The sequence below is a fragment of the Chenopodium quinoa genome, unplaced genomic scaffold, assembly GCF_001683475.1.
Source record: "Chenopodium quinoa cultivar QQ74 unplaced genomic scaffold, ASM168347v1, whole genome shotgun sequence".
NCBI lineage: Eukaryota > Viridiplantae > Streptophyta > Magnoliopsida > Caryophyllales > Amaranthaceae > Chenopodium > Chenopodium quinoa.
Window position 1 is genome coordinate 514,559 of NW_018744996.1, and position 72,089 is coordinate 586,647.

General features: G+C 33.6%; 4 protein-coding genes, 1 long non-coding RNA gene and 1 other non-coding gene across 8 annotated transcripts; 3 read left to right on the forward strand and 3 right to left on the reverse strand.

Moving 5' to 3' along the window:
• The first annotated feature begins 2,561 nt into the window (after positions 1-2,561).
• LOC110707216 (protein cornichon homolog 1-like) lies at positions 2,562-11,353 on the forward strand. 2 transcript variants are annotated; one of them, XM_021885222.1, is made up of 5 exons: positions 2,564-2,848; positions 2,953-3,134; positions 9,926-10,048; positions 10,890-10,997; positions 11,105-11,353. In XM_021885222.1, the coding sequence occupies exons 1-4, from the start codon at positions 2,774-2,776 to the stop codon at positions 10,957-10,959; spliced, it is 450 nt and encodes a 149-aa protein (XP_021740914.1). In that variant the 5' UTR covers positions 2,564-2,773; the 3' UTR covers positions 10,960-10,997; positions 11,105-11,353. The 2 variants fall into 2 exon arrangements, with proteins under 2 accessions (XP_021740913.1, XP_021740914.1); XM_021885221.1 differs by lacking the exons at positions 10,890-10,997; positions 11,105-11,353 and adding an exon at positions 10,173-10,600 and having other exon boundaries at positions 2,562-2,848.
• Positions 11,354-38,315: 26,962 nt separating this feature from the next.
• Positions 38,316-38,387, forward strand: TRNAK-UUU. The gene has a single exon. It is a non-coding gene; the product is annotated as a tRNA-Lys (tRNA).
• Positions 38,388-41,883: 3,496 nt separating this feature from the next.
• On the forward strand, positions 41,884-42,468 carry LOC110707145. Its single transcript, XM_021885157.1, has one exon. The coding sequence runs from the start codon at positions 41,884-41,886 to the stop codon at positions 42,466-42,468; it is 585 nt and encodes a 194-aa protein (XP_021740849.1).
• Positions 42,469-49,154: 6,686 nt separating this feature from the next.
• On the reverse strand, positions 49,155-54,910 carry LOC110707217. Its single transcript, XR_002508445.1, has 3 exons — positions 54,312-54,910; positions 50,703-53,883; positions 49,155-50,635 (listed from the first exon to the last, which is right to left on the reverse strand). It is a non-coding gene; the product is annotated as an uncharacterized LOC110707217 (long non-coding RNA).
• A 4,409-nt stretch (positions 54,911-59,319) lies between these two features.
• Positions 59,320-64,777, reverse strand: LOC110707218 (serine/threonine-protein kinase Nek6-like). 2 transcript variants are annotated; one of them, XM_021885224.1, is made up of 15 exons: positions 64,582-64,598; positions 64,412-64,418; positions 64,132-64,328; positions 63,760-63,826; positions 62,864-62,929; positions 62,539-62,585; positions 62,151-62,196; positions 61,985-62,065; positions 61,843-61,885; positions 61,657-61,706; positions 61,474-61,555; positions 61,347-61,396; positions 61,163-61,236; positions 60,948-60,999; positions 59,320-60,844 (listed from the first exon to the last, which is right to left on the reverse strand). In XM_021885224.1, exons 3-15 carry the CDS (start codon positions 64,248-64,250, stop codon positions 59,558-59,560), a joined length of 2,064 nt encoding a protein of 687 aa, XP_021740916.1. In that variant the 5' UTR covers positions 64,251-64,328; positions 64,412-64,418; positions 64,582-64,598; the 3' UTR covers positions 59,320-59,557. The 2 variants fall into 2 exon arrangements, with proteins under 2 accessions (XP_021740916.1, XP_021740915.1); XM_021885223.1 differs by lacking the exon at positions 64,412-64,418 and having other exon boundaries at positions 64,582-64,777.
• A 1,998-nt stretch (positions 64,778-66,775) lies between these two features.
• On the reverse strand, positions 66,776-67,606 carry LOC110707146. Its single transcript, XM_021885158.1, has one exon. It carries the CDS (start codon positions 67,604-67,606, stop codon positions 66,776-66,778), a length of 831 nt encoding a protein of 276 aa, XP_021740850.1.
• Between the last annotated feature and the right edge of the window lie 4,483 nt (positions 67,607-72,089).

Here is a 72,089-nt window from a genome sequence, read left to right on the forward strand (position 1 = left end):
TAGCGCGCGAAATACTCTCTTCTTGAAGTCGACGCTTTGCCGAAGACCTAGACTCAGAGCTGCTCCGAGGGCGAAAGGTTTTAAGGATGCAAAGAGGTAGCACCAACAAAGAGACCCAACTAGAAATATCATTAGGCCTAAAGATCACCTTATCAAGAGCACCTTTCAGAACCCGAGAGAAACCCAACCGACACTTGGGAGGTATAGACTTCACAGTGCGAAGCCCCTTGGAGAACAGACGATCAAGAAGAGCCACATCAAAACAACATTGATCTTGCACCAAACCACCCATGCGCCCAAGCGAAGTCGGAGAAGAGGGAGCTTGGGGCTTGGAGAAACCATGGAGCACAAAACGAACAACACCATCTCCTTCATCCGGGGGTGACACATACTCACTCGTACTATGACGACACTTAGTACGGTGTGTATGCGTTTTGAAGCAAACCCCACATAACCAATGCCCCATACGCGACAAAGTAGCCTCAGCTTCAGTATAGACCGCCAAATTAGAAGTAAGAGAATGTCGTGTGATATCACGAGCACCCATACAAAAATGACGATCACTAAGGTGCTTGAGAAGATAATTACTAGTAAGGCCATTACCACGTCCATCCTGACAGCCACTAAGACCCACAAAGGGGCAATGAAACTTCACCGACATGGCTACACGCCACCACCATAAACTACAGTAAAAAAAACACCCCAAAAACACCAACAAATAACACCCAAAATGAACCCAAAACTGCTACAAAGAACCCTCAAATAAACACCCAAAACTGCCTCAAGGCTGCACCAAAAACACCACCAAAGCTGCACACAAAAGGTCCACAAACCTGCAAAACAACACCCAAAGACGGCACCAAAAACCACAGCAAAACGCACCATAAACTGCAGATAAAACCGCACCAAAGCTCACAGCAAAACCGCACAGAAACCACAGCAAAAACGAAGCAAAAACCGCACCAAAAACGCACTTAAACTCACAGCCAATAACGCACCAAATATGGACCAAAACTCACAGCCAAAAGCGCACCAAAACCACAGCAAAAACGCACCAAAACAACCACCAAAAACGTACCTTTAAAAGTCGCCGGAAAGCAGCCAGAAAACCACCGCGTAAGACACCTGAATGAACCCACATACGCCCCTGAAAACCGATCAAAAAACGACCCCGAAACTGCCTGCACGACGCGCGGAAAGAAGACTGCAAAACGAACACAAAACGCCTGGAAAACCACCGGAAAAGGACCTGAGAATCACTTGTCCTGAGAAGCCGACCACCTGACCTCGCCTGATCGTCCTTTCGCCGTAGTTGCTGCTTGAAACCTCGCCGGAAACTGACGCCCTAATCGCCCCCCCCCCACGAGAGAAAAAACGTTTATTTATTATTATTATTTATATTATAATTATTATTATTATTATTATTATTATTATTATTATTATTATCTCAAAAACAAAAAGTCATACAATCTACAATAAATTAGTGGGAAGCCGAGATACAATCTGGGCTCCCACTCCTTTAGCTATAGAAAAATCTACCCTAGTGAAGATAAAAGTTGCCGCAAGAGCCCCAATGTCTTGCGCCGTCGAGAACCTCTAAACCCGCTCCAGTAACGTAACAACATCCTTTTCTAATTCCCCAAGAGAAGAAAAGGAGAAGGGAATGAAACCGTATCCATTTGCCTGACAACGAGCTTCGTACTTAGCCCACTTCCAATGAGCCGCTTCAGCCACAATCCGTCCATGGACAAAGTCAGCTAGCCCTGACTGCGTCAAAGGGGAAGAACTTGTGAAGTCAACACATACATCACGACCACGATCCCATGAGTAAAGTAACACATCGGCAGGTCTGAGGACCCCGCCATTTCCTCCAGCCAATCCTACGTCAACCTCCTTTCTCGCTGAAATACCAGATCTGTAGCAAATATCCATATGTTATTATTATTATTATTATTTGATTTTTTTAAAGATTTTTTTTACTCTTATTATAACATTAAAAATGTGTTAAATAATATAAAATACTCCCTCCGTTCCTGAAAGTTTGACTCACTTTGCATTTGCGCGGTCTCTAATGAACATCTTTGACCATGAATATTTTCAGCTATGTATAAGTAAAAATTATAAAAAGTTGATATTTGAAAAATTTATAATAATGGGAATATTATAAGATCTCATATGCTAATTTATTTTTTTTGTATAAGTCATTAAATATGGTCAAAGTTATTTTATTTTGACCCATGAATAGTAAGTGAGTCGAATTTTCAGAAACAGAGGTAGTATTAATTATTATCATTAAATATTAGTTATTATTATCAATTAATATTATATACTAATTATTATTATAATAATAAAATATTAATTATTATTATTATCTATAAATATTAGTTATTATTATTAAATATTAATAATAATTATTATTATTTTTATTAAATATTAATTATTATTTTTAAGCAGAGTAGGACATTTCAGCAGAGCAGAGTAGAGTAAAACAACTCAAAAGAATAGGGCCGTAGTGTCATACTAGTTGAACCAAATACCCCGCAGGCCCGCACAAATACACGGTAGCTTTTGTACCGGGTAGCCGAGCTTTTCGACATGAATTTATGATGCCATTTCCAAACAATTGCAGCGGGCAAACACTCTATCTCCCACTACATCTCTTTCTTCCCTTTTTCTTCTTTCTTTTCTGCTACTTTTCTCTCTCTTCACTATCTCTTCAATTCTGCAACTCTAGATTTAACTCAATTTAGGTTATCAAATCTTCCCTAAAACAATGCATTGGGACTTAATCTTATGGCTAATTGCCCTAGCCTCCAACATCGCCCTCCTCATTCTCCTCATTTACCAGGTTAGTTTCAATCTTTCCAAAACCTATTTCTCTAATTTTTTATGTTCTTCCCCACTTTTACTAGATTATGTGTTTAACATTTTTTATTGTTATGATTGTTGCAGTTGATTTGTTTGTCGGATTTGGAGGCTGATTATTTGAATCCATATGAGACGGCATCGAATATCAATTCTTTGGTTTTACCAGAGTTTGGATTGCAGGCAGCCTTTTCTGCTCTTTTTCTTGTTACTGGGCATTTCTTGATGTTTCTTGTCACTCTTCCTGTTGCCATTTATCATGCTAGATTGTAAGTAGTTTTTAAATTGGGTACCTTATTATTAATTTCGGATTTTAATTTATTATTTCGTAAATGATATGCTATGTATGTGTAGTATTGGTAGTCTTGTGTGATAGTGATAATGGTGGGAGATTAAAATCCTACAGGAGGTCAGGGGCGAGGGTTGAATCGTCGAAAGGGGTTTGTGAGAGCAGAATTGATAGTGGGTAGTGCAGAATTGCTGAATAATTGCTACAGAATTGATGAGATGGGTTTTGCCATCTGTGTAGAAAGTGAGGCTTAAGTTAAGTCTGAGTTGAGTTGCATGAGGTTTTGATTAAAGACTGTACAAGTAATAGTATATATTCTCGCAACTATGTCAAATTATGGTTCCATGATTGAACTTTGCTTCTGATGGAGGTTTTTTGGTGGGTGGGTAGGGTTGTTTCAGATGTATGCCGCGTAAACATGTGGTGCTGCCTAGAACAATTAAAAAAAATAGAATGCATCTATGATGGACTATCTTTTAAAATCAAATATGGCCTTTTAGAGCTGATGTAAGAGTTAGTGGTAGATATGATTGAACATTGAGCTCCTTGTTTATTCTCTTAAAGATGAAATTCAGTGTTTTAGACAGATTAGGGAAAGGATGAATGAGGATGGCTTGATTGATTAAGCAAGCTTGCACAATAAAATTCAGTGTTTTAGACAAGATTGAGCTTGGTGCTAACTTAAGTCCAAATTTTTGTCAAGTTGCTTGCTTCTTGCCGTGATGTATCGATTAGCTTCAGTAGCTATATTTGAACTTTCAAAATCAGACATGGTTGTAGGAAAAAGAGTTGTTAGTCCCTTAGATCTTTCTATATTCTTGGGTAATTTTGAGGAAAGGCTTTAGTTCCCCCCCCCCCCCTCCACCCTCTAAATTTCTACTGACATTTAAGGTCCCAATAAAGTGAGAAAAGCTAAAGCTTTTGTTTGAATGAAAATGTTGGATAAATTTAACAGCAGTGGTAAATTTTACCTCCCCCCCCCCCCACCCTAAATTTCTACTGACATCTAAGGTCCCAAAAAAGTGAGAAAAGCTAAAGCTTTTGTTTGAATGAAAATGTTGGATAAATTTAACATCAGTGGTAAATTTAACCTTTTAGAGACCAATTAGGCCTATCTAGTTTATGTTGTAAAAAGTGGCTATAATGTTTAAGATTCATCTGTGGATCGAGAGCTGGGCAATTCTATGTGGCATAGACTTATTGGCAATTATATGTGCCCATTCATGCAATGGGAAGGAAATTTTGGACCTGCATCTTTTTCAACTATGCATGTAATTCTCTGTCAATGGTCGACTTATTTGTCAATTATACCATCTCTAGGACTATGAATCGGCAAAGCACTTGCCACTACTTCCCCTAGTGACAAGATTTTGAGATTAGTTACATGTACTTCATAGATTATTTTTGTCTTAGAAATACAACAACAACAACAATAACAACAACAACAACAAAGCCTTAATCCAAAATGATTTGAGGTCGGCTAACATGAATCGTCATAAGGAATCTATTTGTCTTAGAAATGTCACACGGAAAAAAAGTTGTGGTCTCTTAAAACTAAGAAGAAGCCGATTCCAAAGCCTTAGTCCAAAATCATTTGAGGTTGGCTAACATGAATCGTCATAAGGAATCTATTTGTCTTAGAAATGTCACCCGGAAAAAAAGTTGTGGTCTCTTAAAACTAAGAAGAAGCCGATTCCAAAAGCTCAATATGAATTCTATTTAGCAAGAAGTTAGTGTAGTAAATATTTATTGCATCATGAATGCGGAACAAGTGCTTGAGCACTGGGAAAATAATAGTTGCACACATGAACTTTAAGGATAAACACTTCTAGGGTTTGTGCTGCCTTGTTGTTTTTATAACAGGACCAGGATCAGATGTCTGTGTAGAGTTCAAGTTCAGATATGCCTATTTCTGTTGATGTTTATTGATGTCTTGTAGGACTTCATCCACCTGGAAAAAGTTTCTGTGTCACATGCATATTTTTGGGAAGCACTAGTGTGTCATTTACTTTAGGAAAAGTGTCTTTCAATTTAATAGGAACTTATATAAGGATTCAATAATTAAATTTAGCCTTGTTTTACTCTAGCTATAGCTATAGCCATCAGATAAACACAGTTGTGCCACTTTTTCTGAGGCACATTAATTTATTTTATTATTTTTTTTTCTAGGAACAACTGTTTTCAGGTTTGTCTGAAATGGTAGTGAAGCCAAGTTGCAATTTTTGATGAAGGTTAATAATTAGATTGAGTCTCCTATTTACTTGTACAATTCTTACAGTGCCTTAAGTTTCACTAGAATTCAGTGACCATCTAAATCTTACTCGTAGGCTCCTAATATAAGATCATGTGATTCAGATACAAGAGTTGCAAATCTTGAGATGAGAGAGCTGTCGTAATAAAGAGTCAGAGAAATTAGTAGGAAGTTGTGTATGACGAGCTTGATTCAGTGATGGACTGAATGACTGGTAATGGTCCAGGATCGAGCGATGCAGCTATAATTGGGAGAATCAAGTGTTGATACTTGATAGTGCAGAAATTTATTGTTTCATATCTTGAAGGGCATTTTCTTTTTGGAAAAATATGGGCTAATTTTTATTTTGGTTGTGGTCCTTGTGGAGCAATGGCTAGGGTGGGTTGGCTGTAAGCTGATAGATTTTCTATTGGTTTTACAATTAATGTCTTCCTTATGTGAAAGATTGTTATGAATTGTTAGATGTTTATTATTACTACTCCTTTTCCAGATTTCTTTAATCTTCCTTTTCCCTGTTTGGCTGAGCTGGGGATTGGTATTAGGTTTTTGTTTTATTGTTGTTGCAGTTTCAAATAGCTACTGATGGCCTGAAGCCTGTGATTGATTACTTTAGTATTCAAATAGCAAGTAGGAATTATCTTCTTATGCATTTTGTGAATTTCTGCTATTATTGGCTTGCTTGATTTGGTTCATGGATAGTTTGTTACAGTTACATTATTGCATCTGTTTATGAATGTTGATGGTGATGAGGAATATAATTGAATTGTTTGTTAATTAGTTTTTGTTGTGTATGGCTTTATGTTAGCCATCAAAATCAAGTATAAAGTCAGTGTTCGGATTTCTGAATAGGTCCTGTTTTTGCACTTAACCATCTTATATTTGAAGTTTTTTTTTTACTTTTCTTCAAACTTGTAACTATGGCCCACATTTTTCTGTCTGATTATTTTATTTCTTTAGTCTTCTCTGATTTTTATATTGGCCAATCCGGCATTGTCTTGGTTTCATTCTTGAGTTGCAAAAGATTTTTTTTTTCAATCGATTTATTCAGAGATCTAAGGGAGTACTTAGTATGGAGTTTCCACTTATGAGTTATGACCCTTTCCCTTTTTAGTTTTGATATTTCTGGATGATGATCATCTACTCATCTAGTGTATGCGCTTATGATTTATTTCTGCCAGAAGTTTCCACTGCATCGACTTGAGCATTTTGTAAACATTTGTAATCATTTGTACACCATATAGAACTGAGTACTTAGTTGAGGAATAATGTTACAATTAAGTCGCAAAAGATTTTTATTAGTCCCTTTCCTCTATGCAACATTAAAAAAATACAATTAGGTTTATCCAAGATGAGATACTATGGTATTTGTAGTTGGTAAATGATAAATTGGAGCGACAGTGACAAAAGTAAGAATCTTGGGAGTCTAGGCTATGTCAGAATAACTAAGCACAAAGAGGGTCATTCTAGTATAGGGAGGGGGTTAAGAGAGGATGTCTTGGCTTAAAATGGTAAGGAGTTACCTAATGGGAATATTTTAAGTGTATCAATCTGGTATTACTAAGATATGGGAATATCAATCATGATGTTACATAATTTTTGTTTTGTGTGGCTCAAATAGGGAGCAGCGCCGAGTGGGTTGTTGTGCAACCGTATCGTGCTTTTAAGGTTGAACCGTTGAAAAGATGAATTTCTAGAATGATGTTACTGTTCAGGTCAAAATAATATTCTTTTAGAATAGATCATATTAAAAAGTTGATTAAAAGCTTTTGGATTTCCTCAAAAACGGATTGATTGGATTATTGAGTGTGTAACCAAAGTCTCATACTCTTTAAAGATTAATGGCACTTCCACTGAATGGTTTAAACCATTAAGAGGCCTATGACAAGGAGACCCACTATCTCCCTACCTCTTTATTCTTTGCATGGAAGTTTTAATAAGGAAACTTTCTATTGGAAGTCTTAAAACCAAAGTCGGAATAGGCTTTAAAATTTGCCCAAGATCCTTTAATATCCCTTGTCTCTTATTTGCAGATGATAGCCTAGTTTTTTGTAAGGCCACGACGAGCTCTTGCAATAGATTAATAGCTATTCTCGAGGATTTTTGCAAAATTTCAAGTTAATTGATTAATTTTCACAAATTGTCAATTATTTTCTCGAAGAAAATTCCAAATTCAAGGCGAATCGAGTTAGCAAGCCAATTTAACATGACCCTAAAGTCATGTTTGGGTCGTTACCTTGGAGTGCATTTCAATTCCTATTTTCCTAAGAAAGAAGACTACAAGCTTATTCTCCAAAAAACTGAAAAAAGAATTCAGCATTGGGAATCTGGTTTTCTATCAAAAGTTGGACAACATACCCTAATTCAAAGCAATTTAGAGGCTTTACCCTCTTACTTGTGCTCATCCTCTCTTTTGCCAAATGACATTACAACGAAGTTAGATTCCCTACATCGAAACTTCTTTTGGAGACAACAAAAGGATAAAAATAGTATCCCCCTTGTAGCATGGGATAAAATCTGTAAACCAAAGAGCGCGGGAGGCCTTGGCCTTCGTCAAACCTTACCACTTAACAAAGCTTCTATCACTAAATTAGGCTGGAAAATTATTACAGACCCAAATAATTTTTGGGTGAAAGTCATTAAGGAAAAATATCTGGACAATTCATCCTTTTTTGAGTGCAAACACGGTGTGAAAGTTTTCCATATATGGATAAAAATTCTCGCTCAACGTGAACTCTTGAGAAAAAGTATCCGTTGGAAAATAGGTGATGGCAAGGATATTTTTTTATGGATCGATAATTGGGTGGCTAACCAAAGCCTTTTAGAGCTCATCCATATAGATGTCAATCAGGTTAATCTCGACACTAAAGTATCAGACTTTGTTCTACCAAATAAACAATGGAAAAGACAAAAATTAAGGGCTCTTCTTTCTGAAAACGTTACAGCCCAAACTATGGGCATTCCACTACCCCTCAATGATATGATGGACAAACCTATTTGGGGACTAACTACGCATGGAAACTTCAGTTGGCTTTCTTATAATCTCAAAGATAACAATTGGCTCCATAGATGGATTTGGAAAATAGACATCCCTCCTAAACTCCAAATTTTCCTTTGGCAAATATTTTATAACAGTGTAGGTGTTCGAGACACTCTTCACAAAAGAAACATAATCCCATTCAACATATGCCCTTTATGCAATTAGCAAAATGAAACAGTTGATCATCTTTTTCTCAACTGCACTAAGACCAAAGAAGTTTGGAACCTCCTCTTATCAAAAAAGTGGTTAGATTGTTCAACCTCGTTTCTAAAACTACCAGAAACTCTAATGTACTTAAGAAAACACCCAAACACTTTAAGGAAATTTATCTTCCTCATTTGGAGTATTTGGAAAGAACGGAATGCTATTATCTTCTGTAATGAAACCTTTGACATCTTTAGGATTTACCACCAAGCATAATTTGTATGCAATGAGTGGCACCAAAGAAGTTTCATTAATACCTTCACCTCCATGGGATCTCCCATTTCGAGATCCCATAATCATTCTTCTCATACTCAATCCCCATCATCCATTTTTATATCATGGAAGACGCCTCCTAACAACTTCTTCAAGCTCAACTTCAATGGTTCGGTTCATAACAACTCAGTAGCAGCAAGAATCATCATCAGAGATAGTAGCGGAGCATTCATCAAGGCATCTACATTCAACCTCGGCAACACGAAAGTATTTATAGCGGAAGCTACGTCTCTTAATAAAGGAGTCCAACTAGCTCTTCAATGTGGCATTCAAAACATTGAAATTGAAGGTGATAACTTATTAGTCGTCAACTCAATGAAAGGTATTTGGGCAGTACCTTGGCAGATCGAGCATATTATCGAAGCTCTCAGTTTTGCAATTAGACTATCCAGCACGTCTATCCGAAGGCAAATTGCGCAGCGGAGTGGATAACTAATGTGGGCCATTTAGTTTGTGGTAGTATGGATATTGATGTTTGTAATAACTCTAGTTTGTTTTCTATACTTTCTTCTGATACATTAGGAATTCCCCTCGTGAGGAAGGCTTTCTAATGTTTTAATTTATCTTACCTTTTAAAAAAAAAAAAGAATTAAAATATATATATATATAAATAAATAAATAAATAAATAAATAAAGTAAGTTGATTGTAGCATAGAATTATATATGTTGAGATGGATGTGTGGGAACATCTGTGAGGAATGGAATTGTATGTTGACCTGAGGTGGGAGGTTGGGGTAATGTATATTTCAAAAGAAGTCTAGAGATGCCACATATGTCTTGGATAGAGGGAAGTATAGAAATGACATTATACATGTGGGTTTGAAAAAGCTGTCTTCTAAGCTCATCTAAATCTGTGATTCTGTAAGCCTGATATGAAGATTGTAGGGCTTGCTCCCTTTCAATTAAATGAAAAATGAACTGTGGAAAGGTTTAAACAGAAAATTTGAAAGCTTGTGGTATGCAAGTGTCGCAATATGTTAACTCATTTGTCCTTACTCATATGCAGGTTTACTAGGGGAGAGCATCTTGTAGACGTGACAGAGATTTTCAGAGCACTTAGTGTTGAGAAGAAACACCGGTTGATCAAGCTATGTGTTTACCTATTGTTTTTCTTCTTGGTTATTTTCAGGTAATTGATTTTTATTTAAATGTCGTGTGTGTGTGTGTGAGAGAGAGAGAGAGTGTGTCTCTAATATCTATTTTTAGCAGCTTTAGATTAATTCTGAATGCCTTTTCTTGCTATATGCTCATAGATTTCCGGCAGGCTCCTTTTCCAGTTTACCAGTATTCTCATCCGAGCATGGAGACTTAGATATCCGTTCCTCTTTTCTTGAATTCTAGATATGAGCTGTTTAACATTAGCCAATGTAGAGCTTTGTAAATTCTATTGTTTGTCCCATCCTGAGGATCTTTTTCAACCTCCCCTCTCTGTTTGTTAGGAACTATAAGCTACTTTTTTTTTTTTTTTTTGTCATTTGACTTGTCTATTGCAAACAATGGATGACAAATATATTAGGACACATTTTTTTTTTTTTTGACTTCTGAAGATGATGATACTGTCAAACTTTGCCTTGTCATTTTAACTGTGAGCTTAAGTGTGAAAATCAGTAAAGTGCTAAACAACCTATCCAGGTCAAGTTATATTTAAGAAGGCGGATCGGTTGCATTGTTGGTTAATGCATCTCTTTTTGTTCTTTATGTGCTTCTGCCATTATCCTATGAATTTACTGTCTGTTCACTTCACACCACATCAGGGGAGGTTGAACTATGCAGCAAAACAGCTAGGTGTAAATGCTTTGTTGGAAGTTGCCCTTAGTGGCCCTTTTTTTTAAAAAAAAAATAATAATAATAATAAATAAAAAACTCTTTTAAAAGTGATTCTGTGATGTTGGTGTGCATGGGGTTTGGAGGTATACATTGTGTGTTAATGATCACCCTGTCTTTATCAATGATGCACTACATTTATGCAGGCTTGTGATAGCTATATATAATTCTTTAGCGGATGAAGATGAAGCATTACATGGATTTTGGGTGTTCTAGATCACCAAGGTTTAATCTCCTATTAACTGTTTTCCCTTGTAAGTGCTGTTTATCTTTGAATTTTTGTCAACATGAATAATCAACTTCCATTACAGACGTACATGTAAAGAAAAGAAAGTGACTTAAAGTGCATTTTCTTTAACAGTTTTGACCTTGGGCTGTAAAACCATCAATTTTGGGCCCCATCATTCTCAGTAAGTGAAGGGACTAGTGAAGAAGGAGCGTGTCATTGATCATGGCCACTGAAACTGTCTAAGTGATGATGCCTTTACATGTCATGTTGCAAAGATGATTACACTATTTGTGGAATTGGAATCTGGCATCAAAGTTGCTTATGTTGTCTAAGATACCCAAGATAAATAAATTCAATACAAGGAACGAATACTCTCAACCACACCATGCCCTTAGACAATGCATTTGTCAAATTCCCGAACTTCACATCATCAAGCTAACCTGTGCAATACTGCTCCCCAATAATACAAGTGTAATAATTGAATCATCACAGAGTCATTGAAAGGCGAAGGTCATGATCAAAAGAAAACACACACAAAAGCATGCAATCAGCAAAGCTGAGTATATACAAGCTACATCGCACCAACCTAGCATGCACAACTAATTAAAGTAAATAAACATACATTACGAATTCATTAAACAAGACTCCTCACTTAAATAATTTAATCAACTAAACATACTTACTAACAAATTTCAATCACTTTACTCTTTATATTTAATTTAATTAATTTGGAGTAAGCAATAGATGAGGTTGTCCAACCCACCAAATCATTTTAATCCCAAATGACCATTTAAATTAAAAATATAGCACGATGTAAGAATGGGCGCGACTCCATTCTCACAAAGTTAGTCTACGTTCCTATTTAACTTTCATTATAAAATAAAAATGTAAATACCAAAAGAAAAGAGGACATGTCGATCAAACAAGTCTCGGAAAGCCACGGGCTACCACCGTGTACCTTAACTCATAATTGTCAATACTCTAAAATTGCACTCTCTAGAGTTTTATTGTCATCCATGTTTCACTTTATGTGATTATAAATTTAAATAATAATAGTCGACTCATTCAAGTAACCATACACAATAATCATACATATAATTCACTTTTATTCTTATTTAGGACAATGATGATCACACCATAAATTGACCTTTAACTGCATTAAACTTCCAAGATATTCAAATTGTTGAACATAGTTAACCCACCTAGCCATTTCGACTTAATCCACCTTTACTCAACATACTAACAAATCATGCTTGAGTAATAAATAAAATAATAATAACCTCATTGAATAATTAATAAATTCATTCCACTTAAACCATTCAATTCCAATCCTTCAATATTCCAAATATGGCTAATAAACCAATCCAATAAAAATATGCTTGTATCAACATTCCATACAAACAAGTAAACCAATTCAACATTCTTACATCCATAATTCCATACAAACATAATTAATTCACCAAACATGTCTCATAAATATAAGCACATGAATTAATTTAATGTTTAACTAAACAATTTCCATCCAAGAGTTCTCTAAACAAGAAACTAAGTTATTTCCTTTAGGTACCTAAACATGATACTACTTCCAACGAAGTATACATGTACGTATCTTGTGTAAACAATCCTTTGCGCTACTTTTAATCACTTAAAAGTCTCCTAGGGAATAATCACCTTCTAAAAAACAACCAACAACCATAAATTAATTCCCAAATTAATTTCCAGCAATATAAATTTGATTAAAACTCTTTAAAACTTCCTTCAAAACATGTTTTTATGCTTAATTAATCATTAGAAATACAATAGGAACAAAAGCCCCAATTAAAATTGCTCATTAGAATCCTAAAATCCCAATTTCAATAAATTAAAACCCTAGGTTTTAAAATCACAAAATCTAAAAATTTATAACATGTATAAAGTCTGAAAGTATGACTTTAAACAACCAAAATATAATTTTTCATAGTTAGAAAACTAATTTCAAACAATTAAATCAATAACCCAATACTTATATAATTATGCAAATAGAAATAGAAATAAGGGAGAAAGAAAAAGAAGAAGGCCAGCCACGGTGGGAGGCTGGGCTGGTGGTTGGTCGCCGGTGGTTAGGGGACACCGGCACCGGTTTCCGGCGAGAACAGGCGGCGGCAACAGGCAGCAACAATGAGAAGGGGAAGCAACGTGAGTTTTTCTCACGTAAGAAGGGAAAAAGAAAGAAAGAAAAGAAAATAAAGAAAAAGGAAAAAGAAAAAGAAAAAGAAAAATAAAGGAGAAATAAAATAAGACTAACCTTTTTGTGTGGGAAAAATTTGGGGATTCATGGGGTATTTATAGGAGGAAAAATTGTCGGGTAGAATTGGAGTTCATGAAAATAATAGGCCAACTAAATAAATAAAATGGGTTAGGCTTTGTTTTTATGGTCATGAATTGTAGAATGAACACATAAAATTTCTTTGGTAATAAAATAGTTTATCAACCCGAATTAATAATTTGCAACTTTTGAAATTAAATTTCGGAAAAATATAAATATATATTATAAATAAAATAATTATCATTTATAAATTATTTAAAAATACGGGGGATTAGATATCCCTTTTTAAAAACAAAAACACTTATTTACAAAATTGTCATTACTAATCCTATTCCTACTTGAAATCTCCTTTGGGGCTAACTTGTTGGGCCCTTAAACACATGGCACTGATAGAAATCTATATGTTGAAGAAGGATTTTCCCGAAGGCAAAAGTAAGAACCATCGCACACAGGAAGCTCAAGCCGAAAGCGATCGCTTTCGTGAGTGGTTATGCCGGATCTCTCAGCCCATTCATAGAGGAATCCTTTTCCGAATTTTTCACCATTGTGACCCCCCTGGAGAAGGAGGATTCCCACTTCCATAGTTCTTCGAAAGGTGTCAGCAGGTGCGCGGAGCCGGAGCCCGGCATGTTCGCCCGCTGGGCCCAACAAGTTAGTCCAACACTTTTATGATGTTGACCCAAATTAAACACTTTATTGCCCCTATTACTAGCTCATATTATTTTATATACACTTATTTTACATTTAAGTAATTAATTCTTTTTCCCCTCAAAAAAAAAAAAAGTAATTAATTCTTTTAAAATGAAATAAATCATTTTAATTTATAAATAAAATAAATAATTTATGTTTATAAAATATTATAAAAATATGGAGTATTAAACCAACATATATCTTGCAAAGATCAACTTGAGGAGGTCCAATTTGTAGAGTCAAATGCTTTCATGATTCTGTTTGCTAAGATCGGTCTTGCCCAGAGGCATCTTGCGGGGGCGTGTAGAAAGATAATACCATATAGAATCAATAGTTAAAGTTGTTACCTAAGATAGTTTGTTCATTCCTAGTTTAACTCTCTTGTATTTATCTCTTTGTTACTCGTATTAGTTTGTTAAATATTGGTCAATACTCCATATTTATCTCATGTACTTAGTATTTATTACCCCTTGTATTCAGTATACACTAAGGGCATGCATGGAATGGGGGTAATGTATTAAGGGGTAGTAATAGTCATACAAAAGAAAATGAAGATGAATTTAGATAGTGATAGTGTGATTGCACAGTAAATGAGGTAGTGATGGAGTGATGATACAGGAGGGAGGGGAAACTATTACTCTCATTTTGGGGGTAATTGTCATCCTAGTGTGATGGCGGGTAACTATTACCCCCATTATGAAGTAATAATCTCCCCATCTCTCTCTCTCCCTCATACCATTACTAGCATCTTTCCTTAGTATCAACTTGAATTACATTAATTTTTCTTGGTTTGACTATTATTACTCCTTTAATTTATTACCGTCAATTCAAGCATGCCATTATTTGTGAGAACCAGGAAAACAACCGTTATTATTTAAAAAGTGGTGGGGCTGCCCTCAATCTAAGCATGCCCGTCAGTACTCTCCACGCACTCAAACTCCAACCTCACTTTCTCTCTCCTCATCACCACCCCCTTCGGCTTCAACAGTACATCTCCTTCAAATCCACCGGTCGGATTTTAGGGGTGGGGTGGTCGAATTTGGGAGGGAAATGTGGTGGGGCTGCCGAATTTTAGAGGGGAAGGTGATGGAGTTATCGAATGTGAGAGGGGAAGGAGGTGCGGTTGTCGGATTTTGGAGGGGAAGGAGATGCGGTGGTCGTATTTTGTAGGGGAAGGGAATAGGTGGTCGAATTTGGGAGTGGAATGTGGGACTGCTAGATTTGGGAGGGGCTACCCGAATTAGGGGGTACGGTGGGAGGAGAAGAGGTGGCCGGAAAGAAGGGGGAGGGTGTGATAGGCTCTACAGGGAAGGTGGTTGAAGGGGAGGATTTTTATTTTTTTTATTTTTTATTATTATTATTATTAATTGATTATTTTTAAAATAAATTATTTTTTTATAAGACATGTGTAAAAAAAAATCTAACCAATCATAATGTGACACGTGTCCTTCCTTAACCTATTAAACAGGTTACCGATTTTTTATCTTATTTTTAGAAGATCATGTGAAAGGTTGTTTTGTTAGGAATTATCTATAGGTGGTTTTATTTATGACACGCCAGGCAAAGGTCGTGAAATTCCTGGCAATATCTCCTTAAAAATCTAAGTCTAATCCAAACATAAAATTTTCAAAAAATCTAATATTACTTATAATTTGCTTAGCTTGTTGCCGATCTAGCTTCGTTGGTTACAGCAAGTTACATTAATTTTACTTGTTCTTTATCTTCGGTAATTTTCTAATTAGACTCTTAGTATTCAGTTAATAATTTGCTTTCAATACTCAAACACAAATAGAAAACATTATCTAGTTTTATATTGTATTTGGTCAATTAACCAAATTGGTATATAAAAAAGACCTTAAGCGACAATTTGGTAAAAAAAAAATAACTCCAGCGACAATTTGGTAAAAAAAGTTAACCTCAAGCGACAATTTGGTAAAAAAAAAAAATAATCTCAGGCGACATTTAGACCAAAAAATATAATTTTTTTTTTTTGACAAACTCTTCAAAAGCCTCACTTAATTCGTTATTGTTTTTTTAAAAAAAAAAAAATTTCCCATTTAAAATGTTGAATTAATATGTCATCCCCTTTTTGTTTTGCTAAATCTTGATACCAAATTTATTTTCAACCCCCTTTTTTGAATTTTCATTAATAAGGGGTAGCAAAATTAAGTGAAAATTAAAAGTATTTTTTAAAAAAAAATTCTTGAAATTATAATTTCCTTAAAAAGGGGTTAGAAAATTAGTTGGCAATTACATTTTTTACAAAAAAAAGAAAACCATGAAAAACGAACTAAATTAAGCATTCGCGAGTAGTTTATCGGAAATTTTTGTATTCTTTGGTCTAAATGTCACTTGAGATTATTTTTTTAACCAAATTGTCGTTTGGGGTTAGCTTTTTTTACCAAATTGTCGCTAAGTGTCCTTTTTATTTACCAATCTGGTCAGTTGGTCTATTTTATTTCCCTAATTGATTAATTTGTTCACAATATGATTCAATGAGGATAAGAAATTACTGTATTTGAGTTATCTGGTTACACTCAAATGGAGGTTTAAAATTTTCCAGATTTAATGATTAAAGGATCTATCATAGCACGATGCATGGGTAAACATTACCCTTGGAGATAAACTTCAATGGTTTTAATAATGATTATATTATTACCATATTGGTGTAATGGAAATAAAAATTATCCGACCCAATCAGAACTCAATATCTACTCGAAAACGACCCAATTACCACCTACAATTATTCCACATTGTCACGTATATATCAATCAGGAGGGATGTTTCTACGAGGCCTTCCAAAGGGAGGTTTGATAGGTACCTGGACATACATATCAAGGGGCATAAGAGACATTTCACATGAAATTTACCCATTTATCTCCTCCTTTCTCTCACCCCCATGTGCTGAATTTAAGTGTACCACTGGGTGATTAATAGTATCACTAGATGATCAAATAGTATCATTGAACATTCAGTGGTACTATATATTTATTCAATGATACTGTATATTCATTCAGTGGTACTAACTACGTGTAAAAATAGAATCACTACATAGTCAATGATATTATATAAGCTTTCAGTGGTACATTTAAAACTGGTCCCACATGCCCATCTCTCTCCTCCTTTTCTCCCACCCCCATGTGCTTTACAATACTTTTCAATATTTTAATGTTTGATATGTATTTGCACATACATATCAAACCTACATTAGTACTTCCTCTGTTTCTACAATGTCATCCTTAAAACAACCACCACTATTCTTAATTCTTATTGGCTAATTTTTCTCTTTTTTTTTTTTTTTTTTTTGCTTGGTAAAACCTCTTTTTTGGTTTTTTATTTTAAAATTTCAATTTCTTTCCATTGATGAAAATAACCACCATCATTAGAATCTTTGTTCATCCTTAGATGAAAAAAATCACCTGTAGACATCTACTTTTAGCCTCTTGTTCCAACGGGAAGTGCAATGATATTACAAAAACCCGTTCTTCATGCTAGATCAAAGTTGAAGCGTTTATGGACTCCGAAATGCATTATGAAGTAAGTTAAAACCTATATTTGAGACTAAATTTTCTTCGAGCCTAGTCAGATCTAATTAGGCCTAAAACATGCTCATATATGTTTAATCTTGATTATTAACGGATCTAAATGCGTCATATGCAATGATTGGATCAAATGAATCTTACATTGTTGAAAACCGAGCCAACCGAAATATTTAACCACCCAATATCCATTCAAGGCCTATACAGTTGGATAGCCTTTTCAAATGCTTTCCAACGGTATTTTATAAGCCCAATTCTGAGTTAAAACAAAAAAATTATCAACAAAATACTAAACCAGGCCCTAAAACCGACACCTTTGCACTCAAACGGCCATATATTTTGATCCATAATAGATTTTAACCTAATTCTAACGGCATTGGAAAGTATACATTCAGAGCTTTCCAATGATATCTTATTTGTCTCAATCCGACTTTTCAATCAAAAGTTATGGAAGTTTTAAAAACGCGTTTTCGTATAAGGCAAACCACACTGCACCCGTCGCGCACAAGTCTTAGAGTTGCGCTCGGCACTCCAGCACGACTTTGAGAGTTGCACGCGCCACCTGACGTCGCGGCTCTAAAACCCTAAACCTAGATTCCTACGCCTATAAATAGGGGTCTTTGTTAGCCCTAATCACAACAGAAAAATCAGAATTAAAACTCTAGCTTTGTGAAATCCCTAATCTCTCAAACCCTCTTACTATCATACTACTTTTCTCCTCTCTTCCCAAATACTCTCCAACCCTAATTGATTCCATTAAAGCGTTGGAGGTACAAAGAAGAAGGAATTCCATAAACATCCAAAACAAAGATCTAGCAAACAAAGGAGAATAGTTAGTTTCCTGAGCACTTAGATAAATCACTTTTCTTTTCTTGTTTAAATAACTTTAATTGATTAATTAGTGTTGATTGATCACTTTAAATAAACTTTAATTAATTAATTTCACATAGTATCCTTGCATTAATTAAAGACTAGAATTGAATAATTAATTGTTGTTTTATCACCTAAGTCAAGGCAAATCTTGTTTATTTATTGTTCTTTTCACGAATTTGGAATAAATAAGACTAACGACATTCGTTGCAATGTAATCTTTATGTGATTGATGCGTGTAAATAAAATAAACTAACTTAGTTTTTGGTATCACGTTGCATATATTGTTTGGTGATGAAATTGTGAAAAAAGGAAGAGCTAGTAGAGACCACACTTGGGCTAAGATAGTGGTTCTCCCCTAAAGGGACCATTATTTTAGTACCCACGCTCCCGAACTTATTTCTGGTACAAGTAGACCAATTTGGGCATGGGTAAACTTATGCTTCATGCTAAATATCCCTTGAACTCTACTTGGGAGAAAGGCATGAACGAGGTTTTATGAGTTTTCCTAAAACTCATTTACGACTCCCTATTAGTTTCTTACAAAAAAGCGTAATGATAGATACAATTCTAATTTAAGGTCCCCCAAACAGTTAGGAATTCAAATCCTAACACACCTTCAAAAGTGTAAAGTCCTAGGCTTTTAAAGGGCCATGGGCATAGAGGAAGTGGGATCCCCAACGACGGGCTACCTTCCTCACAGTGGCGACTCCACTGGGGACTTAGAGATTACAAGATTAGCTTTTGGTTATGTCTCGAGGTTTCCAACTTAGGTTACCTATGAGTTGTAACGAAGGCTAACTTGGATAATCTCTAGTTAGAGAGCGAGACTTCACAAAAGTATAAACCAAATAAGCAACATTTCATCATGCATAATCATAGCACACTTTAACCATTGGGGATTGGCTCATTGACTAGGGGTCGTCAACACTAGGCTTCTATCCCGAAATCAATAACAATCATCCCACCCATATCGCCAACAAAATGTTGGGAGAATCATAACATGGGTCAACACATTAAATGATTGATTCGTGCATCGTTCTTAAGATATGGTACCTTTGGACACCCAAGCCTTGACCATAGAATGGCATTGTATGCTTTGACAATTCCTTTTATGTGCTTATGTGACTACATGAATATGTGCTCATATGCTTCGTGTCTAATCTAATTAATTCCAACTTGTTACTTAGAGATATTAAAAAATTCGAAAAAAATGTGGTTCCACCAAAAAAAAAAAAAAAAAAAAAAATAATAATCCAAAATGTCGAACCTGCCAAGTGGCGCGCGCAACTATCAATGTTGCGCGCGCCCTCTAAGCGCAAGTTCAAAAGTTGCGAGTGGCTCTTCCACGCAACTCTGGTTCTTATGTGCGCCCAATTTTCAATGTTAATTTTGACTCATTACGAGTAATGTTATACGAAGAGAACGATATTACCGCTTCAAGGTTAATTGTTAAGTAGGTGCTAATAATATCTCTTTGGCTAACAAGGTTGTCTAACTTAGTTGCTTTTACTTTGTTCGTCTTTTCTTTTAAAACAAAAAAGTCCAAAAACATGTCTTTTATCGTTCTTGTATTTTTGCGTTTTCGCAAAATTTTTTTAAAAAAAATGCATGTGGCAGGCGCTACTCTCGAAGTTGCACTCTCCACCTTAGCGCAAGATTGAACATTGCATGCGATACTGTTTTCGATTATGATGATTCGTTTATCTACTTTTTAATCGAACTAATGACACTACTCCTTATAACGTTTGTCATTAGATGTTCGATCTCTTAATAGGACGTCATCAATATTCCCATTCTTAAACGTGCCTATTTCGTGGTTGTCATCTTTTAGTTGTAATCAATCAACCTTGATTTAAGAATATAATTAATTTACCTCTTCTATGGTTTAAAAAGAAAATCTCGAGGATCTTACTTGGGATAATTGCCTCACAAAAAAAAAGAGAAATAGAGCGGAAAAAAATCAAGAAATCGTTCTTAAAAAAAAAGTATGATACAAAAAGAGAAAACTCAAAAAAAAATATTATTCTCAAAAAAAAAAAGAGAGAGAGAATAATGAATGATAAATTCGAGAAAATGATTTAATTATTTCTTGGGTTTTACGTTGGGAGGAAATCATTCTATTTAAACTTATAGTAATTATCCTTTAAAGATGAACAATATGGGAATCTAAAAAATAAAGATCTCTAGTGTAATCTAAATGATCAACAAAACCACATTCTAGTATATTGATCATTTTAAGGAGTGTATTAAGGTTGATTAATATTTCTAAAAATTTGATGAGCATTTTCAATCCAACTTTCTTTTTCTTTCTCTTCTAACTTTTTTCGAAAACAGTTCACTTAAAGTAAAATACTTCGACAATCCTAGGACTCACTTAATGAGCTTTCTTGGAATTATGGCATTGAAAGGGGTTGAGCATAGCTTGTATACATTTGCTTTTCCTCTTTCATTGGACCTAGCTGCTAGATCATGGTTTTATAACCTCGATGCAAAACAAACTTCCACTTGGGGTGATGTTGTAAAAGCATTTTTAGCCCAATATGGAGATAACGTCGAGCTCACAACTAACCTTGCATGATTTTGAATTGCTCACACAAGGGGAAGAAGATATCTTTATTGACTTCTTTTCCAGGTGGCGATCAAAGGTTTCTCTTCTTCCACAAAGACCTCCGGATCATGAATGTGTCCCAAAGTTCATAGACAATATGACTCCACCAAACAAGTGTCATTTACAATACCTTGGTTTAGACACATTTCGTAAAGTCTATACGGTGGGCACATTAATTGTTTGATAAATAAAACCATGAATCATATAGATGGACTAGATTTTTAGAGAATATTTCACCTACGTTGGAAACGGACAAAACTCGAAGACGCAATCTCAAGAAGTTGTCAACAATTCAAAATGTAGAACCCTAGGTTTTGTTTTGTTTCTTTCCTTTTTTGTTTTCTTTATGATAGACTAAGAGATTCATGCTGTCGAATCTACTTATTATGTAATCTCATAAATTATGAATAAAAAATTATATTTTCAAGTACGTCTATCTTGTTCTCTTTTCAGTCTCTTTATTGTTATTGGCTCGAATTAAATGAAACATATACATACAAACAGGTAATATCAAAACAAGCATACATACTCAACACTTTAAGAATCTTGATAAGCTTTGGCTTACAAGATTTATCGACTGAAAAGAGGCCCATCTTTGGCCCACAAATAAAGGATATGATGATTACACCAACATAGAAGGCAACATGAAACTCCACGAAGATGATCCCATGTTTTTTAATCTTAGATCAAACCCATCTTTTTGGCAGCCCTTCTAAGCCTCATCAATTGAGCCTTACTTATTCAACTTACATTATTTCAAACCTTGGGATGGAGATGGTGCAAAGAGATACAAATGAAAAATTGAGGGGGACACAAAGTTAGTCTAAACCCAAAAGGGAAAATCCAATGCAAAAGCTAAAAATCGTTCTAAACCCAAAACCAAACTTTCCAAAAAAGAGAGAAGAAAGAGAAAAAAAAAAAGCAAGAGAAAGGCACCTAATGTAGGAGTTGTAAAACAAGCTAGAAAAAGTTTTAATTTGGGAAGCACCAGAAGTAAGGGATTAAGGGAGTATACTTGAGTCTGTCCATTTTTTTTTTATAACCTTAATCCTAGCTAGGTTACAACCCTGGAAAGGTCCTCCTTGAGATAGACCATAACCATGTACCACAAAAATCATCATTTTACGAAAATATGGCCCACCTTAGGCCTTTGCATATATGGACCTACTATTGAGTAGTTATACCCATACATAAAGTGCATGAAGAGCAATGATTAGAAAATAAATATATATATATATATATATATATATAAAGAATCAAATAATTTGGATGATTTGATAGCCATTGGCTTGATTACATCGTTTTAGTAAAGCAATCGAATCAAATTAAATTCGATGTTTTCCATATCTTTTGCCAAGAAAAATGAGGTGACTATCACTTTAAAAAACAATCATCTTATTTTCTTTTAATAATAGGGCTATTTATTACCAAGGTAATTCATGTTCTATATACGTTGCTTAGAAATAAAACGAGTGAATACAGTAAATTGATTTGATATATCGACAGCCTTGACGTCAACTTTAGATGTCTTTTACAACTCTTGAGCATTGGCCATCTTACTTATCATAAGAAATTAATATGTCCGCTTGCATGGGATATCTTCATCCTCTCTAAGCAAGGAACATTGATTGAACATGATCGCTACATGAAAAAATGATCGTTATCGCTATTACACGTATACCTCACTGCCAAGTTATCACAATGATATAACTATTAAGTCAATAATCCTTGATTTTCGAAAACATCTTTAATTCTCTTTCTTTATTTTTCTTAGGAAAGTTGGATTCCCCTTCCTTTTTTATGCAAATCCATCTTTTTTGTTCATTTCTTTTTTTAGGGGATAAGTCGGGATAATCCCTCCCATAAGCAACTATAAACTCCAAAAATGGTAAATTTTTTTGCTCTTTGCTTCAATAGGGGCTCAAAAAGCCAAGACATCCTCACTTCTCTCTATTTACATATTTGAACACGCTAATTATATAAAAAATCAATGCCATGCAAAGCTTATTACAAATCATCTTAACAACTTTAAATGACAAAGGGAAGAACATTACTTCCTACTTGATCAAACAACTCATGCTAAACATATGCAAAATCTCACAAATTGGAAACGCAAATTCTAGGGCTTCGAATATGAGAAACATCCCCTAGCATATGTACACATGAATTGCAAAAGACACCTAAGTCTACACTTGAGGGCTACAAAAATATAGATCTACCCTAACTTTCGTTTTTGAATTAAGATCATATTTTGGAAAGTGATTCGAATGATTTTACAAATAATTCTAACGATCCATCAAACCTAAATTTGATAAATATTCATGTTAAAACCATGGTGCCTGCTTAATGGGAAGAACTTTACTTTCAATTAACAAAATATGACAATGATGACAAACACAAAAAGAGACAACAAGATTGAATATACAAGAGTTTGCTCACATTTTCTTATCTTTTCGAGATAAGTTGCAAATTACAACTTGCTTTCATCAATTTTGGACAAAAAAGTCAAACTCAATTACGAGCTAGACTTTTCTTTCCATTTTGGCCCAGTTTCGAAAATAACATGTTTATGTATTTTACGTACTAGAAATAGTAGCTTTACTTTATTTTCAAAACAAACTGGACCCTCTCCGAATTTTGAATTTTCGTTCGAAATAACATGTTTCCTACCCTCTCAAAAAATAGTTTTCAAAATTCCCTTTTTGAATTTGGTTTCATTTTCTCAAAATAAATAAATTTACAGATTTTCCATAACCTTTTGGACAATACATGCGTATACATAAATATTTCCAAAAGGAATGAACTAAGATTCGACTTCTTCTTAACTAGAACTTGTTCTCACTTAGTCATCGTGTGAGTATTGGCTTAGGGATGGTTAACGAACCACCTACAAGATTAAAATCAAAGATTGATGAGAATAAAGAAAATATATATTTGAGACATTGTTATAAGTCAATTCTGAGAAAAATCTTACCTCGATAATCTCTACCACGTTTGGACATTAGGTAAATTTTACTAAACCTTAACAACAATTAGGTAAAGTTTATAAACAAGCAAAGAACTAACTTGCTTTTCTAAACAGGACTTTAGCAAAAAATGCGTAAGTCATGTTACAATCCTAAATGTTCCTAAGACACAAAACATGGGATACATAGGTCTATTCCAACATCGTGATTATATATATAGCCTAAACAATAGCAAGTCTTTGGAATTACCCCAATTTCAGGGCTCCAACACTTGAGAAATAGCAAAAATGCGTATAACCCAACACATGGGGGCTCCAATGTTTACAATAAACAAAATGAGATATTATATTCATGCCATTCGAGCTACTTTCGAGAATAGCCTAAACTATAAGTAGTTTACGTAGATCTCGAGCCTTACAATTTTCAAATGCATCACAATGATTCAATAATCAATATGTTCATTTGAAAACTAAGTTTGCAACTGAACTTGGCCATGGAACAAACATATCACATATTCAAGCCATTTTCAAGTTCAATTTCAATAACTAATCTTGTGCATAATTGTTGTTTCAATACTTCATTTTACTCTAAAGAGTAGAGAGTATGACTAGTATAGAGTGAAAGAAACAAAATCATGAGTATCAAAATAGAATTCAAACGCATACAACATGCCTTCTCATACGAAAGTTTAATACTCAATTGTTCATCATGAAAATTGTATCAAGACGCTTCAATAACATAAGACAAACAATTTCCTGAAAAAAAAAAAGAGACTCTAAGCTCAAAATTAAAGGGTCTTCATTTTAAATTCTTTATCGTTGCGCGAATGACAAAATTGAAAACATTGGAATTTTGCAAAGAGGATGATATCTATTTTCTCGAGCTTCAATAAGTAACAAAATTTAAGCTCAAAGGAAAGAATTCGAAAGTAACAAGAATAGAGGAAAAAGTTGAACAACATTTCATTTTTCCTCTTACTTGTTCTAATGAACGACCAATATTACTAGACTTAGAAAATTTCCTTTGTTAACATATGAATGGTCGAAAACGATTTAAACACACTCGTTTAATCATTTCCAAGATCCTAGTTGTTATCATAATGAGATGAAACACGAGATTTCTAGACCCATTTCAAGCAAAATGAAAGGGTATAATTCTTAAAAATAAACAAGTCATCTAAGCAACCCAATATTGGGGGCTACGACACTCGAAAATATAAAATGGGGGCTCGAAAGCCTGAAATGTAACCAAATTACACCAGTTCCATGATGTCTTCAAGAATTTTCTAAACTAACTAGTTTTATGCAAATCTTGAAATCATAGTTTTATAAGTGAATAATAATAACTATCGATTATTGTTATCATTGATAAAACCAATTTTGCAACTTAAGCATGAGCCGCAAGAACAATTTCATGCCATTATCAAAGTTCAAAGTTTCAATCCTAATTTTAATGCTAATTGTCGTTCCAACACTTCAATTTACATTAAAATTGACGAGTATAGTCCATATGAGCAAAGAGAAAAAGAAATAAGCTCAAGCACGAATTCGGAAATCAAATGAAGAAAAAACATATCTGCTTGTGTATGCTCATACATGACTCAATACTTGACCACTTCACATGAAATTTGTGGCAATATATTCCTTAAACATGTCACAAAGACATAGAACAAACAAATTCATGAAAACAAATCGAATACCCCCATTTTCCCGGTTTTTGTTTTGTCTTCCAAACCAAACGTTCTAGCTCGTTGAATTCGCGCCTCGACTGGCTTTCTCACGAAGTTTTTAAACCTTAAAAACGTTTTATTACTTTGCATCCATTAGTTTCTTTTATTCTTTGATAGTGCATCGTCCTGCATGCACACCGTGCCTTTTGCCTGCTCCAAGCATACGTTTTGGATGTTTTTCGTGAAGCGTCTTAAAATATCCCGTAGTAGTGCTTTACGTAAAAGCTCCCATAGACAGTTTGGCATTTTCCTGTACTGCCCTGTTAGAAATGTCATGTTTTTTGTATTTGGCGTCCATAACAAAAATACTGCGTATTGTACATCATAAAATTGTATGGCGTATTGTATAGCGTAAAATCGTATGGTGTATGTGCTGTGTAAAATTGCACTAGCAACGTGATTAGCCTCCCGTCAAAAAAGGTAGAACTTTTGTTTCTGTTAAGGCGTTCGCTTAAACGAGTTGACGAGTGTGCCGAACCATCGGGGTCAGACGCCCCTCGTTGGAAGCAAAAACAGTTAGCTAGGAAGCAATCTAGATTTACCGGACAGTTAGGGTGTCCGTCCACCCCCTGTATAAAGAGCGGCCCCTGCTGAAGCCGCACCCATTTAGACACGTGCCCCCAACAAAACTACTTAGAGAGTTGCCGATTTTCTTCTCTCTCACTAGATTTGGATATGTGCCTCCAGTCCTAAGACATGTATTTCTATCTTGTTGACATCGAGTATTTGTTTTAGCAGCGTATGTCAATCTTTTATTCAAGTGTTAGGCTACGAATGCCGAACCACCCCCCATTTATTATCTTTTACTTTGTTAAAATCATGGACTAGAGTTTCAATGACAAATCGAGGGACTTTAGACTGCCGATGACATATTGAGAGGGTATCATCCCCTTTTCATCTTTTTAAAACCCGATACCTTCTCATGACATGACATCACCCAGGACAGCCTTTACTTGTATAAGCGTTCTACATTAGCAAAGGGTCAATCTAGATTCTTTAGCGCACTAAAACCAGAAAATACCTTTTCAGGTATTAGCAGCTACTTGAACACTTAGCGAATAGAGAATAGTTTTGACATTCTCAACACTACTGAAAGATTCCTCATCCTTAAGGAACTTCGCAGAATGAGTCTCGGATTTAATTCCTTGACTACTTTGATCATAGTCTATTCTAGACTTGATCAAAGTGGGGGCTAACTGTAGACACCTACTTTTGGCCTCTTGTTCGGACGGGAAGTGCGATGGTGTTAAAAAAAACCCGTTCTTAATGCTAGATCAAAGTTAAAGCGTTTATGGACTCCGAAATGCATTATGAAGTAAGTTAAAACCTGTATTTGAGATCAAATTATCTTAGAGACTAGTATGATTACTAATTAGGCCTAAAACATGCTCATACATGTTTAATATTGATTATTAACGGACCTAAATGCGTCATATGCAATGATTGGATCAAATAAATCTTACATTGTTGAAAACCGAGCCAACCAGAATATTAAACCACCCAATATCTATTCAAATCATATACAGTTGGATAGCCCTTTCAAAGATCTTTCCAACGGTATATTATAACCCCAATTTCGAGTTAAAACGAAGAAGTTATCATCAAAATACCTAACCAGACCCTAAAACCGACACCCTTGCACTCAAATGGCCATATCTATTGACCCATAACAGATTTTAACCTAATTCTAATGGATTGGAAAGTATAAATTCAGAGCTTTACAATGATATCTTAGTTGCCTTAATAAGACTTTGCAATCAAAAGTTATGGGAGTTTTAAAAACGCATTTTCGTATAAGGCAAAAGGCACCGCGCGCAACTCTCTTGGCACTCTAGCATAACTCTAAGAGTTGCGCGCGCCACCTAACGCCGTGGCTATAAAACCCTAAAAATAGATTCCTACTCCTATAAATAGGGGTCTTCGTTAGCCCTAATCACAACATAAAAATCAGAATTAAAACTTTAGGATTGTGAAATCCCTAATCTCTCAAACCCTCTTACTATCATACTATTTTTCTCCTCTCTTCCCAAATACTCTCCAAACCTAATTGATTCCATTAAATCCTTGGAGGTACGAAGAAGAAGGAAGTCCATAAACATCCAAAACAAAGATCTAGCAAACAAAGGAGAATAGTTAGTTCCCTGAGCACTTAGATAAATCACTTTTCTTTTCTTATTTAAATAACTTTAATTGATTAATTAGTGTTGATTGATCACTTTAAATTAACTTTAATTAATTAATTTTACATAGTATTCTTGCGTTAATTAAAGACTAGAATTGAATAATTAATTGTTGTTTTATCACCTAAGTCAAGGCGAATCTTGTTTATTTATTGTTCTTTTCAGGAATTTGGAATAAATAAGACTAACGACATTCATTGCAATGTAATCTTTATGTGATTGACGCGTGTAAATAAAATAAACTAACTTACTTTTAGGTATCACGTTGCATATATTGTTTGGTGATGAAATTGTGAAAAAAGGAAGAGCTAGTAGAGGCTGCACTTTGGCTAAGATAGCAATTCCTCCCTAAAGGGAACGTTATTTTAGTACCTTCGCTCCCAAACTCATTTCTAGTACAAGTAGACCAATTTGGACATGGGTAAACTTATGATTCATGTTAAATATCCCTTGAACTCTACTTGGGAGAAAGGCATGAACGAGGTTTATGAGTTTTCCAAAAACTCATTGGCGACTCCCTATTAGTTTCTTACAAAAAAGCATAATGATAGAATCAATTCTAATTTAAGGTCCCCCAAACAGTCGGGAATTCAAATCCTAACACACCTTCAAAAGTGTAAAAACCTAGGCTTTTAAAGGGTCATGGGCATAGAGGAAGTGGGATCCCCAACGACGGGCTACCCTCCTCACACCACCATCATTAGAATCTTTGTTCGTCCTTAGATGAAAATAACCACCATCATTAGAATCTTTGTCCCATAAGTAAACTCACACATAAATGCGGATTGAAAATAGGTCTCGATCTACATAGTATATGCAAAATTTGAGTGAGTTCGAAATCGGGGTTCGTATGTACCAATTTGGGTTCGATTTAAATCCTAAAAAATACATGTTAATTGGAGAATCTCAATTAAGGGATGCATAATCGCCAATTATATCTATGGGGAAAAATAAAATAAAATTAATTTTTTGAAAGTATGGGTTTGTGAGGCAAAGTGATGAAGAAGAAAGCATATTATTTTTTCGAAAGCATGTTTGATCCAAAAAGCAAAGATGGAATTTTAAAACTTGTTTGTGTATAAGGTATTCACTAATATGCCAATAGGACATTACCTATAACTAACAAACAATTTTACTGTTTATTTGTTTGCGACGACCATAGGTTATTTTGGACATTTCCAATTATTAGAATGTACCGCACTATACTACGATTGCCAATTCGTTGGACAAAGATTTATACGAATCTTATATAATTATTTTTTTTAAAAAAAAAAAGTATGAACTTAATATCTTTTAATAGAAAGATTATTTAATTTTTAGGAACCTTTTAAAACATCAATTATAATCATGATATTTTCCTAATTTCTTATCGTATTATTCTAAAGAATATAATGACTTCAATATCTTCTTCTTTTTGTTTTTGTCAAAAATTATCTTTTAATATTTGAAAAGATAATTTTCAAATTTTTTAGGAATCTTTAAAATATAAATTTTAATTAGGTTATTTTTGTATGAAGATGAGAATTTTAATGATTTGGACAAAGAAAATAAAGGTTTTGGAAATGAATCTTCAATGATAATTAGACTTTATGCTTTTGTGTTAACTTAATTGTGATGTTACAACTTTATTAGTACGATAACTTTAGTAGGACCTCAGTTGACTTTGTATTAGAAATGTGGCTCTAAACTTGGGGTTTTTTTTTCTCCTATTAATAAGTTTACTTTATGTTTCTAACTTGGTTTTGTCAAAAGAATCTGTATGGTAATTACTCTTAGTTTTCTTAATTTTTCACATTCCCTTATGGTTTATATGATACTTTTATCAACTTTACTTTACATGTTTTCAATGATACTCTTGCTTTAATTTTTTTTTTTTTAAAAAACTTACCCTATACATGATAATATACATGTTTTTAATAATACTTTTGTCAACTTAAATAATAAAATTCAGAACATTTATTTCTTTAATTTGTATGTAAATTTAATAATATCAATATATTAATACTTGTATATTCCTTGTATTATTTATTTTTTGAAAGTTAAATTTTAAAAATAAATTTATATTAACATATTTTATTTTTGGACAAATATTAATTAATATCTCTTTTATATGAACCTAATTTAGGATCATTAAATATTCCATTCTATCAATTTGTTAGGATAATATCAATATATGGAATACAATTTATGATGATAATAAGTAATTAACTATAATAACTCAATTTATTGAAGACGTGATCTTTTAAATTGGAATATTGTAAGATTTGTAACATAAGTTTGACAATCTTTTGTCAAATATTAAAAGGCATTTAGACTTCAATTGTTCAGTTGACCATATATAACTTTTATTTGGGAAACAATGTTACAGTTTCTTTTTCTTTTTTTTTTTTTTAATTATCAAAAGTCACACCAATTTTTTTTTTATTTTTTTTTTGCAAGGATTAAACCAAGAAAAACACGAAAACAAGCAAAACAAAACAACCAAATAATCTATCAAGGAGGCACAAAATGTGGGGAAGCCACACCTTGCACATCCTCACTAAAAATCCTACGAAGCTCCATAAGAGCGCTACCTAGAATAACAAATTAAATAAATTAAATAATTCATAGGTCGTTTAGCGTTGATACTTAATTAGTTGAATCAAATTTCTAAATAAACACTTCATGACATAAGCTTGACATATTGTTTCATAATGTAATGAACTATAATGTATACGATCATAACCTTCTGTTTATTATAAACATGTTAAAGTTTTCATTGTAATTCAGATCAATTATTAATAGTTAAATTGAATTTGCATTGATAATCTAATGAAAATTGTTTGATGATTACAGAAATATAATCACAAAAGGCGTCCTAATCATAGCATTCAATATGATTAAAAAACTTCTTATGGTCAAAGACGAATAAAAAATAAAACTATTTGTTATAGGTAATGACCTATTAGCATAATTAGTGAATACCATATACACAAACAAGTTTTAAAATTTCAACTTCGTTTTTTTTTTTATCAAACAGCTTTCGAAAAAAAAATATGGTTTCTTCCCTAATTTGCCTCACGAACCCAGACTATCGAAAAATTGAATTTTTTTTTTATTTTTGCAAAAACATAATTGGTGATTAATGATTTATGCATCCCTGGCCTTGATTGTGATTGTCAAATTAGCATACATGTATTGTTTTAGAATTTTAATTGAACCCAAATTCGTACGAACCCCAATTTCGAGCGAACTCAAATTTCATATATACTATATAGATCGATGCATATTTTCAATCTTTGTCGATGTGTGAGTGTCTTTAAGGGATAAAGATTGTGATATTGGTAGTTATTTCATCTATGGAAGAAGAACATTTAAGAAGATTAGAACAATGAAGAATATATTTTGATTTTTTAATTTTGTTAATTCAATCTTTATTTTTCATTTTATCAAAAACTGATATTAGTAAAAATAATTATGAAAATAAAAAAAATAGATTTTTGATAAATAAAATAATAATTTTCAAAAATAAGAAAATCAATTAAAAAAGAAAAAAACAGGTTTGACCAAACCCAAAAAAAAAAAAAAAAAAATTAGCCAATAAGAATTAAGAATAGTGATGATCATTTTAAAGATGACTATTGTAGAATTTTCCTAATCAGGAGATGGTAAAGAAATTGTTACCGTTTGTTATTAGTTTGTATATATATTTTGTCTATCATATACTACCTCCGTTCCTAAAAGTTTGATTCACTTACTATTTGGTCAAAATAAAATAACTTTGACCAGATTTTATGATTTATAATCAAAATAAATTAACAAGTTTGATCTTATTAGATTCCCCTTATGATAAATTTTTCAACTATCAACTTTTTAAAAATTTTACTTATACATATCTGAAGTTATTAATGGTCAAAGATGTTCATTGGAGACCGTGCAAATCCAAAGTGAGTCGAAATTTCAGGAACGGAGGGAGTATATATATGTTCTGTATATCACGTTGAATTGTGTTTGTATGGTATTTGAGTGGATAATAAATGGGTGGACATGTTAAATTAGCTTGGTTAGCTAGTTAAATTGTTAATTTGTTACCATAAACCATAATCTGAAAAACCATACGTACAACCTTCAACGGGGTAGCCACCTAAGGAAAAGAACTCCTTTCAAAGTTGATTATAATCGGTTTTCTTGGTTAAATTAACAACAACACACAGTTTAACTGTTTAAGCAACATGCTTGTAATGACATCATTCACAGTTTCATACTTTCATACAACAAAGTATCAATCCAATTAAATTACTGCTTGATTTCTTTAGAATAAGGTTATAAAAGTGTTTGATCTCCTGCAACAATAATTGGGAGGGGAATGGAACCTAATCATGAGCCCTGAATTCAGATTAGCCTAAGGGGTGAACCAATAGAACACCCAAAAACAAAAAAGTAAATAAGAATTTGATTACTTTACCAGCTAAATATTGCTAAGAATCGAGGGTATTTAAAGGCATAACAATATGCACAAACAATATATATCAGTGGCATTTCGTAAATAATAACAAATTGAAAGTACCACTGGAAGATAAAAAAGTACTAATAAACATTTTCAGTAGTACTTTTCATGCTCCCAGTAGTACTGAACACCTGTTAGTAGTACAACTGTTTCGATCGGTAGTACTACTGAGAGGTGAAAACGTTTGTTATGTAAAACTAGTTGTGCATAACTGTTATGCATTACAACTTCCTCCTAAAAATCCTAAGATCATATGTTGCAAATTAAGGCTTATACAAAATACTACTCTAATCATGGGGGTACTAAATCACGTCCGGTATTTACCGGATAACGCCCGTATTTTAAAATAAACATACTAATATACCCCTCCCTTATATAACCCATCAAAACTTTTTTTTTACTTTTACCTTTCTCTCTCTTCACCCTTTTCACCTACCATTCTCTTTCACCCAAATTCAACCCCCAAAATCAACCACCACCACCGGTACCACCAAATTCAACCACCAAGAAAACTTTTTTTTTTTTTTTTAATTTTGGCGTCGACGCTATAAGGGAGGCGTAGATGTCGGGAAATCGCAAAGACAAGGGAGTCGTCACTGGCGAGCAGGTGAGTCGACTTTTTTTTTTTTTATATATTTTCCGTCGATTTTGAGGAACACCTGGAGATCTGGAATCTCCAGGCTACGAACGCCCGGAAGTTTCGGATCTCCGGGGGTTCATTCGAAAATCCCAGGCGAACCACGAACGCTTGGAATTTTCGAATGAATCCCCATAATAATAATAATAATAATAATAATAATAATAATAATAATAAGTAGAAACGTCTGAAATGTTTGAATGTACCATGGAAGAAACGCCTGAAAATTTAGAATCTACAATGGAACATTCTAAAATTTCAGGCGTTCCTACCATAGTTCGCCTGATATTTTAGTATGTCCCATAGTAGATTCTAAATTTTCAAGCATTCCCATGAACATTTGAAAATACAATGTGAGAAACACCTGGTATTTTTGAATCTACCATGAGACATACTAAAATATCAGGCGATCCATGGTAGGCACGCCTGAAATTTTAGAATGTTTCATGTTAGATTCTAAATTTTCATGCATTTTTCTGGCAATTACGGAAAAAAAAAAAGACAAAAAAGACAAAAATTCATCCGTACGCACAGGCGACCTCTCCGGTGGCGTCCTCAATTCCGCAAACTCGTCCATTCACCGCTTGTGTAAATCGTTTTTGATAAAGATTTTTTTTTTTTTTTTTTTTGAAATTATGACGTGGAGTGGTGGATGGTGGTTGTGTGGTGGCGATGGTTGATTGGTGGCTGTTGGAGTAAAAATAAAATAGGTTAAATTTATAAGGGGTAAAAGTAAATTAGGATAAGAGTAAATTAGGGTAAAATTAAAAGGGGCATGTTTGTAATATCGTGTTAAAATACGGGCGTTACCCGATAAATACCGGACGTAATTTAGCAATTCACAACATTTATTGGGTGAAATTATCGTACAAATTTTCATAGTTCTAATTAATTTCAATTTTTGGCTGTATTTGATGAGAGTCTTCTTGTTGTATTTTTTTTCACACTCAATTGAAGATTTTTTTTTTTTTTTTAGAAAACCGCACTCAATTGAAGATTATATATTTATATATACATATTTAGGTAAACAATAATTTTATTTTTTTTTATATTTTAACTACTTTAAAATTTGATTTGAGTCATTTTATTTATTAGAGTCAGTTTTTTGATAGAGCAACTAAATTAGCTAACATCAATATAGAGTATACTTTCAAATTGATTATTTTAAATTATGGAGTCGTAAACTTTGAAAAATTGCACCAAATGTCAATATTTAGTAAAATCAATTCCCCCAATAGAAGAGGATGAACTCATACTTATTCAGTATTAATTAATGGAACGAATAACAAATTTACAAATGTGGTACAAATAATTCTGAAAAAAAAATAAAATACAATCGGAATAAATACTACTCCGTAAATATTGGTAATAACAGGTACCAACCGAAGCCTTGACATAAATAATCGAAACCAAAAATAGACGAAAAAATGGCCTAGATAAATTTACTCTAGTGCTTGAAGACTAGAGAAAATACGGAGAATAGAAGAGAAACCCCAACAACGGCAGTAGAAGTAGAAAGAGAGAACCCAGCTCCGGTAGCGGCATCGGGGGCTGGTGCTGGCGCCATCTCTTGAGCATTAACGGCGGCGACGATGGCGAAGATGATGGCAACAAAGAAGGTAGATGAGTTAAAGCTGGCCATTTCAAATGATGCTTAACTTTGATAGCTTTAGAAGGAAAGATATAGGAAAAGAATAAGAATGTTATAGAAGTTGTAAGAGTTGGTTTATGCTATGTTGAGTTGATGAATGAGTTATGAAAATATTTGGGGGTATTTATAGGAGTTTAAGAAGTAGGGTCAAAGACAACGGTATAAGGTTGTAAAGGGGGTGGAGAAGATATTTGGTGGAAAAGGAAAGCACATGTATTTGTATGTGCAGTATAAGACAGTTAATGATAAACTGGCAACTTAATTTATGGGTTGGTGCGCCGGAAAATGTGATAGAACCATGGCATGTTGAACAAGTGTAAAATTAGTATAAGTTTAACGTCTATGTCGATGTCGACTATATCGACATAGTCGTTAACTTAAAGCCTGACATACGCGCTATTCTAATTGGGTTGCTTGAGTTAGTCGTTATTGCTTTAATTCCTTAGTTTAGTGGACTAGTTTAGAAATTTAGAGATTCTTACCGCTAAATTTTTTAAAAAAATCTTTTGTATACATCTAATTTATAGTAATATTAATATTACTGTATTACTGTACATTGAGGTAACTTTTGTTGAATTTAGAGTAACCTTATCCTTAAAGCTTAAATAACTTTTATTATATCAGGGTAACTTTCATTCATTATACGGTAATTTTTGCTTATTTTAAGGTAACTTTAAAGCGGTTGTACAACATTTTATTGAACATCCGATTTTTTTAAATGTTTTTTGTACTCCCTCAATCATCTCTAACAAAGTAACAAGGTAAATGAGACTTTTATCAAGTTGCACAATAATGTGTACGAAATCGAGTATAGATACAAAATGGGTAAGTAATACATTAGTTTCAGATACGACTAATTAAGTTCTCGTATTATAAATTAAAGGGTACATAGAGAATACTAGTTTTCTACTTTTCTTACATCTAATAGGTTTTTTTTTTTTTTTTTTTTTTTTTTTTTTTTTTTTTAAATAAAATAAAATAAAATTAATCTTGTGTACTCCCTCATAAATTTTATATCATAGTAAATTTGAATAAATTGATGGTCATTATTATTATTTGGCATATATGCTAGCCAAGTTATTTTACAAGTATTTTATAAGAAATGGAGGAAGTAAGAATTTTAAAGTTATCATAATACTACATAATTAAAAGGGATATACATTATTATGACAAAAGCTAACGAATGCTCCGGGGTGTTGGATAAGACATCTAAAATTAGAAATATAAATGAACATTAATTACACCGATCGATGGGTGATTTTGACATACATTCCCGCCAACACATTTTAGGAAGTGTTTTAAATGCTTATCTAACGCTCTGGAACGTTTGTTGGCAAGATCCATACATTATTTATGAGTCATTTTACAGGTAGTGGTGGAAGGAACAGGGTGAGTAAGATTGAGCGTCTGATAAAATTTAAATTCAAAATTATCCAAACATTGGAATTGATTGAAATCACAATTGATTTTGAATAGCGTGTGGGTGATATAATTGCAAATATAGAATAACATTAAATTATCAGGTGATACGGGAAATAGATAGTTTTACTTCCATATCTCAAATAGTAAATTAAACTGTCACGCCTGCTAACACAACTTCATTCTAAATATATAAATTAGAATTTTTTAATTGTTAAAATATAGGTCGTCTTCTCTCACTTCATAATCATTTCCCCTTCAAATTTTTATGTAACATGTCATCAAACAAGACACCTTCAATTAATCAACTTACAATAATTAATCTAGTTGCAATAATGGGTATAATTCGGCCATAGATTTGATTCTCGGCCACCAAATATATTACATCTTTATTAGAAAACATAAGCATCAAACATTATTATTTGCATTTGTCAATCTGACAGTTAAATGCCATAAGTTTTGCCAGAATATCGTTAGCAGGTACATGGAATCCTAGTCGAGGATCATTGCATTCATGACAGATTATTTAGAATTTTTAAATATTTTTGCCAACAACCATCTTTTATGCTTTTCAATTAAAAACACTAACACATTTAATAACAAAAATTATCTTAAACTACCTAATAAATTTATTTGTTAATGTAACAACTAGATTCCTATTATTAAGTCCCATTTTTTTTTCCCTCCTTGTTTTTCAAGCTAGCTTGAATTTGAGCTCGAACAAACCTTGAATCCTTGATCTTAGCTTGACTTGTAAATAAGAATTTTGGTTGTTCGAGCCTAATCGGTAAACCTGATCGTTGTTTCTCAAATTCAAACCAAATGGAATTTCCTAAACAGGATCTTAACGAACTTAAATCAAAGAATCGAGCATGTACCTTTTAAAAAAGGAATTTAAATTTTTTATGTATTAGAATTCATTAATCTTATTGTTAAAAAAAATTTAAATTAGAACCATCGATTATGCGTACATTTGAGTTGTGACGAATCCAGTTGATTTTAAAAACCTTACTGTAAAAAAAATTTCATCTCTTGACAGCTTTGTTCGACTTTTGCGTCATTATCGATCTTATTTTGGTACTATACTATATACTTGTATTTGATAAACAAAAACACAAAAAAATTAATTATGTTTGATTTAATGATCAAAATTGTTTGTTGGAAAATCAAATAAGTAATATGGAGTAAGATATTATAATATGAGGGGACGAGTATAAATATACGAGATTAGATACTACCTCCCTTTTTTTTTTTTTTTGAGTTGACACGTTTTTTACTGTATTATGTGATTTATACGTAATGAAAAATATAGTCATGTGGGGTCGGTCTTGTTAGATTTGTCACGGTATATATGTTCAAATTATCAACTTTGTATAACTTTTGCTTATTGGTAATTAAAGATATTAACGGTTGAATTTGTGCATTGACAAACGTGACTAAAAAAACGTGTCAACTAAAAAGAAACGAAGGATATGGAAGTAGTATTTAATTATGACGGTATTAGATAGTGTTTAGCCCTGCCCTTAGCTTGGATATGCTAGCTATTTTTTCTTATTTTAAGTCAAATATCATTTATTGCTATTGGTATATACTTGGGATGATTTACAAAAATATATCTTTTAAAAAACTTATTACGATTTTGCGTTGGAATGAAACTTATTTACGAAAATACAGTCCACGTAGGCTCGGTAATACATTTGGGGTAATATTTTCTTTAGAGACAAACCGCTACCTTAGGTAGCGGTTATAATCTAAAACCGCTACTTAAGGTAGCAGTTTGTCTTTAGTACTCCAAGTAAAGATACGGAGTAGCAATTTATAAAGGGTAAAATTACTCTGGAAAAAAAAAAAAAAAAACCTTATCTGAGCCTACGTGAATAATAGTTCCGTAATTAAATTTCATTCCGACGTAAAAATATAAATAAGTTCTAAAATAACTATACTTTTATAAATCATACTTGTACTATATACTCGGGTACTCAATTATCATTTATCAACTTTTCACCTTACTCCATTACTTTTTTACAAAATACATGGAAAAACCTAAACTTGCTAAAATTATTTAAAGGTTACCACAAAATAACAAAAATAAAAATATATATATATAACTTACTGATGATAATTTCTAACAATACATAAATTAATTTGGATAATATAACTTCAACTTATACGTAAGTATTAAGGAATAGAGTTGGTAGAAACTGTTATGGCATATTTTGCTTAAAAATATAAGACACTTCAGGTGATTAATAAACAGAATGCCTTCTTAGCTCAGTGGTAGAGCGCGTGGCTTTTAACCACGTGGTCGTGGGTTCGATCCCCACAGACGGCGATTTATACTAATTTTTTGACAAATTCTAAATTATAAATTAATTGACGCGAAGCAATTGTCCAAATATAATATGAATGAATAAATGAAACACTTAACAAAAAGTTATAAAACAAACCAATGAATGATTTTTATTCAGAATTGATACCAAACGAATAACAAATGTGGTACAAATAAAATAATCGTACCAATCAAAATTAAATACTAAGTATAAATATACACTCCAAAAAAAAAAAAAAAAACTAAATTGCATCTCTTAATGCTTGAAGATCAAAGAGACAACTGAGAAGAGTAGAGACAATCCAACGACGGCAGTAGAAGTAGAAAGAGAGAATCCTGCTCCGGTAGCGGCATCGGGGGCCGGTGCTGGTGCCATCTCTTGAGCATTAATCGACGCAACGATGGCGAAGATGATGGCAACAAAGAAGGTAAATGAGTTCATTGCCTGCGTAAAAGTGTATGCAAGAAAATACTCTTTTACTTGTGTTTAGAGTTTGAGAGAATTGATACTTGAAAAGATGAAGAAATAATGAGAACGTTAAAGAGTATTTATAGGGAAAATAGGAGTGTGTGGGTCCTTTATTAATAGACTCACAAGCCAGTGAGATAGTGACACGTAGTGGAAAAGGAAAGGAAGATTTAGAGAATCAGGAAATAATTGGTTAGCTTATGATTTAGTCTGTTGTGAAATAACATGGGGTGTGACAGTCAATAATGTTCTGGAAAAACGTCATCAAAAATAAAAAATAAAGATAGAAATGTACTGGAAAAATATCATGAAATTATAAAAATAATACTGGAAATGTTCTGGAAGAAATTAAAAAATTTAGGATTAAAGCTCAGGCAAAATTGGGCGGCGTGTATTAGACTATTAGTAATGATGGTATAGCACGTTGTAAAATGGCCCACGTGTAAGATGTAATGACAAAAGCGTTACTCAAACGGCTATGAATATGAAGAAACGGTCGGTCGTTAAAGGTTAAAACCGCGTAAGACCAGCTGCGGAGATTGTGTTTTGGTTAGGTTTGTATGTGTAATGGCTTAGGTGGGCTAATTCATGAAACGCGGATCCATTTGGCGTTTTCCATTTTTATCGTGTTTACATGTTCTCATAATTGTGTTCACATCTTAGCCGAAATCTTGTAAATTGTAATTGTAATCTTCCGACAAAAGTATCCATTATGCATGTTACCACCATTGAAGTTTATATTTGTAATTTACAACCAAAAAATCACTAATCATTTTAAATTACAACCAAAAATCGATTTTTAGTCACTTTTACCAAAGTATAAGGTTATTATATTAATAAATGATTCCAAGCTAGTATTGGTTGGGGAGTTATTTTTTATATCAATAAATGATTAATGACGTCATATTCCGATAATAGTGGTCCAATATCGGATTTTGGTTGAAGCTTAAAATGTTTGGTGACTTTTTTGTTGTAATTTGCAAACAAGAAAAACTTTGATGATTGTAACCCTTAAACTGGGTATTTTTACTAGTTGTAATTGACAATTTTTTTTAAAATTCTAACATGGTAAAAGAGGTGAGAGATATAGGAATTAAAAAAACGAATGTCACGATGAAATAGATTGATTGGCCAAACATATTAGTGTTGGACTTTCGTCTCCATAAAAGTCTTGTTTCATCTTTTAACATAAAGATGTAGCTCTTTTGCATAAGAATAATTTTCAAATCAAACTAGTTTGTGTGGAACACGTGAATCTGTATGTCTAAGAAGTTATCAATACAACTTTGGGTGTTGAAATGTACTTCCAATGTTTTATTAACGACATTTTAGCTTTTACATTATTCACACGTTTTAATATTGATTATTTTTAATGTTTATACTTAAGTACAAATATAATCTTGTGAAACCTTATTGTGTTTCACGGGATCTATACTTTCAAAATATTAATTTTTTATATTTTTTTACTAATATAAAATTATACTTGTTGGAAGAAAAAAAAAATAAAAAAAAAAAAGGGAACGTTGCAAGTCTTGTAACCTGAAACGTGGAAAAGGAAAGATGATTAAGTATACGAAGTATTTGAGAATTGTGAATTTGTGATATGTAAGTATTGGGCTTAGGGAGTAACATGACTAATTGGGTTCTAAGGAAAAATTCAAGAAAATGTGTGTTAAAACGTATTGGGTTAGGCCCATTTTCATAACCATATGGAACGTATTACAGTAATTCTTATTTTGGCCCAAAGATAAAGTCCCGCTTCAATTTTCCATATTACGTTAAGAATCTACAAATTTTGTGCGTATCAGCCCTCGGGTGTACGACAATTTTTTGTATAATGTGCCCATACTTAGACCACTTTAGAGGTGTTAATTCAAAGAAGAAGAAGAGAGGTGTTAAATCGGATATTCAGATTAGGCTTTGAAGTTAAATCGGATCTAATATTAAACTTGAGCATGTTAAATTATAAAGTCCATTTGAGTTAAAATCTAATCAGATTTTTTTCAAGTTGGTCGGGTGAAGTTTTTTAACCTCTACTCTATAGTAGGACAACTGTTAACAAAATTTAAGGTGACTTTTAAGTTCTAACATATCTCAATTATTTTAATACTTTGTATTATTCTTATGGGATTTTTCAAAGGTAATTTTTTTAAGGGTCATATGGTTACCTTTATACTTTATGTCCTTTTACATTATGGATCTCCTACATCTTTAGTCTAGGAACTACACCTTTAGTCTGGAATCGTGTTCAACCAGATTTTCAGTATAACCTAAAGAGTTTCCAATGGTATTACTTTTTTATTACCTTGCAACACTTCTTATTTTACATTTGTTAATACTCCGTAAGTTATTTTAAGCACTAAGCTAATATCTTTAATTATCAGTAGATAAAAATTATATTAAAAAAATCGATATTATTAAATATAAATTAAAGTGTGGTGTTAAAAAAATAAATTAAAGTGAATTTAATAAGATCTCAAATGACTATATATTTCTTTTACTATGGTCAGAGTAGAGTAAGCAAAAAGAACATAAAAGTGTTGCAAGTAAAATAAATCGGATGGAGGATATTCGTTGATAGATTATAGGTTAATATTATCTTGTTAATATTCTGTAAAGATATATCTTGTGTAATTAGAGTTCTCATAATTAGGTTTATAAATACTTATATATATTGATTAATGAGAATGCTCCAACTAAGGAGAATTACACTATTCTACATGGTATCAGATTCAGCTTAGGGTTTTTCTCTCTTTTCTCTCTTTCAAACCCTAAAACCGATCCTAGGCCTTCCTCTAGTTGTCCACCTTCACTCTTGGCCAACCTCATTCAACCTCCACCATGGTCGGTGATGATACTCCCCCTCCTTCACCTCCCTCAGCTCAAACAATACCTTCCATCCGACTTTTGCCGTATCAAACATCAAAAACCTCATGAGTGTTACTCTTGATCATGAGGATGCTCAATATGCTACTTGGATTGAACTTTTTCAAATCCAAGCTTGTGCGTTTAACGTTCTCGACCACATCAATGCTATTGTTTCAAGGCCGACAGAGATTGATGATGCTACATACATGGAAGAGATTGGATGCTATTGTGAAACAATGGATCTATGGAACCATTTCAAGAGACCTTGCTCATACAATCATGAAACCGGGTGCCTCGGCTTTAGAGTTATGGACCTGGCTTGAGGAGATTTTTCATGATAATAAGCATACTAGGGCAGTTTATTTAGAGGAACAGTTTGCAAATACAAAACTTGAACACTATGCTAATATGTCAGATTATTGTAAGCAAATCAAGTTCCTTGTGGATCAACTTGCTAACGTTGATTGTCCGGTCTCCGATTGTAAGATGGTTATGCAACTCATTGCAGGTTTCACCAAGGGTGAATATGACACCGTGGCGGCTATCGTCTCCCAAACCGAACCTACTCCAAGCTTCAACAAGGCACGCTCCATGTTTCTCCTAGAAGAAACACGGCAAAAGAAGCAAGAGGAATCGGGCCAACAAGCCCTAGTGGCCCAATCCTTTGAAGCCCAATCCGCGTCAGCACCATCACAGAACAACCAGCAATTTGCGGCTGATCAGCGTGGTGGTGGTGGCGGCGGCTGAGGTTGAGGACGAGGTCGTGGGAACACCAGTAAGCCTAAAGGTCGTGGAAAAGGTCGTGGTAACAACAACAATAACCAACAGCAGCAACAAAATTCGTCTGGACCACAACAGTGGCAGGCCCAGCAACAGGCCCCTCAGTAGGGAGCCCAAGCACACTAGCAGTAGCAGACCGGGCAGTGGGCTTCACCACCCTGCCTATTTCCCATTGCCCAAATCAAGGTCTGCTCCTTTGGTTTTTGTAATACCCTGGAAATTTCTTTCTTTTAAAAATACTCATTTTCTTTAAATAAAACCGTTTTTAGGAAATAACCAAAATATTACCACCACCGTGATAACGACTAAGGCTAATTTTCAAAGTCACACAGCGAAAGTCTAAAAATAAAAACCAACTTTCAAAGTAAAACTTAAGTTTACAACTTCAAAACAAAAGTGGAATAAAACATTCATAAGTTGGAACCAATTCAAACATGGCCCTTTTTTAAAAAACCAATTAAAATAAACATAATATTGCTAGTCCATAAACAATAACCAATAATTCAAAATATCAAAACTAAGAAACATAACAAGTAACTTTCTGCACTCTTTCCCATCATGCTTTTCATGCTTCAAGTACTTGTTACTTCCTCTTTATTTCAACTCTCTACTCACCATATAAATGGGTTATAGTAAGGCCAACCAAAGGAAAACCAAACACAAACACAAAAGTATGAATCAGTAAAAGGTGAGTACATATGTACCACACTAACATGAATATCCTAGCATCAAAATAAAATAATTTAAAATATGCTCGACATACAATCACAAGTCAACTTACCTTTGACTCATAACTAGCAATATTAATTATTAAATAATAATTTTGGATTACGCATCGAACGGGTTTCCTTCCCAGAAAAATATCCCATGAAACATGGAGCTTCCAATTAGGGAGCTACCCCAATTGACATCTACTATGTCACACTTGTGACGGAATTCCAGCATATTAATAATAAAAGAAAGTGCAACGCCTTGTACCCCTGTAAAGGCTATGGTTAAATATAAAACCCCATAACTCCCCCCATATGTTCATACTTCAGGTATATATACGTTTCAAGAGTTTTGATGTGTATCCTCTTACACTTTACGTGATTTACCAATTTAACTTGTGATGACTCCAACCAATCAATCAAGAATAAACATGACAACAATCAACACATACTTCTAATTCATTCTTGAATTAATTAGTGAGCACATACTATTTATTTTAATTAAGGTTCCTTGCCTAGTTTTGTGCACAAAATTGCACGATTACTACCTTGGTGCATAAAATGCACTACTAAACTTCCTTGACTCGAACTCAACTTACACGAGCGAGTAAATAAATAAATTAACTTCTTGACTCAACACCAATAATAAATGGGTGAGAAATAAATTCATGAATCACACTCAATAATTCTAATTTTAGCTCCTTTAAACATACATAAGCCTTGCTTATTAAATTCATGCTTCCTTGATACTTGAAAATAAAACATACTTCCATGATTCATACATATTCAACTTGTATCATGCCTCAAATAACATATTCACATGCTTGCATAACAATTCGTGCTCATCCAACATCAATTCCAAGCATATAATCAACCAAACATACTACTAATTCATCACTTAAATCATACTTTACAATCCTAGCATGATACTACGCATACACAAATATTCTTGTGCACATACGTACCTTAATAATGCCTAAACTTGGCCACACTCGCTAAAATCACCTAGCTCGAACCTTTCTACAAATAAGAATACATAACTATAATTAATCCACTATTCTGCAAATTTTTCCAGCAACTATAATACACTTTAAACCTTACTAATTATCCCAATTTAATGACATAAAAGCCATAAAACATTTTCTTTAAGTGGGTACTTTAAATCCTTTCAAAAAGACTTAGTTTTTATGACTTAAATAAAATTCCAGCACACTTATTTACTAAAAAACATCACTAATAAACTAGGAAATAATATTTAAATCATTAAAACCTTTTCCCCTTTTATGGGTAATCAAACCCTAACACAATAATTAAAAAGTAGTGAGTATAATTAGATTCCAGCATTAATTTGAGGGCTTTAAACTTATTAAAAAAAACATGTTTAAACCATTAATTGAACAACAACAACCTAGGATCAAACCCTAACCATAAACAATAAATTCACAAATTCTAGGGTTTATAAAGTAGGGTTTTTTATTAAATAAAAATCTGAAAATTATAGGAATAATTTAACAACATCAAATATCCAAAATCAATACCAAAACATAATAAAAATCATACTTTAAATTAACAAAAACAACTAGAATTAAATTAGGAAGAGAAAAGAATTTTTTTTTAATAGCAATACCGAACCAAAATCAAAAAGGAGAGAGAAGGAGGGTGGCCGGCGGTGATTGCCGACTGCTGCTGGTGGTCACCGGTGGCTGGTGGTGGCGCTGGTGGCTGGTGGCTGTCGGCCGTGAGGGGAGGAGAAGAGGGAGAGAGAGGCGTGGGAAAAGAGAGAAAAAGAGAGGAAAAAGAAAGAGAAAAAGGAGAGAGAAAATAAAGAGAAAATTTTTGGGGTTTGAAGTATTTATACTCCCCTTCTAAAACAAAAACTCATAATTATAAGATTGTCATTACTAAATCCTACTCCCCCTTAACTTTTCCTTTGGGGCCAACTTGTTGGGCTCTTAAGTGTCCTCAATTTCCCAACAAGTTGATCCAACCATTTAAATAAGAATGACCCAATTCAAAACACTTTTATTGCCTCAATTAGTGACTCATATTATTTTATACACACTTACATAATATATAAATAATTAATTTCTTTTTAAATGAAATGAATTATTTGATTTATAAAAATAAATAAAGTAAATAATTTATATATATAAAAATATTATAAAAATATGGAGCATTACAGTTTTGGGCCGTCTATCCCAACAGGCCTACTATGCAAATCCGACCCAGCAGGGTTACGGTCCACTCATGTCACCTACGGATTTGGGAAAAGCATATAGTTCCATGAGTCTTCAACCGCCGGACAACGGATGGTACATGGACACAGGGGCCACTTCCCACACGACTCGTGCTTCGAGTAATATTTCTAAACTGTTTAATTTGAGCATTCCTAAATATATTGTTGTTGGTGATGGCAAACGTATTCCGATTTCGGGTTATGGCAATTCTACCACCCCCTCACCTAATCCACCCTTCCATCTCAAGAATGTCCTCTATGTTCCTAAAATAATTAAAAATTTAATTTCTATTAGAAAATTTGCTTGTGATAATTCTGTGTCTATTGAGTTTGACCCTCTTGATTTTTCTGTGAAGGACCTTCATTCGGGGACAACTCTAGCGAGGTGTAATAGTGTGGGGGACTTATATCCATTCTCAACATCTTCCGCTACGTATGGCAATAGTCATCTATCTCTAGTTGCAATTTCTCCTTCAACTTGGCATCATAGACTTGGACACCCCGACGATCCTGTTTTTGATTTTCTTAGGAAAAACAATTTAATTTGTTGTAATAAGAGAAATAGTACTCATTTTTGCTATTCTTGTCCATTAGGAAAACATGTACGACTTCCTTTTAAGCCCTCTACTTCTATCACTTTTTCACCGTTTGATATTGTTCATGCGGATCTATGAACATCTCCTATTTCTAGCAAATTGGGTCACAAATACTATCTAGTGTTGCTTGATGATTTCTCTCATTTTATTTGGGTGTTTCCTATTTTTCAAAATTTTCGAGCATATGTTAAAAAGGAGACATGGCCGCGAATTTGATATTTTTAGCAAATTGGGTCACAAATACAAGTCTATGATATTTTTCTAAATTTTCAAGCATATGTTAAAACTCAATTCGAAAGGGATATTAAAACCTTTCAAAGTGACAATGGCCGCGAATTTGATAATTCTCCATTTCACAAATTTTGTGCGACTAATGGCATGGTCTTTCGCTTTTCTTGCCCAAAGACTTCTTATGAAAACGGCAAAACCGAAAGAATTATTCGCACTATTACAATATGTCTCGTACTATACTCTTTCATGCCTCTCTTCCCCCTTCATTTTAGGTTTATTCAATAAATATTGTTGCTTACATTCTCAACATTCTACCTTCTACAACCATACAAAACAAGACTCCAACCAAAGTTTTGTATCGTAGAGCATCCACATATGATCATCTTCGTATCTTTGGTTGTCTTTGCTACCCAAACATGAGTGTTATTGCACCACATAAACTTGCTCCAAGGTCTAAACCTTGGGTCTTTTTGGGGTTTCCATCTAATCATCGGGGTTATTTGTGTTTCGTTTTGTCTTCCAACAAAACAAATATCTCTAGAAATGTGACTTTCGTTGAGGACATATTCCCATTCTCAAATATACGAAAATTTAGAGAAATTGATTATGATTTCTTAGATCATAACACTCCTGCCATTAACCCCATGTTGATGCAACCCAACGGCATTGCTGGCCCAACTCCCATCATTGCCCCACTAAACACACAGGCCCCACAATCTCCAACTCCCCTTTCTCCCACTCAACACACACCCAACCAGAAGACTCCGCAGGTGGGCTGCGGTACTTCAAGCCCATCCGCAACCCCCTTGCGGACTCCACTGACCAGCCCACCTCTTTCACCAATTACTCACGCCACTCCCTCCAATTCATCCCCATTGATCCAATTTGGATCATTGCCATCGAAGCCCAGTCCATCCCACTCATTCAAGGCAAACACTCCAATCCACTCACTCGATGGCCACACGTGCCAAGAGTGGCATTTTCAAGCCAAACCTGAAATATCAAGCATATATTACAGTTCAAGCTATTTCTCCTTTACCCAAAAATATGGAATTAGTCATGCTTGACCATAATTGGAATATTGCCATGAATGAGGAATTTAATGCTCTTACTAAACAACAAACTTGAGATCTTATTCCAAGGCCGAAAGGGGTGAACATTATTCGTTGTATGTGGTTATTTAAACATAAGTACAGGAAAAATGGTGATTTGAAGAGACATAAGGTGAGACTTGTTGTCAATGGCAAGTCTCAACAGGTTGTTGTTGATTGTGATGAGACTTTTAGTCCCGTGGTGAAGCCGGCTACTATTTGGACTGTGTTGAGTATTGTTGTGGGTAGAGATTGGCCTATTCATCAGTTAGATGTCAAAAATGCCTTTTTTCATGGTGACCTCAAGGAAACAGTATTTATGCATCAACCCCCAGGATTTGTAAATCTTGATGCCCCTGCTCATGTTTGTCGGCTCCGCAAATCTCTTTATGGTCTTAAACAAGCCCCCCCAGGCTTGGTATCAACGATTTGCTAATTATCTCTTGAAGATTGGTTTTGTATGCTGAAAAAGTGATAATTCCCTCTTTATTTTGCGACATGGTGCTAATGTTGCATATCTCTTGCTTTATGTCGATGACATTATTCTTACAGCTTCCTTAGAAAAACTCAAGTGTGATATTATTGGTCTTCTTAAGTCCGAATTCTCCATGTCTGACTTGGGGAAGCTGAGTTATTTTTTGGGAATTTCTGTACAGGCAGCGGGATTCGATCCCTGCCCGTCAAAGATCTTTATACCAACTATGCCAGGTTCAACATCATATTTTTATTGGCGTTGATTTATAATTATAGCGATCTACTTTGTCAGACTTCTGGAGCCACAAAAATTGTGAGGCCCTGTGCTATTGGGTTGTTTGCAAAGCCTAATAGTCGGCCCTGCTAAGGAGAATTACACTATTCTACATTTTTATGTGTAAATATTTAGGCTATGTTTTTCTTAGCTAGTCTTTATCGAATGCACTCCTCATTTTCAATACTCCTTTCGTCCCCAAATGTTTGTCTCATTTGACATTTTTTATAACCCTATATGTTCTACCAATTTCACATTTGTACTAATTTTGGGACCCTAAAATGACTGCTTTATCCTCATTTTTTGTCCTTATTATATGCTATTCCTATTATACCCTCACATTTGCAATAAAAGTTGTGCCCACTTTTGACTAAATTAATATTTTACCCATAAAGTGACTTTCTCTCTCTCCCTCTCATTTTTTTTTAAATAATTAAGAATTTCTCTTTCCCATTTTATTACTCCATCTTCTTCACCTTAATTCCCGTGATTTTTCACCAAATAAGACAATCATTCGAGGACGGAAAGAGTAGAATAAAGGATATTTGCTAAACTTAGTAGTTCATGTTTGCTCAGTAGTCAGTATTTTCACTCATTTTAGTAAAAGTTCATGCCATATTAGTTCAAATAAGTTAATTAAGTTTAGGGAAAGTTGAGATGCTCAAGTTCAATTTTTGTTTAACAATAATTTTATTTTATTTAATTTTCTAAATAATAGTTATCTCTTCAGAAATATGGATCGAAGGCCCAATTTTGTAATTACATTTCGCCCGATTATCTTTGGGCCGGGCCAAACTCCATGAATTATTTCTCTGCCTACATGTTATATCGAAGGTGATATTAAATAATACTAGTTTGTTATAACAAGTGGGGGAGAACACGAGAGAAAGAAGTCCACTAATTAGAGCTCATCCTAAAATCAATTGATAATAAGAGAAGTAGCTCATTTGGGCTATACACTTGTAGTCTTGTAGACGTTGTAGTACATTGCTTTTATATGAAGCAAACAAAAAAGTCCAAGGACTACATTGAACACCAAAATTCATTCCCAATCAACTACAAGGCAGCCTTATTATTCATGTAAACCAACAATTAATATACAAAACATTAAATGTCAATATAATTCCCACAAATTATCAGTAGAATACATAGTAAACTAATAAAATACAATAAAAAAAAAAACCAAGAATAATGTATGTATATTGGACTAAAGTGACCATTATAGAAACATATAGGAAAATCACGTAAAGAAATACACAAAGCCATAATCCAGTGACAAAAATACATTCAGTTTAACAAAAATGCAATCATAGAGATCAACACAGATGAGACCATCAATGTTCCAGAAACCGGCAATGTAACACCATCTCCAGCAACCGCGGCAGGCAGTGGGGAAAGCCCGGTTTCTTGACCTGTAACGGTAACAAAGTATAAGGCCACCATTACTAGTGCTAACATCATTGATCGAACTGTAGCTAATTGGCATGCCATTTCTTAAATTTAGTGAATATTTTGTTGAAATTCCGAAAACTATAAGAAAAAACAATTGGAGATGGTAATGTAGTAGAGATGAAGAACCCAAATATATATAGTACTTAAAGGTTTGGTACGTAACATTTATAAAATGACATTATAACATGTTAATTGAAGTAATTATTTACCTTAAAGTTTAAGGCTTGTGTTGTCACACACACCAAATAAAGTGAAGAAATCGACAGCAACATTTTATGTGGTGCACCAAACTTGAGAAGCTACTACATAGTTGGTGTTTCTTTTTTATATGGTTTGCATTTCTTCTAAGCCAAGGAAAGCTTATACACAAAGTGGTCTATCACCATCTCTCAAATCAGCCACACGGCGAAATTTTGTACTACGTATCTATTTTAGACTAAGCACGTTGTGTGCTCGATCTAGCAATAATCTTGGACGATGAATTTTGCAATGAGATCATGAGTTTTTACTGTAAGAACAACATTGTTTAGTTGTTATATTTTTTGGGTGGTTTATTTTTGACGGCAAACCATGCAACACTAGCACCACAATAGTTGTAAAGATTGTTCATTCTTTGATATCAAATTGAAGTCTATTGGATTTGTGCCAATTCGTCAATTAGATCCAAAATATACTCCTTTAATTATCCAACGATTTATTAGCCTATTGTCATGCAATTTTAGTATGCGATTTTAGTTTTCCCGGTGTCCAGGTACAACAAGTCCCATATGAGGCTGTTAAATTATATGCTTCAAAGTAATGGAACATTCCTAACTTTTCTATATTGAGTTGCTATTTTTTAATAAGTTGTGGGTTTAGTGCTTTGTTTAGTCATCTTTGTTAGTGGGTTTAGTTTTCTATGAAGCAAGGAATTAATGGGCTACATTTCGATTTTGTTAGTTTTATTAAGCCTATATATAAAGGCAATTTCATTGTTATCGATTGAGTAAGAATGCAACATTATTTTCTTTAGTAAATTTCAGCATTTTTGCTTTCTTATTTTGAACAGAGGCAACATCCATATTGGTGTGCTTATATTGATGCATATGCATGCTACAGTGCAAGTTATATATTGTCATTGCGTTTTATTATCTTCACTTTATAGTGGTTTATAATGCTTATTGCTCATATGGGAAAGGCTAACCTAGATAGGGAATTCAAAAGTTACACGGGCGATTAAAACTTAACTTTATAATTTAATTATCAGTAAAGGTGACATTAACACATCACTTACCTACAATATAAAAATTTAGTGTCTAAATTATATATGCCCTTTCTTCCCAATTTGAATAATAAAAAAAGACTACATATTACATATTCAATGCTCGATTGACCTTGGAAAATTGGAAGAACAAGTGACATCTAACTGAATAGGTTTGGCTCTAATTTTATTAGTTCATTTAACATACTAACGTAGTAACTAGTAATTTGAATGGAAAATGGCATCAACTTAGACTGAAACTACCTCAAATTTAGATCCACGTAGGGTCATTGTTGCAAGTTAAGCACATAAGAAGTATTACACAGCATACATGCAAATTATATCTATACAAACATACGTAGTATGAAATTTTATTTAACTATCCTTTAAAGTCCATATGTAAGAAATAATGCTAACTCGCTACTTACTTTCATATGACCCATAAATATTTTTTGACTGTTATTCGGAAGTATTCCTCAATTCAAGTAGATATAACAAATAAAATTTTCAACATTTGAAAAAAAAAGCCGAACAAAAAAATTGAAACCTGCTCACCAAACCTGGTTTCTAAAGCTGGATATTTTTTTTTCCTTTTTTTTTTTTGATTACTATACAAGGAGATAAAGGAGACTAGCTCCCAACCGTCACACACACAAGACACACAATGGAAAGTCATTATTGGTACAACGTCATCTAGAAGTTATTCCTTCGATCTTAAACTACGTCTACGACTAGACTATTAGGTTTTGTGACTACTATTTCAAATCAAATTAAAAAGAATTTTTTTTTTTGCAATCAATTGTCAATATAAAAGGCTTTCCCTGGTTTCACATCTTTCAGCCTAAAAACCAATTAAGGAGGTTTAATTTGGCCTTATGTAAAACAAAAGCAATTAATTCTGCTTTGTAGGCAAAATTAGAATGGGAAATCCTTTGTGATCATTCCAATTTAAAGGTACAATTTGTTACAACCAAATACACTTTATATTTCATCATATTACATTTTTAGAATGCACTCCTCAAACCAAAGACTCTTGAATATGTAAAAAAAATTACAAATAAAGCCTTTGGTGGAAAATTGGTAATGATTTATAGTTAATTTTCTGTTTTTGTGTTGATATTTGGTGTGCCGATACTAACGTCAATGGATCCTAGATCAAAATATTAACTTAATTGTAACTATTTTATACAAGAAGATAACTCTTGGAATGTAATGTGAAACTTTCCAAGTTTCTTCCTTCATATTTGGTTAATATTATTTGAGGTTTTTTCCCTCTCTTCTTCTCCAATTACAGATAACTTTAGGGGTTTTTTTTTTTTTTTTTTGGTTAGATCAATTTATAGTTAAATCTGCTACTTGGCTTGCCCATGGTATTATCTCTCTAAATTCTAAATGGAAATTTTATTGGATTAGGAAACTAGATGTCCCTCCCAAAATAATAAAGATTTTCATATGGTTAATGTTGCATTATAGTCTTCACTCTAGAGCCAATCTTGCTCATCATCAACTTGATATTTGTACTATTTATCCCCTATGTATTCTCACTATGAAACTAAACAACAATTATCTTTTAAATTGCTCTTTTTCTTCTAGTCTCAGGAAATCTACTTTAAAAGTTAATTAATTGATGGTTCTTCTATAAATAATGTTGCTATTGCAGGATTAGTTATTAGGGATCATATGGGAAACCATATAGCTAGCATAAAATATACTTCATACTTGGTAGTATGATGTAGGGACTTGCTCGTCTTTTTAACCAGAAGCCATTTTCTTCGGGATGGCCTTTTGTTAGCCCACGGTCATAATAATTAGGAAAAATTGATATTAATTATCCCAACTTTGCTCCATTTTCTTTTAATATTCCCAAATTTGAATTATTTTGGAATAATCCCAACTTTAGAGGTTGTTTACTTTCTTCAATCCCAAACCGGTCAATAAAAATCAATGACCTGTTATCACAAGTTATGTAACATGTGTCAAGTTGTAATTGGTCCAGAAAAAAAAAAAAAAAAAAAAAAACTGTAACCCCCCGCCCAGCACCTCCCCCCTTCCCCATCGCCCACCGGAATCCCAACACCCCAATCCCCTCTCGTATCGCAAAACCCACCCCCTCCTCCCATCCCGTCGCCCCTCCCCCTTCCCGCTTGAACCACCACCCCCAGTCCCCGTAACTCCCCCCTTCTCTCCCCTCGAAACACCCACGAAAGTCCTCCACGGCCCACCCCTCCAAACACCCACGAAACCCCTCCCCCCACCCTCGAGAAAATTAGGAGGTTTTTCAAGGGTAAGGGGAGGAGTTTCATGGGTGTTTTGAGGGGAGAGAGGATGGTTACGGGGATTAGGGGTGGTGGTGGTGGTTCAAGGGGGAAGGAGGAGGGGCGACGGGACGGGAGGAGGGGCGGCTGGCCAGCGAGAGGAGGGGTGGGTTTTCCAGTACGGGGAGGGATTGGGGTGGCTGGGTTTCGGTGGGTGGTGGGGCTGGGGTAGTCTTGGAAAGGGTGGGCTGGGTTTTCTAAAAGATTTTTTTTAATTTTTTTGTTCTTTTATTTAATTTTTTGGCTAATTAGCTCTAAACAAGTGGCATTTATAAAAATAAAATAAAAATTAACCTTTTCATTGGGATTAAAGAAAGTAGGGGTGAAAGTTCGGATTTTGGTTTGGATTATTGGCCAAACCGAGTCCGAACCGAATTATTTCGGTTTCGGATTTTTGGAACCGAATCCAAACCGAATTTGGATTGGATCCAATCCAATCCAAACCGAAATAATTCGGTTTTCAGAAACGAATCCAAACCGAAATTTTGTTAGGCTGTTGTTTTGGGCCTAAAAAGTTGGGCCTGTTATTATTGGACCTATTATTTTGGCCCTTAAAATAGCCTAATATTTGCCAAAATTAGGAGATAGCATAATAAAAAAAAAAAAGTCCAGCCATTAGAATAAAATTTCACATTACAAAAGTCTTAAAAATGCAATAAAAGTCTTTATTCAAGATTTAATTAATAAATTCAACATGGCTGCTTCAACATAGCAACAAATTCAACATGATGGCAGCAGCTTCGACACCTTCAACTCTTCAAACCTTCAGTGTTCATATCGCATAGTACATACACTAAGGCATTAATAATTGAATGATTTACCATGCATAGCCATATATAGAGAAGTAAAAGAGCTTAAATACATATAATACAACAAACTTAAAATTCAGAACAACATATAAACACCTCAGAACAACATATAATACAACAAACTTAAAATTCAGAACAACATAAAAACATATAATCTAACTTAAAGTTCCAAGCTTAAAATACAAAACAACCAAACTAAAACAATCAAATTAAAGTATGATGTATAATCTAAAAAACAAGTGACTAACTAAGAGCAACAATCAATGGAATTAATTCGAAGATTTCGAACATAACAACCAACACAATTGGGGAAAAAACCAGAAAATAAACAACCAACATCAATGGAATTAATTCAAACATAACAACGGAGTAGATTTGTTACCTTTGAGCGAAAGTGACGGAGGTGTTGGTGAGGGAGCGCGCACAAGGAGCCGCAAAAGGTGTTCGCGCAAGGTGGTGAAGGAGCCGCAACTCGCAACTCGCAAGATCTGAACTCGCAACCTAGAATTCGCAAGATCTGAACTCGCAACTCAGAATTCGCAACTCATAGTTCACGCAAGGTGGTGAGGGAAGTGTAAAGGGAGGTCGTGAGGTGGTGGTGTTCGCGCAAGGTGGTGAATGGTGAGAAAAGGGGGAGAATTTAGGGAGGTGGTGACTTGGTGAGAGAGGCAGGGAGATGCGAAGATCTAAAGTTCACAAGAAAGGAAAAAGGAAATGGAAAAGAGGGAAAGAAAATTAGGGTTTAGGTTTATATATGGAGGGGAAATGGTCTGGGCTTAAAATTCGGTTTGGAATTTCGATGTTCGGTTTTTTGAAGCCCCAAACCGAAATAATTCGGTTTTGGATTTTTGGAACCGATCTAAACCGAAAAAATCCAAACCAAATTGTTAATTCGGTTCGATTTGGATCGGTTTTCGGTTTTAAATTGTATTACTTTCACCCCTAAAAGAAAGTAAACAGCCCTCAAAGAGTCAAAGTTGGGTTTATTAAATGAAGTTCACAAAAAAAAAAAAAAAAAAAAAAAGCGCAAAGTTGGGTTTAAAAATATCAATTTTTTCCTAATAATTATTCATTCCTATTTTGTAACAATAGATAATGTAAACATGGGATTTTGAAGATTTTCTACCTTTTGAAAGTAAACAGTCCTCAAAGAGTCAAAGTTGGGTTTATCAATTCTTTTTTTTTTTTGAAGCATCATTATTTGATTAATAAACTATCCTTATGATTTGTTTCCAATTTACTAAGATTTTCCAAACGATATTTCACACTAATTTGTAACTATTAACTGGATGCCAGCCTTTTTTTTGGAATAGAAGTGGATGTTAGCTATTCAATTGGTTAACCTAACCTAAATTATTTTAACTTGTATTTGTACAATGATTTAGCATAAATTAAATTTGAAATATACTTGACTAAATCTGAATCAATTACACCCGATCCAATAACTCGAATTGACAGCTCTTACGTTTATTAGTTCACCCGAAAGCCCTGTTCTTTTGAGCTTCTAGGCAGAGCAGAGCAGATTATTATTATTATTATTATTATTATTATTATTATTTGGTTTTTTTTAGATTACTCTTTTTTTAACATTAGAAAATGTGTTAAATAATATAAAATAATAATTATTATCAATAAATATTAGTTATTATTATCAATTAATATTATACATTAATTAGTATTATTATTATAAAATATTAATTATTATAATTATTAAATGCTAATTATTATCATCTATAAATATTAGTTAATTATTAAATATTAATTATTATTATTATTAATTATTATTTTTAAGTAGAGCAAAGTAGAGCAGCTCAAAAGAACAGGTTAAGCATTTTAATTTTTCTAATTTGATCTATTTTTTAGATTTGACTAAACTTTGATCATATTTGTACAATAATTCTTAAAGTAAAATGATGTCATCATCTATAACTCTATACTAAAGGCGAATCAGGAATGAAACGTGTCATCTCCTGATTAAATATTTTCCCGCCTTTTTTTTTTTCTTTTTCTTTTGGTCAAACCCCAATAACAATAATATTTTCTTTGCATATTTAAGGTATTATATTATTAGAATAGTATTTTAGCCAAGGACTATGTATAATCATTCTACTACCTTCGTTTCATATTTTTTGCAGCTTTGATGTATTATTTGTGAGATAAAAAAATATTCTAAAGTTGCAAAAAAATATGAAACGGAGGTAGTATTTTTTTTTCCTCCAACTTTATTATTTTTGGCAATAAAGTCTATTTCAATTAGAGAAGATAATATTTTAATAACATATATAACTATATATTCTATAATTTTCTACTCTTCATATAAATAATATCATAATGTGTCAATATTTTGTGCAAAAATATTTTCAACTAAGAAAATTATAATAATACAATACGTACTCAATCTTAACTAATCGACAGCCTATTATGTACATCCGGGTGTATTGTACACCAAGGGTCATTTGCTCATTCAACCAACAAATGAGTAAAAATACTATTTGCTCATTTGTTGATTAAATGAGCAAATGCCCCCGAGTGTACTGTACACCCAGGTGTATATAACAAATTCTATAACTAATCGATAAAAAAATATATATAATTTGTTGGGGATACAATTATTCCTTCTCTACTTCAACATAATAATGTTTAATTTGCAATAATAACCTATAAAAAAATTTAATCAAACAAATTTTATTATATAAATAAAAATGTATATGTACTACTCATATATTATGTAATAAAAAAAATGGTTACTAATTATCACAAAGTAAAATAAAATCAAATAAATTTGCATAAAACATTGTGTCGAATAAGTATGTTAACAAATTAGGGACGAAGGGTATATCCATGTGTGTGTATTATACGGTTACTAATCAAAACTTTACATTTTTATAAGGAGTAGTATAAAACCTCATAGTCCACAAATTTCTTTCATTTTATTTGATTTGTTAATTCTTTTGCATCAATAATTTTGATATCTTTGGCATGAGTATAAATTGAAATTCTAGCTATTTTATTTCCTTTAAAAAATATACTTCGTGATTTTTTTTGGTACATAATTGTTGCAATATAATTCACTATAAAATTTAGTAAAATCGTGCATGGCACGGGATTTAAACTAGTTTTCCTATAAATGTGTATTTTCAAATGATGAAATTTCCATAATTTCTATTACGGAATTAAAAATATTTAGCATTAAATAAACACAATTAAATAAACACAAATAAAAAGATCAAATCTAATCTAATCTTATGTGATCTAATTTTGGTCCAATCATTTCTAAAGTTAACAAATTATTTGCTTAAGTAACTTGAATTGAACATAGCCTCATTTCGTATCAATATCACAATGTGAGTTATCAATTTTAAGATGTTATATCTCACATAATATGAGTTGTCATTTAATTGAAGAGGATATTAAGGGTCTGTTACATGCAAAGTCAATGAATTGAGAAAACTCATAGAGTTTGTTACACATAGGACAACCCAAAAAAAAAAAAAAAAAAAAAAAGACAAAATATAAGAAGAAGAAACTATTCAAAAAAGAAGAAACTATTCAAGTTTTTGTTTATGATTATAAATACAAAGTATTGAATTCATGACATAAAATTTTATTTGTCCAAAAACATTACAACCACAAGCACTGAAATGGCTTCCATTCTCAATTTTCTGTCTCTACTTTTGCTTATCTCTTTTGTTCATCAAGGTACGTTATTTATTCGCATCACTAAACTTAATTTTTATTGTAAATGTTTCTTACATTTTACCTATTTGATTTTATTTTAGCTACCAATTAAACATTAATATTTAAAAATTATGCCATCTAAGTTTTCTCTTTAAATTTGAAATTAGCTTTTTAAATTAGAATTGTTTATAATCAAGTTTTTTTCAGCTTTCAAATAAGTCGGAAACTTGTATTATTTTTTACCCATAAAGATTTTCGAGCACTTCCATCATTTTATAATCATTTCATTAAAAAGAACTTCTCCATTAACAAAAAATTAGATCAAATCATTCAAATGACATGGTCTAATTAATTGAGTTTTTTGCATCATTGTAAAACTTTTATCACCCCAAGAACCTCCTTTTTTTTTTTTTTTTTTGGATGACTCGCTTTATAAAGTTGTAACCTTTCAAATCTTTTTACCACCTCGTAATAAATTTCTTTGCAACATTCAAATAGTGAAGGATAGTCTTAACACTTTAACTCAATTTCTTAATTACTCGTGTATGTTTTTCCCCATATGTACCCTAAAAATCGATAACATGCACATACTTGTAAACAGGAATAAGCAATTGGGATGACTGCAACATGTATAAGAACATAAGACTCAGGCAGGACAGAACAGATGAGCAACCAAGAGGATGGAAAGTATCAATCATCAATACTTGTAAAGATTGTGTATTCATTGATGTCCGATTGAATTGTACTGGATTTGTGCCTTATCGGCCGTTAGATCCAAAAGTACTCACAATCGTAAACGATACATGCTATGTGAATGAAGGTGGTATATGTTATATACCCTCTAATGCTAATTACAGCTTCACTTATCTTTCCTACAGTCCTACTGCTTATGACTTTACCGTCTTTCATGCTGGTATATCCTGTAACCTTCCGCCTGCTCCACCTCCGCCTCTTCCGGTGTGATGAAATAATGTATGTTGCAGGTTCAATAACAGTTTGTTTTGGACCGATATTTGAGAAATTATGAAAAATAATAATCACTTCGTATGTCTTTTGGTATCTTGATCGTAGATATCTTTGATATTATATGTCCTTGCCTGTGTAATTGTGTACATGCTAAATAAGGTTTAAGCCTACATTACTAATAAAGCTATTACAGAGTTACAACCCAAGTTAACTAAATACAAATTCTCAAAATATAACCAGCAAGGCTGTATCATTATTGGCAGAGTTCTTATCATGCAACATTGCAACACCAGCGACAACTGTTGCGGTGTGGCTGACATAGGGGTGAGAACGAATGCTCCACCCATACAACTCAAGCTCCCAGCCCACATTAATGGTTCCTTTGCAACCTTGCCAGTTATGAGTTTCCATACAACTATAGCCCTCCATAGCATTCTTCATTTTTCGACTACAGAGTATTGCACTACATCAGATACAAGACACACATCACCTCTAAGGACAGCATCATGTGAGCTTGTAGATTCTACTAAAGATGGACAGCATAACTGCTCAGAATTTCCGGTGTTGTTCAACTTAGTATTTCTCAAACATGCTCAAGATCTCATTCGACACTATAGGAGAACCAAGAATACAAAGCAGCAGATTTTCTGTACAAAGATTGCTTTTGCAGAATCTTTTGGTACAATTCTTATATAATCCTTTGAAATCATCACCAGCTTTAAAAATAAATGAAATTAACGCATTGATAAAGTTCATTTCAGCAAATTTGACAAATTAATTTCCTATCGTTGAAGGCCACTTCCAATTAATAATAAGCATCCAGTGGTTTACAACTAGAGAGTTCAAAACAGCAACATTTTTTTAAGAAAATTCACAAATTCATTGAATGTACCCAGCCCTCCGAATCTCACACACACGCACACAAAATTTTTACATATCACAATGTCATGAACAAGGCAAATCCATATCAAATGCTCTAGAACATCAAGCTGAGGTAGCTTTGGCTGATTTATGTGCTGCAATCAGGCTTTTTGTCAGCCATATTGCAGTTTCCCGGGACGACACAGTTTCTTCACCAAAGGGTCTCAGAATACCAGAAAGTTCGTCAAGCTTATCCTCTCTAAGAAGCCGTGCACATAACTCAAGGAGAGATTCCAAAGCATCAGCTCTTTGGTGGGTTGGAACTTCAGCCCCACCTTTAGTTTGACCACCACTCATTGCTGTTAGGGTCCTCCTCAGTAAAGACAATTCAGCTGGTGTTGGGTTAATTGTTTCATCACCACCACTACTTGACTGTAAGGTGCAACTAGTGTTGAGAGTCTCTACTCCAACTTCACAGTTGGATGGGAGCAAATTACCATTCTCAGAAGGCATAGACTTCTCTGTTGGTTGATTTTCTATACAAATATCATGACTTTTTGTTTCCCTTTGAGAGCTTGGTTCAACATGCTCATTTTGCGTAACTGGCAATGGCGTTGGTCCATCATCAGGAGAGCTATTAGCAGAAAGATGCTCTTCACAGGAAATCGTTGTGTTTCCATTGTTCTGTGGCATGACTTGATTGACATTTTCACTTTCGTCAGTAAGGTCTTGTACGTCATAAAGCTCCAATAAATCTAGTTTGTTTGCATTCTCAACATTAACATCTACCCATTGTTGAAGGGAATCATTATTAAATGTATTTGTGGCTGTAGTTTCTTCCACACTGCTTTCCTTGGAAGCATTTAAGCCACTTAGCTCATCTGAGCCGCACATAATCGTATGACAGCCTGAAGACTCACATTTGGAACTTTCACTGGCATCACATCTATCCTTAAAGTAGCTCACCAGATCAACTCTCTTCGTTTCAAGGTTTTCCTCAGAGGTAGCAGATGTGGATGATTTGTCACAACAATTCTGCTGATTGATGGGCACAGCATCACTAATCTTTTCACATTGATCAAAATTTCCAATTGGCTTTACTGCTCTTTGTTCTCTCTCTCTTCCATCCTTGTCACATTGATCAAAATTTCCAATAGGTTTTACTGCTCTATGTTCTCTCTCGCTTCCATCCTTGTCACATTGATCAAAATTTCCAATTAGCTTCACTGCTCTATGTTCACTCTCTCTTCCATCCTTTCCCCTATTAGTTTTACCAGATGAAAGTCTCCTAGCTGTCTTTTCTGCCTTTTCCTTTGAGTTTGGCGACTTGACGGGAAGATAGGATGGGGATGTAGCACGACATCTGACTAGAAATGGCTGCAGGTGAGGATGTCTTAAAATTTCTGCAGCCTGGTAAGTAATGAAAATATTACAGAACATGCATCAGAGAGGATCCAAGAGCTGCAATCTAGTCTAGAATTTAAAGGCAGGTGCAAAAGGCACTGAAACTCACAGTTGGCCTATACTCTGGGCTTTTTCGTAACATGGTCTTTATAATTTGTTTCCTGGATAGCAGAAGCACAAATTGTGAATAAAGATAATGCGACTTTATTCTATAATGGATTAATGGAATAGAAAAACATGCAACTGAAAGTAAATGGAGATATAGATGTGGTGAAATCTAACTCTAAAGCACCAAGTCCATTTCTTGGATTTTGTGGCACTTACAAAGTGGATGAGTAGACAATTGGAAGTGGGGTCATGATTGATCGGTTAATTTTGTTGATCAGACTAGCCATGTCCTGTTTCATTTCACCAGAAGAATTAGTAACAAATCATACAAAAATCAAACTAAAACTTCTCGGTGTCCAATAGATAATTTAGTACGGAGGTAATTCAGCATGGGACTTACATTAGCTCTAAATGCTGGTTGATGTGCAGCAATCTCAAATATACAACATCCTAAAGGAACAAAATAATTCAGCACAAAACAAGATAACAGAGTTTAAAGTGACACCATAATACTCTTTGTTACTTACCAAGTGACCATATATCTGATTTGTAGCCATAAGGTATATCTGCAAGGAGCTCAGGACACATATAATTGGGTGTACCAACAACCTAATTACAGTAAGTCATCAACAGAAAAACCCTTTCATCAGCAAAATAATTTTATTGTTTGCAAATGCATATCAATAGAGGAAATGCTCAGAAGTCAATACCGATGAAGCAAGATCATCAGGCTTGAGAAGTTTTGCAAGTCCAAAGTCACCTATAACCTCCACACAAATTTTTTTTGTAAGCCCTAATCCAGCTCAATTCAACCTCTAACACACAAGAGGGTACAATTTTTATATGTCAATGGATATATTTTTTAAGAAAAAAAGCCTAGGCAGAAAGTCCCTTACCAAGCCGAATGTCATTTTCCTTTGTCAAGAAGATGTTGGAACACTGAAATAAACATAGTTACATTACAATTGACATTAGTGGGCCATATCCTTGAAAAACAAAACCAGTACCGATTTTGCAAGCACATGCAGATTTACAAACCTTCAAATCTCTGTGAAGTATGCGGTTGGAGTGCAGGTAATCCACAGCTACCAACAACTGAGTCATCCATTTGCAGATTTTCTGTAGATAACAAGAATTTAAATAGGTTTCTAAATACTCATGCAAGTAATATAACGAGAATTGGTAAATGATTATCTATTGCTACCTCCTCGGAGATATGTGATCCTCTAGCCTTCCTAACGATCTCAGCCCTGATCATCCAGAATATTATCCCATTTAGTCATTAGTTAATTGCATCCAAAAATAATGGAAACTGCATAATTTCTTTTGAAATAAAATATAATTAGAAAAAAAAAAAAGTTTCTTCAATCTAAATGGATAGAACCATTCACATCCACGCATTGCCTCTTGTGATCACAAAGATGAAAGATCCTTTTAAGGCAATGTGTGATGAATGATGTGATCACCCCGCAATTATTTTAAGATGAGTGCCTAATGCAACTCTCATGCTAGTCATACAATTTGAAATCCTACAATACTTTTATAAGAGATAAGTACATAAATGATAATAATCAAGGATGCTAGCTGCTTACATATCACCTCCTTCGCAATAGCTGGTTACAATGCATACGCAGCATTCCTACAGTAGAGAGAAAAAAACGATAGTATGAAGCTGTAGTAGTAAAACCATAGCAATGTCATTAAGGAATTTCATAGTTTCAAACAGATCATTTTCAACAAAATCAGCACATGTAATGGCCATGCTACCTCCTAATTGAGAAGTTGAGTTCATATTGATGCAGTAGCGTTCAAATTTCAAAGCCATACTATGTTAAACCAAGATACATAGCGAACAGTAATAGCCAATATGGCATCAATGGCACTAATATATACTCGGTATGTGATGTCTATATTTACCTTGTCCACCCAAGAATCTTTATATTCAACAATGTATGGATTGTTTAGCTTGGAAATCAGCTCCATCTGAACAAAACAACAAGAGCCAGGGCAAAAGTAAAAATGGTAAGTACTGAGAATATAAAGCTCTAGTCCTTTACAAAAGAGAAAGCAAACAAGTTCAGCAAAATGCAACATTTGGACAATGAGACATTAAGACATACCAAGATCAAAGAATGCAGCAAAAGGTAATAAGACCTAATAACCACAGTTACACATGTAAAAGGTACATAAGACATACTTCGTCCAGTCCTCAATGCTTGTCCTATTTGTCATTTATCACATCTTCAATGTACATCTTTGAACAACAATATCTTTAAATTGTTTATGATTAAAAATTATGAAAAGTTAATATTTTGAACTAACACATCGAAACAAATCTAACAAGATCCCACATAAGAATCTTATCTCTCACATACATCAATGAATAATATATCTATAAATAGTCATGGTCATAGTTTTTCTCCCTTCAAATGGAATATTCGAAATGGAACAAACATAAAGAAGCACAGGGAGGCAATACAAAGAGATAACTAAACTAAACTAAAATACTACGTAACAGTGATCAATACATGATTTTGTCATAGATTCATGAACTAAAACGCCTAAAAGTGGAGGTATGAAACATCAAAATACAACAATACTAGTCGATGCGTGATTTTGCCATACATTCCAAAACTAATGTCAGTTTAGGATATTTATATTATATTCATAACCATAAGGCTGCGTATGTTAAAGCTGTGATAAGACGAAGTAAACATAATTAACATTTTTAATCCACCAAATTAAATTACTAAGATCTTGACTACCAACATGTTCAATTGAAATTCTACAAATTAAAGATTAAAGAGACTAACCTCCTGAAGAGCTGTTCTCTTAAATTTCTCAGTTTGTTTAGCTAAGCGTATCTTCTTCAATACATACCTAAAAAATACATGAATAATTAGCAACCATAAGAAATATGGGTAGCAACCCATATAACACCGACAAACAAATCATTAGCAATCAACAAAATTTTAAAAATACAATACTCTATTATTTGGTTTGAAATCGTTGACCTGTTTTCAACACCCTATAATTGTTTTCCTTCCTTAAACCCCACAAAACTTTGAAAAAATTATATAAAATTGAATCAAATTCAACCAATTGATCCTATCAGCTAATCTATGTGTTAATCATTCAAACAAAGTAATTAACAAGATTTAATCTTGAAGGAAAAGGAAATTCACTTCTTTTGCTCAGCTTTGTGGAGGACAAGAAAAGCAACCCCAAATGCGCCTCTTCCAATTTGCTCAATCACTTCATAATCCTCCATTTTAGATTTAAATTCTCCATTTTCAGCCTCCATTTTGAAATCCCAGAAAATTATAAACCCCCAAAAACCCTTTTCAGGATCTACTCTTCTCTGGGAAATTTCAGCGAATACCTGGTATGCAACCCACAAATTTTTAGCAAAAAGCATAAAAAGTTAAATATAAATGAACTAAAAATTACACCTTTTCGCCTTACCTTTAAACTAATTCATCAAAGAACAGGATTTAACGAAAATACCCAGAAATTGAAATTATACAATAGTAAGAATTTCGCAAAGAAGAAAGGGAAAGCAGCACAAGATTGTAAAATGGAGAAAGAAGGTCTGTTTATTAGACAAGAGAGAGAGAGAGAGAAAGAACACCCACAAGTTCAAACTGTTGAAGTAAAGCAGGAGCAGCAGCAAGTAGCAGACTGGAATACAAAAAGTGTTAAAACAGGAGTATTATGACTATTTAATTACAAAGGTGATTTGCAGAGTCGTCTGTATTACTCCTTAATTAAGTATTAGTATCAACTTAACTACTCCCTAAATCGTACTGTAATAAGTATACTTTTGGTTAACTATTTCCGTTCATGTGAACAGCTACTTCCTCTATTCTCAAATATAGTCGCATTTGACAATTACACACGTTGTCTACACTAGATTTACGAAGTACTCCCTCTGTTTTTTTTTTTATTTACATCACTTTCTTTTTATGGGTGTTTTTTTTAATGCATCACTTCTATATTTGGTAACTTTATACTATATTTTATCATTTCTTTTTCTTACTTTAAACTCCACTCAAATTATTATATCATTTCTCTCTCTTCCATGTTCCCTACTTAAATAATAAAAATATTTATCCTCTCTTACATAATTTCTCTTTCATGGTCCCCATCTTAATTTTACTATAATAATTTATTCACCCACTCATAATATTATATTACTCTCTTAAAAATCCGTGCATTCCAAGTGATGCAAATAATAATTTTTTTTTTAAAAAAAAAAAGAAAAAAGAAAAACGATGGGAGTATTTTATATGCACGCAATGCGTGCTCTATTTTCTAAATTTATTTGGATCAATCATTTTATAATGCTGCCTGAGACCCTCAATCCCTTCGTATCTGAATGAGTGCATCACTTTGAATAAATACATCACTTCATTATATGGAAATATCTCTATTTATTTTATTATTTCTCTTTCCTCCTACTAACCCCACTTGTTATTCATTACAGAGCACTCGTATCATTTTTCTCTCTTCCCAACTTCCATCGTCCCTAGACTCCCTACGTAAGAATAAAACACATTACTCCGTATCAACATATTTAATTCTCAACATCACCCACTTACACATTAGAATTGAACTTAAGTGCTCGTTTGGTTAACATAGGAATTAACTTCCCATAGGAATTTATATTTCATGGGAAATTTTTCCCCTTATGATTTTTCTAGGAATTTAGCTAAATTGTTTGGTTGACATAATAGGAAATTGCATTTCCTAGGAAATTCAACTCACCAAGGGGGGAGTTGGTGAGTAATTTCAAGGGTTGTGGGAATTTGTATTTCCCTTGGAATTGCTATTTCCCATGTTTAGCTTATTTCCCTCCAATAAAACACACCTTCATTTTAATACTTCCTAGAAAATTCCATTTCCAAGGAAATTATCTTCTAACCAATGACACCTATTGACCAAATTGAAACTTAACATGAACGGTTTTTTTTTTTTTTTTTTCTTTTTTTTTTTGTAAGAATAAGGCCGGTCCTCCCGGCCCGGATTAGCGGGCTAGACACTATGGAAGTGGGGGGAAGACTAAGGGAATCCCCACCCCAAAGTGCCTCTAGTGGGATTTGATTTCACAACCTTTATTTGGTAGACCAAGCTTTGTTTGGTAGCCTTTACATGAACAAAACAAAAAATTTCTAGTGATTTTAGAAGAACTTTATAACATAAAGGTCAACTTCTTTTGTTTTATTTCATTATTAAAATAAAGTTCAATAAGATATAAGTACAGGAAAATAATTTAAATAAGTTTTTATAAGACCACTCTCAATGGTGAGCAAAAAAAATGCCCACCCACTTTCTCTCTCAACAAATCAGTTTTGTCCATGGGCAAATTTTTTTCACAATTTCTCTCCCAATAGTGAGCAAAAAAATGTTTGCCCACCACTCTATCTCTCTTACTTTTTCAATACCCCACAATTACTTTCTCACTCCTACACAACACTTCTTTATTTATTAATTTCATTTATATTTTTAACAATATTACTCCAAATAAATAAAAACTAGTTTAAATTTGTGTAACTTATTTTTTTTATTTGTGTCGTTTTTTTCGTTAAAATTTGTCGTGGAATTATGTACGTTAGATGACATAATTGTAAAAAAAGCTCAAAATTTCGTAAATGTTTTTATTTATTTTAAAAAGCGGTACATTACTAGAAACCAATTACATTTGCAACGTCATGCGTAATTAAACTTAGTGAATAACATAAAAAAAACAATAAAAAAATAACCCGACTCTGTACGGAAAAGTAGGTAGGCCATAGTACTTGGCCTTATTTAAGTCGTGCTAATTTTTCCCTAATTACGTGGCCCGTATCGTAGCCAAATATGTTCGACTAAATCACGTTTCAGAGATAGATGAATTTCTCTATCACGGAGGGAAGCTTTTCGCTGTAGAAATGCGTCAAAGTCAAAGTTGGTAGGTCGTCCTACGTTGAATTCAAACGGTGGCGTTGTAGACGTTGATGCCGGTGTTAATTCTTGTTGATCTTCTTCGTAGAAGGCTCTTAGAACTTCGGCTCGAGTGTAGTTGTGGCGCTCATCTTCAACAATCATGTTGTGCATAATGATACATGCTTTCATTATGTCCCGCAGTATGTCCTCATCGTACGCTAGTGACGGTTTTCGTATTATTGCAAATCGAGCTTGCAAAACACCGAAAGCTCTTTCAACATCCTTCCGAGCAGTAGCCTGGTGGTCAGCGAACATTTTATCTTTCTGAAGTTGAGGGGATGTGATACAATGAACAAAAGTTGCCCACTTCGGATAAATGTCGTCGGCTAAGTAATATGCCATGTTGTATTCATGGCCGTTAACTGTAAAATTTACCGGAGGAGCTCGACCATGCAGAACCTCATCGAACACTGGTGAACGGTACAACACATTAAGGTCATTACAAGATTCGGGAATACCAAAGAAGGAATGCCATATCCATAAATCCTGATCCGCAACGGCTTCCAGTATTAGCGTTGCTTTCTTGTTCCTACTGGCGTACTGCGCTTTCCAAGCCGTTGGACAGTTCTTCCATTTCCAATACATGCAATCAATGTTGCCTATCATGCCTAGAAAACCATGCAGTTCATTTTGATGCAGTATTCGGGCCAATTCATCAGTTGTAGGGTTTCGCATATACTCGGTTCCGAACTGATCAATAACCCCGGCACAAAAACGTTAAAGAGCAACTCGAGCGGTTGACTGACTGATTCGAACGTATTCATCCACGGCGTCCGCAGCCATGTCGTAGGCTAACATTCTTATCGCGGCTGTACATTTTTGCAGAGGTGATAAACCTAACCTTCCAGCTGCATCCCTATGCTGCTAGAAGTAAACATCACCTTCAACGACCTTGTTCATTATACGTAAAAACAAAGGTCGTTGCATACGAAATCTTCTTCTAAATTGGGTGGTGTTGTACACAGGATTATCGGAAAAGTAATCATTAAACAGCCTGGCATATCCAATTTCCCTATCTCTTCTATTCGTACCCCCTCTAGGTGTTTTTGAAGTATGTTGAGATTGTGTTTGGGGCATGAGGAAAGATGGGGGTTGGTATGTGAAGAGTTCATCAACGAGTTGATCATATTTTTCAGTATTTGAAGAAGATGAACTTAAACTTGAACTTGATGATGGTCTGGAATACATCATGTATTAATATTGTAAGTTTATGAATTGGTGTGGTTGTGGATATGTGCCATGCCTACTATATATAGCAAATATATCAAATGAAAATGTGGTTACAAATCTGAATGACCACACCAACTAAAGGAATCAAATTTTCAGCCACGGAATAGGTATACTATGCTAGTTGACAGTGACAAATCTTGAGTGCAATTATGTCGGTATCAATGACCCAAAGTTAAAGCACTCTAATAAAGTAAATTCAGAAAAATGTGACTACACAATGACAAAGACTTATTGCAATTATGTAGGTACCAATGACCCAAAGTTAAAGCATTATGACAAAGTGAATTCAGAAAAATGTGACTACACAATGACAAAGATTTAAAGCAATTATGTCGGTATCAATGACAACTGAAATCAACTTGTTAAACAACATGTCATTCAATATTGGAAAATCAGAATACAATTTTACATCTTACATTGAAATTAAACACACCACTAATACAAGTTAAAAATAAAAGACTACATTGCGCATAATGTTAAACTTAACTAATACAAGCGTAGACCTAAAACAACCAAACATGCTTAAAAGCCTTGTAATTTACCCAGTAAAAAATTCTTGTACGCCTCTTCTTGAGGAGTGAGTGGCGTAGGCGAATTTTTCAGAGTTTGCAGCATATCAAACATGGTTCTCATCTTATGAATGTCAAGTTCCTCCCGTTTCCTCTGTTCCTTATCCTTTTCAATTTTGATCCTCTCTTCCTTTAGAATGGCCTCCCTTTCGCGAATTGTAGCGAATTCCTTCATTCGTTCGCTAAGGTCAGACGAACCACTTTCTGTTGCTACTGCTTTCCCTTTACGCTTCGCCTTTGCTTTCTTCACACCCTCGGGTCGTTGTAAACCTCCAGATGAAAAACCATCCATAGGGGTTTCATCCCCTACATCATCTCTGGACCTCTTCCCACTTCCAGCACTGCCTTGCTCTTCAGCATCACAAGCGGCTTTTCTTTCCTTCTTTGACAAGGACCATCTCAGCTTTGGCCTCCACTTTGGATCTTTATTAAGCATTTCAATTGCGTGAGGAAAAGTGAAATTGCGACCTTGAGCGAGATGAAAAAGCTTCGCCGCACTTTTTATACGGCCAGCTTCGTTGTAACCACTCCCTCCCTCCGGAAGTCTACCTGCTTCATCATAGCAAGATATCCACTGTAGTGTGTCTGCTGCCAACCTTCTCCAGTCGACGTCAGACTCTTAATAGGTCTTGGCGGAATTATATGCGGCTTCTCCGCATGAGCAGTTTGATATGCTGCTGTGCATTGCGCCATAGGCAAGTTGCTTTCTGGCTCGTACTTTTAATAGCATCCTCGCTGATCTGCAAGTACAACCCAATCAGAGCTTCATCTTTTGCAACAGACCAAATACGAGTCGCTCGTGCAGCAACCTGGTTGGGTTCCAGTCTGCGAACTGGTGGAGGATACTGCGGCGTCTCTGGTACGTTTTCCTCTTCTCTCTCATCGAATTGTGTGTTGCTATCATGATCGGTTTCATGTGTACGTTCTTCATTAACATGGTTTTGTAGGGAAAACTCGGTGGGTGTCTGATGCTGTGGAGGTGGTTGCAAAGACGTATTGCCCATTCTTTGCAAGAACAATTGAAACTCAGGATTAGTTAGGAAATCATCACTAAAACCCGTAAATTGTTGACGGAAATTTGGGTTGTTTGGATCCATTAAAAGATTCTGCATCAAAAAACCAAAAATTGCATTTTGTTACAAAGATTAATTTAAAAAACAAATTTACATGACAACAAATGAAAAAATATAATCTAATACCAATTAATTTATTAAATATACAACATTCACGTTGAACAACATATAAACAAAACATATAATACATAATTTAATGTAACGACATTAACTACCTACACAAAAATAACATGTACAATATAATTTATCATAACAAATTACTTCCCATATACAAAACAAAAACCCATTTTCCATAAAAAATTACCAACTAATTTCAAATTAAATTAACTACAAATTTAGTAATGTATGGACAAAATATCAACAACTTTCTTCAATAATATATATAATTGCAATTACATTACATGACCTACGTTTTTTTATTTGCAAAAAAATCACATATATACTAATTTTAATAAATAACTGAATTTATATAATAAAAAAAAACATATTTACCTGAAAATGGGTGAAATACAACAATAATATTCTTCTACAATTTTAAAATATTTTAAAAAATAAGAATATGGAGGATTTATGATTTTTATGAAATTATACCAAAATATACCAAAATGCATGTCTATTTATAGAGAAATTTTTTTTATGACCGTTGGTATTTTTTTTTTTTTTAATAAATATATTTTTCAGAAATCGAATTACAAAAAAAATAACCGTTGTATAATAGCTACAATATTCTGATTGGTCAACAACCTGCAAGTGACACATGGCGTCCACCGATTTGTCCACTGACTGACGCGCGTCAGTCAGTTTTTGAATTTTTTTTTCAAAATTCTGGCCTCAAAACGACGCGTTTTGAGGAGTTTTCTTCTACCCCACTACGCCAAACGACGCCTTTTGACTATTGGTCAGCGAAATGTTTTTGCTTCTGGCTGCACGTTGCGGGGCCCACAAAAATACGATTCATCTTAAAAAATGCTCAAGTTTTGGGCATTTTCAGAAATGCTCATGAGTATTTTTTGGCTTTTTCTCATTTTCTCACCATTGTATTGCATGATCAAATTTTATGCCCACCCAAAATGCCCATGAGCAAATTTTTAGCTCACCATTGGTAGTGCTCTAATGATTAATAAATACTATTTAATTCAATTTAAAATTAAAAGAAACTCTTAACAGAAGCTTCAATAACGGTGTGTCAAATTCACCTGATCTCTATTTATCTAAATTTATTTTATCTTATCTGAACTTATCAAAACTTATTAGAAATAATTTTAGTGGTAAATTAAGTTTAGGTAACTAGACCTTATTTTTTCCTAAATTTCCTTAACTAAACTTATTTTTTTTTAAAAAAACAAATGAAAACGAGGTGAATAGAACAGACAAATCATATTGCAAGACAAAATTTTAGCTAAATCAAATTAGATCAGTGGGAATATAGGATATATATATAAATTACACTTGTACTTTGTTTTATACATAGTGAATAGTATAAGGTGTACTTTGTAGTTTGCACGCACAGCTTAATTGAAATTTATTAGTAGTACTATCCCAAATTGGTAGGACCTATGAAGAAAAATACATCAAGAAAGAGGTGGCAAAAAATTCCTCCTAATTAAAGCAAGGGACATGGCGCATTAAGCATAATGATCAGATTGAAATTAGTGTAAATGATAATCTGAACAAATAAGAAAAAAAAAAAAGAAAAAGGAACAAAAATGGTGTACCTAAAAAGATTAATTAGTCATTAGTGGAAGCTGTAGAAATAACAAATTATCATTTGGTGGGGACTTATAACATCTAACCGACAATTATGAATTATTGATGCTTTTAGAATTTTGTACTAAGGTTTATATTTATGTTCATATTAATAAAATGTACCTTGACTTTTCTATGCTTGAATTGGCCCATATGTAAAATAATTTAAAAGGCATGCATTATTGAAACTTGTCCTAACACCTAACAAATGTCTTTGTGATGCTAAAATGTCGTTAGTACTAATGTTTACTTATTTCACCTACTTCCAACTGCAATTAAAATGAAAGTTTGCTCTATCCTTTAGGGATATAGATTGTTTTCAAGTAGGAGAAGACAAGAAGTAACAACCATTAATGAACCTTAATGATACCTATTTTTATCACAAGGTGAAAGTTACAAAAAGATGATGTTGCAACTTATCCTAATTTATACAGAGGTACTTATATACTTCGTATAAATTTAAGAAATAATGTAACGTAATAATGTAATATTATTAACAAGATGTAAAGAACTATACAAAAAAGAAAAAAAAATTAGAAT

Coding starts and splice junctions, on each gene's coding strand:
- LOC110707216 (XM_021885221.1), top strand. CDS start 2,774: ATGCATTGGGACTTAATCTTATGGCTAATTGCCCTAGCCTCCAACATC. Junction 2,849..2,952: donor TCATTCTCCTCATTTACCAG/GTTAGTTTCAAT, acceptor TGATTGTTGCAG/TTGATTTGTTTGTCGGATTT. Junction 3,135..9,925: donor GCCATTTATCATGCTAGATT/GTAAGTAGTTTT, acceptor ACTCATATGCAG/GTTTACTAGGGGAGAGCATC.
- LOC110707145 (XM_021885157.1), top strand. CDS start 41,884: ATGCTATTGTTTCAAGGCCGACAGAGATTGATGATGCTACATACATGG.
- LOC110707218 (XM_021885223.1), bottom strand. CDS start 64,250: ATGGAGGCTGAAAATGGAGAATTTAAATCTAAAATGGAGGATTATGAA. Junction 62,586..62,863: donor AAGATTCTTGGGTGGACAAG/GTAAATATAGAC, acceptor TCTCTACTGTAG/GAATGCTGCGTATGCATTGT. Junction 61,556..61,656: donor CTGATGATCTTGCTTCATCG/GTATTGACTTCT, acceptor TACTGTAATTAG/GTTGTTGGTACACCCAATTA.
- LOC110707146 (XM_021885158.1), bottom strand. CDS start 67,606: ATGCGAAACCCTACAACTGATGAATTGGCCCGAATACTGCATCAAAAT.